The 72,089-nt window shown below is 41.9% G+C and overlaps 2 protein-coding genes across 2 annotated transcripts in view; both read left to right on the top strand.

Moving 5' to 3' along the window:
• The window catches only part of STEAP2 (STEAP2 metalloreductase), a 16,219-nt gene extending 7,073 nt beyond the window's left edge, over positions 1-9,146 (top strand). The window contains exons 3-4 of the mRNA XM_077809419.1: positions 1-111; positions 8,862-9,146. The exon at positions 1-111 is cut by the window's left edge and continues 54 nt beyond it. Coding sequence (XP_077665545.1) covers positions 1-111; positions 8,862-9,146 — 396 coding nt within the window. The remainder of the gene's footprint in view (positions 112-8,861) is intronic.
• Positions 9,147-33,338: 24,192 nt separating this feature from the next.
• On the top strand, positions 33,339-71,625 carry CFAP69 (cilia and flagella associated protein 69). Its single transcript, XM_077809418.1, has 23 exons — positions 33,339-33,446; positions 35,093-35,155; positions 37,710-37,775; positions 38,503-38,612; positions 40,567-40,643; positions 41,976-42,074; positions 44,123-44,272; positions 44,438-44,615; positions 46,517-46,640; positions 49,847-49,895; positions 50,009-50,130; positions 51,340-51,556; positions 54,394-54,558; positions 56,840-56,958; positions 57,408-57,526; positions 59,461-59,542; positions 60,184-60,376; positions 61,122-61,259; positions 62,645-62,721; positions 63,164-63,361; positions 65,463-65,549; positions 66,423-66,527; positions 71,250-71,625. Exons 1-23 carry the CDS (start codon positions 33,339-33,341, stop codon positions 71,424-71,426), a joined length of 2,823 nt encoding a protein of 940 aa, XP_077665544.1. The 3' UTR covers positions 71,427-71,625.
• Positions 71,626-72,089: the final 464 nt, after the last annotated feature.

Genomic DNA, 72,089 nt, shown 5'->3' with positions numbered 1-72,089 from the left:
ATGTATATCTCTTTTGGAATAATGAGTCTCGGCTTGCTTTCTTTGTTGGCAGTTACTTCCATCCCTTCAGTAAACAGTGCCTTAAACTGGAGGGAATTCAGTTTTATTCAGGTGTGTGTGTTCTTTGGTTGTTTGTGTTAATAAGATTGCATGTTCTTTTTTATTTTGAACCTATTATTTTGCTATAAGATGAAAAATAAGGGTTTTTTTCCTCTCAATAGTAACTGTAAAAATTATACAACTTCTCACTCAATAGAGAGAGTCCCTCTTAGAGTTGGGCAGAAAATGGTTTTCCTGTACTACTACTGTTTTCAGGAGTTAAAAATTTTCTCCTGTCTCAAATTGAGATGAGAAGTCAAAATCTCAAAAATATTTGTGAACCAAAAAACTGAATCTCAGGTTATGCAGAATGTTTTGTGTTGATCATCTGAATAATAATTTTGATAGTTCAAAAAGTCATTTCCAATCTGAAAACCAGAAATGTTTGTTTGGAAAGTGTCAGAACAAAACATTTTGACAATTTTGAAACTCTTTCTCATGACATTTTTTTGAGTCGAGAGATTTGACGAACTCAGTCCTGTTTCACAAGCCATTTCAATTTTGACAAATCGATATTTTTTGACAAAAGTGATTTTTCAAAAAAATCCAAAGCAGCTCTTTCTCCCTGTGTGTATTCAGTGAGATCTATCTCCATTAGTGACATTAGTATTTACTGCATTTTACTCCTGTTGGCCTTGCAGAGCCAACACAGCTAAGACTGAGTAGGCTGGCACTATTCCTTTTTCGTTGACAGAATGTATCAGTTACACATGTGCAGACCCACTGCAGACATTCAACTGAACAGGTGTCACTGAATGGGGTGCACATAACTTTATAGCTGAAGATCTAATATGGTCATTAGAAGCTTTATTCCAGGGGATGATGCCCTGGGTAAAAAGAGCAGAGCTTGACTTTCAGATCCCAGAGTGAATTTGCAGGGCTAGCAGTTAGAACAAAACATCAGTTTACTTGTAAACAGAACAGATTTGATCTGAACTCACTGAGAGACAATATTTTTGTTAATAAACAAAAGTCTTTCTGCTTCTGGTGCTTATTCCTCAAGTGAGCCATCAGAAGTACATGAACTTGTAAACTATACAGATCTTCTTTTCATGCAAATGTCCCTAACTTTTTGTAAAAAAGAGCACATAGAAGATTTTCAGTGTTTTCCAGGAGGTTCCAGCAATACATCAAGAGATAAGTAACATACACAGTAATAGCAGGGTTTGGCTATATTTAGAATAAGTCCACTTCAGGATTCTTGGGGCATTATTTTGTTCTTCTATTGTAAAATTGGTGGAAGAAGAAGAGAAATTCCATAAAGTTTACCTCATAGTGTTTCCACTGAATGATCCCTTCAGGAGATAGGTGGTGGGGGCTGCAGAAATGGCAGGAAATGCAGCTTCAAACTCTTCACATCCCTGCAGTTTTCAGGAAACGATGTGGAAAGACAGCAACCTACATGGTGCTCCTCACACTTCAGTCTCCCTGGCAGTGTGGGTCCCTATGGTGCAATGCTGCCATTTTCTGTGACTTGCTCCCCATCCAGAGTGGGGAGATTAATGTTGATTCCAGCTAGATTAACTCCCATTACTTTGGCAGGCTGTATTTTTGCATTTTTCAAGGGGAGCCTTCTGTCCCTTCCTCCTGCCCTGACACACTTTCCCCCTCCCTTCACACATGAACACCGGAAGCAGAAATGCATTCACAATCTCTGGAGGTGGGTGTTAAGCTGTCTGAAGTGGCTCATGAGCATGAGAACCAACTTCAGGTCAGACTCTGAAGAAGTAGGGCACAAACCCCAAACTGGCAGTGAGCTCTATACTGAGATTTCACCAATCAAGTGTCAAACGTGAACTCCTCAAGCACTACAATAGCCTTAACATGGAGTCACAGACAGTCCTCCCTGGGTACTCCGGTCTATCTTACCGCCTACGCAAGCTTGACTTCGAGATAGATAGTCCCTTACACCAAAAATCACAACAATATTCAGTATCAGAGGGGTAGCCATATTAGTCTGGATCTGTAAAAGCAGCAAAGAGTCCTGTGGCACCTTATAGACTAACAGACATATTGGAACATAAGCTTTTGTGGGTGAATACCCACTTTGTCGGATGCATCCTTCGTTGTATCCAACGAAGTGGGTATTCACCCGTGAAAGCTTATGTTCCAATACGTCTGTTAGTCTATAAGGTGCCACAGGACTCTTTGCCGCTTTAACAATATTCAGGTTACTCCCATTCCCAAAGGACCAGTCACTTGTACCCTAGATCTCCCTACCAAAGACAATGCTTATAGTAATCTATAATAAAATAACTAAAGATTTATTAACTAACAAACGAAATACATGAGTTATTTACAAGGTTAAATCAGCAAAAAGAAAAGGAGTACTTGTGGCACCTTAGAGACTAACCAATTTATTTGAGCATGAGCTTTCGTGAGCTACAGCTCACTTCATTGGATGCATACCGTGGAAACTGCAGAAGACATTATATACACAGAGACCATGAAACAATACCTCCTCCCACCCCACTCTCCTGCTGGTAATAGCTTATCTAAAGTGATCATCAAGTTGGGCCATTTCCAGCACAAATCCAGGTTTTCTCACCCTCCGCCCCCCCCTCCCCCCACAAACTCACTCTCCTGCTGGTAATAGCCCATCCAAAGTGACCACTCACTTTAAAATGTGTATGATAATCAAGGTGGACCATTTCCAACACAAATCCAGGTTTTCTCACCCCCCCACTCCCCTCCAAAAACCACACACACAAACTCACTCTCCTGCTGGTAATAGCTTATCCAAAGTGACCACTCTCCTCACAATGTGTATGAAAATCAAGGTGGGCCATTTCCAGCACAAATACAGGTTTTCTCACTCCCCCACCCCCTTTTTTTCAAAAAAACACACACACAAAAAAAGGTTAAATCAGGTAAACATACACACACATGAGTTACAGTCTAAGGTTTTAAAAAGTAATAGAAGTTGCTGTAATGTGGAAGCTCTGTATGTCTTTTAGGGCTAACCCAGGCCAAGCAATAGGAAACTCTTGCTTATGCTTAGAATTCTTCACCCCTCAGAGTTCAAGCAGCATAGAGATACAGTTTCTTTTTGTCCGGGATGTATATTCACTTCCCCCAGAGTTCAAGCTGATGGGATAAGTCCTCTTGCATGTCTCCTCTTCAAGAGCGTGAGGGGAGCAATCAACAAAGTCTATGTTCTTTGATGTTTCACAATGGCTCATTTGGTTTCAGTAGGCCTTCTTGTATGCAGGACCTAACACCTTCTGTAGGAAGCTGGCATTTTACATTATTTAATGCTTCTTTCCTGTTTGATGAGTTACACAGTTACAGAGGTTTACAACGCAAAAACTTAATATAACCTTATAACATGGGGTATAGATGTTAAGTGAGATTAATACATGCAGCTTCCTGCAAGCATTTCATAAAGTCTAAACACATTCTTATAACTCTAATATCTACTTTAATAATACTAACACCCAGACTGGTGTTTCCAGCTATGCATTTGTCAGAATTCACTGAGGCCTAGGGGCCTTGGCATGAGCTGCCAGCAGCACGGTGGGAACATGCCTTCTTCCACTGCTGTCCTTCTTCCAGTGCTTCTGGGACTTTCCATATACTTTATTTTTATTTGCTGCCCTCCATAAACACAGCGTGTAGGGCCTTTGAAGGGCAAAGCATAGCTAGCTCCTAAATGCATTATACACATGAGACTGTGGAAGTAAGAGACTGCATTTGCTATCCATGTGGCATAAAGGAGGCCTTTCATCCCCATCAGCAGGCATTCCTGCCTTGCAGAAGTCACCATTTTAATAGTAACACCACTGTCTGACAAGAGACAGACTGTCATGTCACTGGACTAACCCAGAATTGTCTGTCCTGAACTAGGAACTGCCATGCAGCAGCTGGGAAAATGCAGGCATGGCAGCCCAACATATGTGTAGATCATATGGAAGGGGAGACACTTAGGAATAAGCTGTGGTAAAGCACTTCATATACTTTCTGTGTGTAACACATCTTAACTAGTACCGAAAGCTGATAGACAAGCAAATAGACATAACCAGCAAGAGGCATTGAGACATACAAAAAGCACAAGCCCCCGTTAATCACAGAAAGGTGTCAGCATGAAATGAAATTATTGTCACCTTTAAGATGTGGTTATGGATATGAAATACTAATAGACTTACATCTGTTGCTGGGAGACATTCTGATAAAGCGTGTCCAAAAAGTGTGTATTTTGCTATACTTTGGGGTGTATTAATGTAGGCCTTACTCAGAGTCCTGTCTGACTAAGGACTGGTTTGTCCCATTGTAATTATATTGCCTAGTTCATAATCCTGTCACCGTTGACTGATTCTTGCCTATGTAGACTCATAGACTTTAAGGTCAGAAGGGACCACTGTGATCATCTAATCTGACCTCATGCATATTGCAGCCGCAGAACCTCACCCACTGCTGAAACTTATCCAGCGCAGTCTTGAAGCCAATTAGGTTTTTTACCCCCTCTGTTCCCCTTGTAAGGCTGTTCCAGAACTTCACTCCTCTGATGGTTAGAAATCTTCGCCTAATTTTGAGCTTAAACTTCTTGATGGCCACTTTATATTCATTTGGTCTTGTGTCCATACTGGCACTTAACTTAAATAACTCCTCTCCCTCCCTTGTATGTATCCCTCTGATGTATTTATAGAGAGCAATTATATCTCCTCTCATGTAACACACATCATCACTTCTTTAATAACTAGGGCTCTAGAAGGGCTTTGTAAATTATAGCCATTTTAAGGGGAGTGACAGGGAATATTGCATTAGCTGCAATTGTCAGAGGTGTTCTGTCTGTGGAGGGATTCCTCCTTCTCTCTTTGGGATTCTGTCAAGTGAGAAACCTATATGAAACCTCCAACAGCGGTTGATGAAGGAATGTGTTGAATCAGCCCTTCCCCCAACTGACCTGGCTTTCCCCATTCCCTGACAAGTGCCACCCACTTCTTAGGTAATGAAGAGAAGCAAAATTATGGCCATTTACATTTCCATAACCTCACTACCAAGCAGACTTTCTCCTTCAGGAGTTCTCTGCCTGGGACTATGCTATAGATGATGGTATGAACTAAATCTTCAGTTTAAAATAAAATAACAATTAGTCACAGGTGATTTGAGCCATACATCCAGTGTATGATCAGGAACTCCAGCAGCAAGCCATGCAATTGTAGCTTTTCCTTACCAAAGTTTCCAAACTTTGGCCTCAGGTTGTGGGGATAGAAATGTGCATGCCAGCAAATCATTGCCCAGTTGTTTTGTGGTCTTTGGCATGCACTAGTATACCACAACTATTCCCACTGTAATAAAAATCAACTTGTTTCTAGTTATCACAGCTTATAAACTATAATGAAATGCTGAGAGATGATTCAAGATGTCTGACTGCGGTACAGGACATTCCTCCTCTCGACTTGCCCTCATGTGAAACTGCATCACACATTAAAGAGAATTTGGACAAATTGTCTTTTTAATTATCACCTTTGGCATGCAATGGCAGTAATAATTGAAACACAAGGTGTTTTCTTGGGATTAATGACCAACTAAATGTAATGGTCTTTAACTGCTTCTCGGGGCATTAAATGTTCCCTAGCTAGTCATTAATTCTTAGGAAACATCCTCTGCCTCAAGCCTTGTTTCATAAACACTGACCTTACAAGGATTATTTTACCAAGGAAAATGAAGCTGGCATTCCACCACACATTAACAGTGATTAAGCTCAAATCTCATATAGAGTGCTTAGGCAGAGCCAAATAAAATACAGCAAATGCCCTTTTAGAGCTATTTCTCTACCTAGTGAAATACAATATTATAAAGAAGGTTTGCACTTAATGATTATAATCCTGTCTGAAATCAGCAGGAGATGCAGAGTGTAATAAGGGCTGGTCAGCTCAGTATAGCTTTTCTAGCCAGGGAAGTTGGTAATGGAGTAGCATGACACGAGTTTTACTCCTGTATCTAGCAGAAGCATAGATTGTCCAAAGCAATGGCTGCTGAAATTCTCACTTCCATCCTACAGATGAGGGTTCAGTATAAGAACCTACCAAGCTAGAGCCTGGGGCTCAGGGGGATTCTGGCTGATGCCTCTGCATCGCCACGAGAGGTTTAGGTCGGGCATCCTGAAGAGGACCCTGTAAAGCTAGAGTTGAGAGGAAGTACCACCCTTCACGGCCTGAGTGGCACCCCACAGCCCACTGACTGGCCAATACCAGTATATAAACCAGGAAGCCATGATGAGGAGCTGTCTGAGCAACAACACAGGCCACCTGTCTGCTTCTGAACCTGCTAATGAGAGACCCGAGACACTGGCTTCTGACCCTGATTTGTCCTTTCCCTGTCTCTCTGATGGCTATTTGTAATCTGGTACCTGACCCCAGTCTCCTGATAACATGACCTTGCCTGCCTCTTGACGCCTGACTCTGTTTGCCCTCTGACCTATCTTGGACTCTGACCTCCTGGCATTCGACTTGGACTGACTCCTGCTCTGACCACTAGGTCAGATCACCCACATCCTGGTTGTGACACTCATCATCATTGCAGCTGCTCAGGTTCTGACCTCCCCCTTCTAACACTCTCCCTTCTGAGAGCCGCACACCCGTGCAAATGCTGTTTCTAGCTCACCTTGCGTAACACACTTGGTTTCTAAGCGCTTGTGTAAATGGCAATTTACTGTATGACAAGCCACAGTGTTAATCTATAGCACATCAGTTTGCTTCACAGTAACATCTTGTGTGGACACTGCTGCAGTGCACTGAAAGTCCTGGAGTGCCGCTTGGCATACTTTCACTGCACTGTAGCAGTTTCCACATGGGATCTTAGTTCTGTAGATTTACACTGGGCCTTGCCAGTTGCCATGTAGACAAGCCCTAAGCTGAGTCAACTAGTCACACTTTTCAGGAGTAAGTCATGTGTTTGTTATTGTGCTATATCACACCTAAGTAACAATCAGAACAGTGCACAAGCCTAGACTATATGAAGAGCAGCCCTTTTCTAGTTGGGCAGGTTTACTAGTGTGGAAGAGAGGAGATGAAGAGGGTAGTAAACTCAGAAGAAAACCCCATACTCCATTCCTTGTGTGACTGGAGTTTAATTGTTGTCAGGCTTTTCTTTTTTAGGTGCAAAAGTAACATAATGTTCTGTCAAATCTTAGTCCTCCAATGGCACTTAAATAAAACTGAGCTTTCTCTTCTGAAAGGATGAAAAACATCTGTAAAGGATTTCATTATCACTGGCTTTTTCCAATAATTGTTATATAGTATTACCCATAGCTAAGCCTGCTGAAGAAATGAGTGGTCAGATTCACTACGTTGTTCCATGTTTACACTGGGTAACATAGCATGACCAGATGTCCCGATTTTATACGGACAGTCCCGATTTTTGTGTCTTTTTCTTATATAGGCTCCTATTATCCCCCACCCCCGTCCCAATTTTTGACGCTTGCTGTCTGGTCATCTTAGTGTAACAGCATTGATTTCAAGAGAGTCACACCAGCATAGAACTGGAACAACGCAGTGGTGAGTCAGGCCCAAGCTTTTATTTGTCATCTGAATTTCTTTCCAGAATATCAGGCAAGATCCTGCATATGCCAAATTATACCAGATAGGATCTGGCCTATAATGTTCAATTTCTTGGGGATTTTTGTTCTTGCTCTTTTTAACTAAATGAGGTAGTACATCTAAAAAAATGCCAACACAACTTTGGAAACCATTGTGTACTCCGAAAAAAATATTGCAAAGAAAATAGCAGCTTTGTTACCTTCTGTTAAAGTCTGTTACCTTCCTCAAAAGGCTGACAAAAATATTTCCCTTTTTTGTGTCACTGAATCTTTTCCCTTTTCGCCCTTCAGGCTATACTTTTCGTTAACGACAGGAGAGACGTTAGGTTTCTACCTCTTTATTTTTACTGTAGTTAGAGAACAAAATCTTGGTAGCCAGTTTTGATGATTCTTCCACTAAATCTTTTGCAACTGAGTGAGACGTTACGTCAGCTTTGGTGGTGAAGTGTTTCCCTTCATACGATAAACACCACAGTTAAAAGCATTGCTGCAGTCATTTTTAAGGTGGTTTGGGATTTCTAGAATGCAGGCTAATGCTTTTAACTTGGAGTCTGCATAATTGTACTGTTGATTGTAGGCCCTAAGCTCCAGATATCCCCATTAACTAGTTTACACGGAAGGGACAAAGACAGGTCAGGAGTGGTCCAAGTCTTGATTCCACTGTCCAACCAGTGGAGCTGGGCCATTGTGATGGGGAAGCAAGCAGCATCCTTTAGGGGTGTCTCAGTTTACTCCTTTCTCCCTGTAGGAGCAATGGGGATCAAGGAGTTCCATTCCAGGGCTCCTCCTGCATAGCCACACTGCTCCATACTCCAAACTAACCCTTTGTTCTCTCATGCGACACACTGGGTACCTGAATCTGATATCACAACACCAGTTTTACTCTTACATAACTCCATTGACTTCATTATTTACACCCCTGAAACTCAACTGACTGCCAGATTTTAGATTGTGACTAGTTTGTTTTCTTTACATGTTTGAGGATCTCTTAGCCTTTCAAAGTAGAGCAAGCATGCAGGCCTGTGGAAGCCAAGAGGGATGGGATGTAAATCAGGGTAGAATTTAGCCCTTAATTTTCAGCACATTACAATAACGAGTACATTGTGATTTTTTTTTAAATAAAATTGAACCTGGCTGAAATTTTAAAGTGGTATAGTAGGCGTGGCTGATAATAAGGGATCAGGTTTTAACTTCTGTTTCTTTTCTCTGTTTTTTTCCAAAGTCTACACTGGGATATGTCGCTCTGCTCATAAGTACTTTCCATGTGTTAATTTATGGGTGGAAAAGAGCCTTTGAAGAAGAATACTACAGGTTTTATACACCACCAAACTTTGTTCTTGCCCTTGTTTTGCCTTTTATTGTAATTGTAGGTAAGATCATTTTACTCTTTCCATGTATAAGCAGGAAACTGAGAAGAATCAGAAGAGGCTGGGAAAAAAGCCAAGTTATGGAAGAAAGAGGTGGGACTCTTCCACATCTCTCACCAGAAAGGATTACGGTGATGTAATGTTGGAATAGTGTCCATTAGGACTGTTACAGTTGTCACTGGTTTTTTTATTTTAAAACTTGTGTTTTTAGGAGTTTATATAACTCACAGGTAAAAGTTGCTATGGGCTTGCTTGGCATATGGTACAAGCTCTCAGCCAAGGAATGAGCAATTTATTTTTCTTCAGAAAATTAAAAAAAAATCACTTCAGTTTTAAGTTACAAGAGGGCAAACAATGTGAAATCAGGATTTTTTTAATGCTTCTTTGCACAATTGTATCACAAACATTGTGGTTTTATAATTAAAATCAAATGTTCCAGACAGCATTTCTTTGACTGATAGCATATGTTCCAGACAGTACTTCTTTTATTAAAACCACCTTTTTTTAGTTAGTCAGGCCAGAATGTAGAGCAGTGGTTCCCAAACTTGTTCCGCTACTTGTGCAGGGAAAGCCCCTGGCGGGCCAGGCCGGTTTGTTTACCTGCCGCATCCGCAGGTTCGGCCGATCGCGGCTCCCACTGACTGCGGTTTGCTGCTCCAGGCCAATGGGAGCTGCTGGAAGTGGCGGCCAATACATCCCTTGGCCGAACCTGCGGACGCAGCAGGTAAACAAACCGGCCAGCCCGCCAGAGATTTTCCCTGCACAAGCGGCGGAACAAGTTTGGGAACCACTGATGTAGAGTAATAGATTTTAATGATTTAGGAAATAAACATGTTTTGAATCAGCCGAGATTAAATTTTTAATGGTTGAAATTATTTATCGCACACGTACATTACACTTAGTTGTGTAGCTCAACAAGGACTTTGAACTAAAACATGACTTGAATATAATAAAAATGTTAGTTGCATTAAGGAATATGATTTCAAAGTGTTGCATATGGTTTTAGACATGCAATGTCCATGGATGTTAGTGAGTCATGCAGTGAAAATCCAATCTAAAACTTTGAAAGTGCAAGAAGGACTTATATAAATTTGTACAATCAACTAATGATCACTTTAAAAATAAAACATGCCAAAAATTATTTTTAAAAATTAAAGTTGGGGGAAATTTGCAATAAAAAAATTCAACTTTATGGGTGAAACTTCCAATATCTTAAGCACAATAGAGAAAGACCATAATGTTAACGTTATCTGTGTGTGTTTCTGTGTTGGAATTTCAGTTATGGCACATGAATTTCCCTCTCTTTCAACCTTAAGATCTCTTAATGTATTTTTGTTGCACAAATAATGTTCCATTTTTATATTAAGCTTTTGTTTTTACAGCCAGCGTCTGTGGGGAATGCTTTACTGTGAATTTTTAAGAAACAAAACCAAATATTCCTATACTTCATCATTTTAGCATGAGTTGATGATCCCGTGAAATGGAAATTTCCTTCTAAAATTTGCAAAAAGAAAAGGAGTCCTTGTGGCACCTTAGAGAAACACGGCTGTTACTCTGAAACCTCTAAAATTTGTAATTCTGGTTTCCTAAGGCTTTCTGAGGCTTTCTGAATGTTGTTTAGAATGATTTATCAATGACTACTTCAGGATGTTTTGTTCTTCTTTATGGAATAGGCCAAACTCTACTCATGCTGCTTCTATAGAAATCAATGGAAGTTGTTCCCATGCATCAGCGTGCAGAATTTGCTTCTACATCTCTACCTATTTTTGCAGTATTACAGCTGTACAGTCTTTAATTGTTTTCTTTCCTCACATTTTTGCAATAATTTGCTATCACTATGATAAATATCTGCTATATGACTCTGATCCATATAGCACTTGTGTATACTTAAGTACATGAGAAGTCCCATTGGCTTTACTGCCTACATTTGTAATTACTGGGAGGAGGGACAGCTCAGTGGTTTGAGCATTGGCCTGCTAAACCCAGGGTTGTGAATTCAATCCTTGAGGGGGCCATTTAGGGATCTGGGGCAAAAATTGGGGATTGGTCCTGCTTTGAGCAGGGGGTTGGACTAGATGACCTCCTGAGGTCTCTTCCAACCCTGATATTCTAACCCTACACCCATGCAATGTGTACTTAGACCCAAATTCTGCTCCCACTTACACCTGCATAAATCCAAACTAACTCAGTGCCAATTGTTTTTAATTTCATTACAAACTCAAGAACCGCAGTTAGGTTTTTCAAGATTCATTATAGCCTCCAAGCCTTTCAGACAAACCTAGGCCCATTTATGGTTTTGTCTGAATCACAAGAAATCTGCAGTTTTACTTGGTTTCACCTGTGTTCTGCTTTAGATGTTTCACCTGTGTTCTGCTTTAGATGTAGGGTTTGTTCAAACTCAAAACCCAGACAGAAACTCCAGGGAGAGGACTTTCTCAAAATGACACAGCACAAAGTGAGACAAGGTGGGTTAGTTAATATCTTTTGTCTTTAGAAAGCTGGTCTCTCTCACCAACCGAATTTGGTCCAATAAAAGATATTACCTCACCCACCTTGTCTGTCTAATGCCCTGGGACCGACACAGCTACAACAACACTGCATACAAAATTAAGTGTTAGTACGAACCTCTGCCAAGCTAAACAATCAGTATTGCATGTCTCTAGCTCTCTTTACTATTCAGTGAAAGCCCACCAAAAAAATGGGGGCTAGACAAATCGGGGGTGTTTGGGAGGCTGGGGAAAATTCAACCAATTTTCTTGACATATTTTAAAAAATATGTCATTTAAAAAAAATTGGCGTGGGGGACTCAAAATTTTCAAAAAAATTCATTTTGAAATAGTGGGGTGGTTCCCAGTTTCTTGCCATTTTATTTATCCTCCTCATCCACCCCATTTTATAAATTGCCCCCTGCTGGAAGCAGAAGGAGGAAAAAGCCACTTCCTCTCACTTTTTTTTTTACCTGTTCCCCTTGTAAAGTTAAAAAATTACATTTTTAAAGCTTTCTTGCATTTTTCCAATAGAAAAAAAAAGTTTAAAAATGAGAGAAAGCAATCTGTTGCCTTTTTTTTTAAAAAAGCATTCTACCTTATTTTCACTTGAGAAGAGGGGGGAAAGTAAAATAGAAAAAAATCCAAAGAAATTTTTTCTAAATGAAATTTTTAATTTTGTTTAAAATAAATCATTTAAAATTGATTAAGTGAAAACGGAGAAAAAGTAAAAAATCTCAAATGTATTGAAAACTTCATTTTCTCTCAAAATTTTTCACTAAAAGAACAACATTTCAAGAAGCTAATCTGAGTTCCTTTTTGCAAAATGCCTGTGTTGTGAAGAGTCAGATGGATCATGCTGTACTATAGGAGCACAGTTATTTTATTAAATGAATAAAAGAGATAATATCAATATTATTGAAAGAAAGGTCATTACTAACTTTAAGGGAATAAGGCTTCAGGTAAATATGAACAAATGACAAATAGAACTTCTATTTACTGTGTTTGTGTGTGATTCACTCTAGCACAGAAAACTTTGCAAACCTCTCCACACCATTTAAAGTGAAGAAGGGATATACAGATGCCTCCACACTTTGTGGAGGGTTTTCAGGATTGCACACAGGTGGATCCAGAGGTCTAAGTTTCCTCTGTCGGGGGTGCAATTTGCCCTCATGCAGACAGCCAGCACAAGGCCTATGCACTTAGGCCCATATCCTCAATGGTATTTAGCTGCTTAGCTCCCATTTAAATCATAGGAGTTAGGTGCCTAAATACCTTAGGAGTTAGGCACCTAAATACTGTTGAGGATTTGGGCCTTATGCCCCAATCCTTAATACTTAATACCTGCAAACACACTTATGTACATAAGTATCTTTTCACACATGTAATTCCATTGTCTTCAAAAGAACTATTCACTTCCTCAGAGTTACTCATGCACATAGATGTTTGCAGAAATGGGCCCTTAAATCCTAGTTTGGAGGCTTATGTGGGGTATAGATCTTGTGCTGTCCCCCTACACAGTAGTGAATTTCTCCCATGTGTGCAGAGGGTCAGCAGCCACTATACCAAGCTGTAAAGAGGGGTAGGTGGATTTTGTCTCTACTAGCCCACTTACTGTACAAAACCCAATTACTGTGTTAGGAGGGATGGATTCTGCCCTAAGAGAAGAATATTTCTAACTTATATTGGAATGTATGACATCCTGAAGACTCAGAATACGGTAAATGCCATGGAACAAATTCTGCTCCCAGTTCTACTCCAATAGCCCTATTGCAATCACTGAATTTGCATGGGTACAACTGAGCTAAAATTATTACTGACTGTGACTATTACTATTTCAATATTGAATATGTTTGTATTAATGTTATCATAATATATGAAAATGCCAACTAAAATTCATCTTCCCTAGAACTTTCCAGATCTTGTTTGATGTTTTAGGAATATTGCTGTACTACTAATACAGTATTAATATTGTTGCATTATTAAAATACAGTAGCAACTGTGCATTGCCACCTTAGTCCATCTGTTCTGTGGTATGTGATGCACTATATTTGTCCGTATTCCTATGCAAAAAGAAATACGTAATTCTAACAGAAAAAAAACATACAATGTAGTATGCTGCTTAACGTACGTAAAAAGTAATTAGATCATTTCATGATTAAGTCATTTCAAGAATGTTTAAACTCATGGTAAATCTGGACCACATGACGTTTCTTAAAGAAAATATTGTCATGGATTGGTGGTTTTTTTGTCAAACCGTGTGTATGGGAAATAACAAATATGTGCTTTTTATTTTATGTTACTTGAAAGTTGAAATATTGAAGTATGAAGAAATAGCTTATATTTTTGGATCAATTAAATTAAGAAATTTTATGAAATATTTGTGCTACATATGTAATAGTGTACCCAGCTAGCCTATGTATTCATTTCTATCTGGAGTAACAAGCTGACTTGCTATTAAATCTTTTGTAATTTATATTATTGTAAAGATTGATTCTATTTAGCAAGAATTCTGAAAGTAAATTGACAAGATCTTGCATAGCACATATTATGGATCAGATCCTGCCAACTTCTATTCATGTAAGAAATCTTCATGTGGTTAATCTCATTGATTTCTTCGGAACTGTTTGCATTAGGACTTCTCCTGTAAGTCCAGATTTTCAGGATCAAGTTCTAAAGTCAAAATTCTCAATGTTGGTTGCCTAAAGTTAGATGTCTCCATTATTTAGGTGCCTAAATATAGATTTAGGTGCATAACTTCAACAACCAACTTTGAGAATGATATATTTGTATGCAACATTGCATTCACCATTAATTGATTTTCGGGATATCCTATATTTTATGTCCTATATAGTGTGAAAATAACTGAATTCTCTTCCTTACCACCAAAGGTGGCCAAACTTACTGACCTGCTGAGCCACATATGACAGAAGTTCGAGAGCCAGGGTCCACCTGTTGGGGCTCAGGGCTTCAATCCTGCGGGAGGCGCCTGCCAGGGCTCAGGGCTTCAGCCCTGCTCCTTCTGAAGTCCTGATCCCCGGCAGGTGCACTCCGTGGGGCTGAAGCCCTGAGACCTCCCTCTCTGCTGGACAGAAGCCAAAGGGTCACATGTCTACCCGCATTCTTGCCAGGGTTTGCTGGCCCCACTCGGCCACATGGTGCCCATAGGCGCCGACTTCTACTGGCGCCAGTAGGTGCTCAACCCCCCCCCTCTGCCCCCGGCCCCGCCCCGACTCCACCGCTCTTCCACCCCCTCCTGCACCTGCCATGCCCCCATTCCAACCCCTTCCCCAAAGTCCCCACCCCAACTCTGCCCCTCCCTGCCCCATTCCAACTCCTTCCCCAAATCCCTGCCCTGGCCCCGCCTCTTCCCCGCCTCCTCTGAGCACAGCACGTTCTCACTCCTCCCCCTTCCCTCCCAGAGCTTGCTACAGCTGTTCAGCAGCGGCAAGCGCTGGGAGGGATGGGGAGGAGCAGGGATGCTGCACACTCTGGGGAGGAGGTGGTAGCGGAGGAGGAGGTGAGGGGGGGCGGGGAGCTTGGCTGCCAGTGGGTGTAGAGCACCCACTAATTTTTCCCCGTGGGTGCTCCAGCCCTGGAGCACCCACAGAGTCGGCGCCTAGGGGTGCCACTGGCCTCCTTCCGTGCACAGCCGCTGCTAGAGCCAGCAAACTGGGAGCTGCGGCCATGGGGGAGGAGCAGCAGCCAACAGCTGGGAGCTCTAGGGAGAGTCACTGCTTTTGCTGCTGCCTTTTGCTCCCTGCAGAGCTAAAGTAACAGCTCCTCCCTACAGCTCCCAGCTGTTTGCTGCTGCCTATCCACTGGGAGCTAACACCTGGGATCTGCAGGGAGGGGCCACTGAGGGTAAGGAGAGGGTGCTGGGGGGGGGAAACATTTAAATTGTGCTCCCCCCTCAGCTGGCACCAATTGTCACTGGCAGAAGCCCCTAGTCCTACCACCCCACTACAGAACCGAAGCCCCGAGCTCCCCCCGCCCCACAGTCAGGCAGAGAATGGGAGGGAGTGGGAGGCTCCATGAGCCGCACATTAACTGTAAAAGAGCCACATGTGGCTCACAAGCCACAGTTTGGACATCCCTGCCATATTTCATAATAACAAAATACCACTTAACATATAAAGCAATACTGCACACATTATATCCGTAAATGCACATTTCTATGCAGTAAATAATTGGAATGACATTTTGGAACACGTTCTTTGTTTTCTGCAGATGATTATGGTATTTTTTTATCCACAATGTTTATTATATAGTGCCATAAACATATTTCATATTTGTGCTGCATTTCACAGTGTAATTCTATTAAATATTGCTATTTATACACAAAGTTCATAAAAATCACCTTGTTGAAATTTGAATTTTTAATAGGTAAATTATTTTGAGATTCTGTTGTGTTTTAAGTTCTTTACTTAGTTTGTGACAATGTTACATTTGCAGTGTACTGGTGCCATGTCTGAATTTTGTTCCAACATTGTGTAGCATGTGATGTGCCAACATGAGAACATGCAGCTGTATTTTCATTTGTTGGTAAATCACTTATAAAATATCTTGTACATGTTCCATGTGTAATTAGCTACAAATGCAGCCCTAATAGCATTAATGGACAATTAAAGGCATAAAGAACAATTAAGGCAGCTGTTGTTTATTCCCGAGTAGCTGTGAATTTCACAATGTATGACTTGAGTTAGGAACCTGTGTTTTTCTAAGTCTGATAAAAGCAAAAATCAGTAATGTCATGCAAATAAATATTAGATAGATTGACTTCTTCAATCTGATATTTTCAAGAGTTCTGGTGAATAGACTCAGTGGTAGTGGAGGCATATGAGTAGTTCTTTTCAAACAGTACCTCTCTGAGTACAAAAGTTTTGCCTTTATTGGGTGTTCATCCTAGTTCTTATAAGTATTTCCTGTAAATGTAATAAGTAAATTTCCAGTTCTTATATTTTATCATTACATGATACTGCTTCAGTTAACTAGTTTGCTTTTCCTTTAAAATGGGTGACACATTGAACGAACTTAAACAATTATCTCCGTAATCTTTGTATACTGTTTCTCATGCCTTGCTGACAGTGTTTCATAGTGAATGTATTATGAGTCTCCTCTGTGCAATACTTACTTACTCTCTGTAGTTGTGTAATCCAACTTTGTCAATTATTGTTTGTGTTGTCTATCTGAACAGGGCTATTATAAACGACTGGCAGTGCTTTCACATATTTTTCCATAGAATCTGTTTTACACAAAGATCAATAAAAACTTAATATCAAATATTTTGACTTGTTCAAATTTCAACTTAATTTTTTTTATTTTGCTTTTCTTTAAAATGCATTTGTGCTTTCATTAATATGTCTTCTAGTAGAGAGGGCATGGCTACAGGGCTCATAAAGATGCCTCTGAAGAGCAAATTTGTTTCCTCTGGAATTGGCTGGATGACAGCTATTTTTTAAAAAATACACTGTGGGAGGCTGCCTCACACCTTGTTACACGTATTCACACCTTTTCAAATTGCACAAACTGAACACTGTGAAATACTAGCAATATAGACAGTACATTTTTCAGGAGCAAAGTACAAACATTTGTGGCAAAAGTGAGACTGCTTAATTTGTTTGTCAAGTGCTGGTGTTCTTCCTGTTTGGCTGTGGGTGTGAAAAAAAAGCAAGAGTGTTTCAATGGGAAAATAAATGAATAGCTTTTCCTCTCCCTCACTCCTACTCTCTGGAAGTATTATATATGTTTCAAGGAAATTTATGACAAGAGGGGGAAAGAAAAAGTATACATTGGAGTGATCGTGTCACATTAAAGTCAGTAACTTAACTTCCATTGACGTAATTTTACCTATGCACAAATCAGTGAACTTGGGAAGTTTATGTTAACTTGTATAACCTCCCCATACTGCTGCTTCTCTGCAGAAGAGATCTGACCAATAGTACAAAATCATCTCTTACAAACAATGAAACAGATGTCCGATATGATCAATGTCCAAAATTACATTTTCATACCTCTTTCTACTTGTGCCCTGTCTGTCTCACTGATGAAAATTTCACCATTGGTGTCTGTTTTTCCCTAGTTTGTGCAACTCCTGCACCATTTTCTCATACATTATAGTGATTGCTTTTATTTGTTATTTACATCACAATAGTATCTAGGGGCCCCAACTGAGATCAGTGCCCCGTTGTGCTAGGTACTGTACAAATACCTTGTGTGAGACAGTTCCTGCTCTGAAGAGCTTCCAGTCTAAACAGACAAAGAGTGGGAAGGAAATAAAGGCACAGAGAGGTAAAGTCACTTGCTCAGCAAGGTCAACAGTAGATTAGTAACAGAGCTGGGCATAGACCTCTGATGCCCTACCTATTAGACTATACTGCCTCTCATTGCTCTATGTAATTTAAATTGAGCTCAGAAAAAAACCTCACTGAAATGTTTTCTCACTCAGAAAAGTTATGTACAGTAACAACAGGAACCTCTCAGGGTCCACCCTTGTAAAGTATGTGGCATGTGGTGAGGGTTAATCAGTTAATGTTTGGGAAGTGAATTAAAATTTTCAGATGTAAAACACTACAAAAAGGATAATTATTATCGAACACTATAGAAAGGATAGTTATTATCAATTTGCAATGAAAGAGATGGCTCTACCATATAAGCCAGTTGTCTGGGATAGCAAATTTCATAAAATGTTTGTGTGGTTGACTGCAAGTTTGTAGGGGTGGATGTTTGCCTAGAGCAACAGAACCTCTAGAGTCAGCCCTGTACAATGTTGCTTTCATCCCATGTAAAAAAGCTTGATTCATGAAGAAGTTGCAGTGGGAGCAAATGAATCCTGGCAGTGTGATCTTTGGAACACTCGACCAGTAAATGTCACCTGACCTAAGCTTATAATGTACAGAAAATGCTGCCCCATTTACATATGGTTTCCATACATTTGTCAGTCAAACAATACACAGTTAAAGCTGTAATATTCCGGTGCATTTTTGGTCTATTTCTGGAATTCAGAAAGTTTAGTTCAGCATACAGCGCACAGGATTGACTTCCTGGACAACAATCCAAAAAAATTCATATAATCAGATTTATCCAAGGTTAAATGAATTGCAAACCTGTAAGCATTATCAAGATAATCTGTATGAGGAAAACAGATAAAAATGTTCAATAAGAAAACAATATTTGAGTTACAGCCCAAATCCCATACAATAGCTGAAGAATTCACTGTGCAGCTCAGGGATGAAGGGAATAAAACTGGCCTTTGCATGCCTAAAACCAGGTCCACTCTATTCCAGGCCATTCTCCTAGCATAATTTAGAGCAATCTCCAAGCTACGACTACCAAGGAGGGTCCCTTTGTCACCCTAAACCTAGCCCGGGATGCTTTAACTTTTCTAACCTTAACCCCAGCCTAGAGAGTCCTACCCTTTGTAATCCTAAACCTAGCACAGGAAGCCCCAGAGGGTGGGGGCAGAAACTCCCTGCGAATGGGAAGAGGCAGAGGAATAGGATGGAGAGTAGGGGGGGTAGGGAAGTAGGTTTGCCAGCCCTCCAGGATTGTCCTGGAGTCTCCAGGAATTAAAGATTAACCTTTAATTAAAGATGATCTCAGGGGATGAAATCTCCAAGAATTCATCCAACCAAAGTTGGCAACTCTAGAGGGGAGGTACTGAGACTTGGAGGGGTGTGGGGAAGCCAGGCTGAGAATTAGGGTTCTGGGAGTTCCTACCCTCTCCCAGGCCTGTTCCAGCCCCTCTGTGTCCTGATCTCTGCTCCCCAGCCAATCCTGGGCCCCGGGGTGGCTCCTTCAGTCCTTCCAGCTCCTGCTCTCACTTCTGCCCCTGCCTCTGCCCCGGTCATGCACAAGTTTACGTAGAGGCAGCCACTACCATATTTCCATTGCAGGTGCACTAGCAAAGTCTGTTCTGCCACCCCTGGAAAACCCGACCTTTTTTAACTGTAACAAGGTGGCTTGCCCCTTCAGGACCTGGTGGCACTCTGTTCCATCCTGTTAGCACCACCTTGCTACACCTGTGCAGGATTACATTTACAAGGAAGCAAGACCACCAATAGGGGACTGGTGGGGGAAGTAGAGCAGACAAAGTGGCCTGTGGTGGGCAAGGGGCTGTCAGGAAGCAGGGCTTACAGCAGAGCCAGTCTCTGGGCAATGAAGGGTATGTCTACATAGCAAAGAAAAACCCATGGCTGTCCCGTAGGGTGACCAGACAGCAAGTGTGAAAAATCAGGACAAGGGGTGGGGAGTAATAGGCACCTATAGAAGACAAAGCCCCAAATATCAGGACTGTCCTTATAAAATCGGGACATCTGGTCACCCCGCTGTCCAGTGCTAGCTGACTCAGGCTTGCAGGACTCAGGCTGCAGGGCTGTTTCATTGCTGTGTAGACATCTGGGCTCAGGGGACCCTTCCGCCCCCAGGCTCCAGGCCAAGCCTGGAAGTCTACACGGCAACAAAACAGCCCAGTGAGCCAAAGTTGGCTGGCACAGGCCAGCTGTGGGTTTTTCTCTGCAGCGTAAACATACCCCTAATGAGCACAGCTGGCCTGTAGTTGGCTTCCTGTTTGGCTATACTTGCTGACTGGTTGCAAGAGTCAGCAGACCAGCTCTTAATCCCAGCAACAGCAGTAGTTTGGCAGCTACTCAAAGTATTTGCCTATGGTGGAGTTAGCTCCTGCTTTATTCTCGCCTTAGCCCCAAACCTGTCCCTACCTTGCCTCAGTCCAGATAACCCAGTTCTGACCCTTGGCTCTCATTCTTGAACCCTGGGTCTGACCCTTGGCTCTGGCATCTGGCCTTGGACTCCCTGAGCTCTGATTCCTGGCTACCAACTCCTGCTCTGACTGTTAGGCCTGACTTCTGCTCCAACTACCAGGGACAATTGCTCATGTCCTGATCACATGACAGGAGCCTAGCAGGAACTGATCAGGGATTAGAGCCTTGTGGAAAACCCTGGGTGTGCCAGCTCCTGGGCAGTGAGATTGAAGCCCAAGAACTGGAGCTGATGTTGGGACAGTTTATTGCAGCTGGGGCCATGCTGCAAAGAGGAGACCAGCAGCTGAGCCCACCTGGGCTGACAATTTGGTTGTTATGCTGTTTTCCCTTGGACTTTAAATAAGATTCTCAGGCCATGAAAGAGATTGGATTCTGCTATGTGGCCTGGCCAGAGGGCCAAGTCACACCAAAGGCCAGATTGAGCCAGAGAGGACATAGCAAAACTGAGGCAAAGCTACTGAAACACCACTTCTGGCCATGAGGAGGCATGCTGGTGCAGCAGCTCTGTAGCAAGGGAGTGGGACTTGTCTGGGATCTTTTGAACTCCTCTCCAAGAAAGGAGGAACCAGATGTAAATAAGGTAAAAGGACTGGACCCTGGATAGGGATACATGATTTAGGGTGTGTTCAGGGTGAATGCACTGTCACTTTTCTATGGAGATGAGGTAGCCCTTCCTTCTGAGAGAGTGAGAGGAGGTGGCCTCTCCCCTCAGAGGGAGGGGAAGTAACAGTTGGAGGAGGAGAGGGGAGATGGTTGAGGGAGGCAGCAGGGAGCCTAAGGGAGAGAGACAGAAAGAAACAGAGACTGTGAGTAAACTGAGAGAAGCAGAGTGAGTGGAGGATGCAGCCAGAAGGATGGAGGGAAGCCAGGACTCAGAGAAACCAAGAGTAAATTGAGAGACAGACTGAGCAGGACAGACAGATGTGCAGGAGAGGATTTCTTTAGTTTAAAGCTGGCTGGTCAAGTCAGTCCATAGTTGTTGGCACGATCTTGAGTATCCATTCCTGTTTGTGCCTGAGCATTAGTTCTGGTCATCTATCATTGTCCCAAGATCCAGAACAGGAGTACTGAAGGTCCTTCAGCTTCAGTGGGTCTGGTCTAATGTACACCCTTGCAAGCAAGCAAGCATCACTGGAGTCAAGTCCACCTCTTCAGGAAGTCACAGGTGGTGCGTGAGGCTCAGGAACAGAGTTGAGTGTTAGGCAGTGAGATATTTGGGGAGAACCTTGAAAAATAGTAGTAATAATAATAACCTATGAGATAATAGCCTGTGCATACAGCAGTAGATATAGATATGTTTATATAGATGGTTTTATTCAGTTACTTACAGTTAGTAAGTTACAGTGGGTGTAAAGATATATATTCAAACTATTATAATTGTTAGTATATATTCTTCATCTATATAAGGTTATAGCAGGTAGGTGGAATCCACTTCAGTTTGTTCCAGTTTAAATAAAATCCCTGTTATGTTGGGTGGAGGGGTTATTTTGTTTTGTTTTTTGACAACCAGTTGTATTATCTAGGGGACTGTTAAATAGCCTTTTATCACAGTGTAACACTCTCTCAAACCCCCCCCCCAACCCCCCCCCGCCCGCTCTCTCCAGCAGAGTATATTATACCTCCATTGTAACTGACTGTTACAAATCTTGGTCAGTGGTTCTGGGATAGGGTGGCCCTCAGATGTATTTCAAATTATAATACAATAACCTACTCTGATAGGTCCTGTTTACAAAGTGAAAAATTACACTTTTCTTTGTTGGGGTGATGGCCAAAATGGAGGATGTGATCAACCTACTGATTGCACAGCAGGAACAGATACATACTCTCCATCTACAACTCTTACAAGGGCAGCAGAAGCAGCAGGAAGCCCAGCAGCTACATCAGGAATAGTTCCTGCAGTGTGCTGACAAATGGACCCCAGGCAGTCAGGTGGCTCCTGGGGAGCTGGGGCCAGCAGGCCATTATCAGGCTTGTTTAAGCTAGGACTGGAGGATGATCCAGAAGCTTTCCTGTACGTTTTCAAGTAGGTAGTGCAGCAGGGTTGGCAGTACCATCTTAGGTGGACAGGGTGACCTCAGTTCTCCTTGGAGAGGCCCAAGGACCATACATGATGCTATTCAATAAGCAGGTGAGATCCGATACCATCATAAAAGAGGTTATTCTAGCCAGGTTGGAGGTGATGCCAGAAGCTTACTGACATTACTTCAGAGTGGACCCATTTCCTCGGGGGGGGCATCCCAGGGTGATGGCCAGCAATTACAAGACCTGTTGATGTGCTGGTTAGTTCCAAAGACTATGTCCTTGGATAAAATTATTGGCCAAATAGTCATAAAACAGTTTCTGCAGGTCCTGCCAACTGAACCTCTGAAGCTGAGTTTGGCAGGTTCAGCTAGTTACCACGAGTGAGGCAGTAAAGAGGGTAGAGGCTGATGGTTCTGAGGGACTTGAGCAGTGGACCCAATCAAAAACATCACCCTAAGGAAGGCAGGAAGACATGGAACCCTGACTTTCAGAAATGGGGTGGGGAGGACAGACATGCCAGGAGATAAACCCCTGGGCAGTTCTAAGTTGGGGGGCTCAGATGATCTATCAGCTCCCTCACCCAGGCATTTCCCTAAATGAATGCAGGTTCCCCAGGGGATAGCCAGGGAAACCAAATTATGTCTTTTCAGCATGTGAGAAGATCCTGCCCCCTAATGGGTGCTATTACAACCAGGTTTGTGGTTCAGAAGGTTCCCTCAACCAGAGTCAAACTTGCCATACATGTTCAAACTGGGGAAACACGTAGCAGAGCATCTGGTGGACTCCAGCTGCAAACACATCCTTGTCCAGGGATATGGACGCCAGTTGATTAAGATAGACAGCTAGACCAGCCCATATCCAGGCTGAGACAGAAATGGAAGTTGATGAGCAGGGTGATGAGGAGCCTTCCATGGCCCATAATTGTGGACAGAGACTGGTGGGGTTTTCCAACCCTCATGCAAGAAATAAGGGTGCCCAAACCAGTAGGGGAAATATTGACCCTGACTCAGAAGCAACATTCAATGACAATCGGTTGTTATGGACAAACAGAAAGCAAGTGGAGGGACCTGACAGCCTGCATGGAAACTGTCTAGAAGCACAACTACCAGAGGTGAGGTGAGAATTGGAGAAATGTCTCCTGACAAAGGATTAATACTGAGGCAGTGGAACAAAATCTGATCCAGCCGAAGCTGGAAATGGATCATGAGAGGCAATGCTCCCAGCTGGTCAACCCAGAACGGGCTACTCTCCAGCAGCAATGAATTCTGAGAATCAAGGGCCTAAAGTCAGGCCAGAACAATTTACTATGAAGACACAGAACATTCTGTGTTAGAGGCAGAAGGGGCTTTGCTGGCCATACAGCAGCAGCAGACTCAAAAAGAAAAAGAGTTCCTGAAAGAAAAGCAAAACCTGGAATTCTGGATAGAATGCTGGAGGATGAAAGAAAGGGACTTGCTCTCCAAATATTTTATGTGCTGGGAGTACTCCAGGAGAAAGACCAGTTACACTGAGAGATTGGTCAACTGAAAGGAGAGATAAAGGATCTGCAGACTGGAAGACAGACTGCTGCTGGAGGAAGAAATGAGGATTTGGACTCTAAAATTTTTGGGGACAGGCTATGTTTTATTGTTTGTTCTGTGATAGTAACACTTACTCTGGCACGGGGAGCCTTACACTTAGTAACACTTACTCGAGCATGGGGAATTTTACTGGCCCATCCCTAACCCACAGAACCCACCCTCTGGAACCCTAATTCCAGCCCAGGGAACTCTATCCATTGTAACCCCAAGCCTATCTTAGAAAGACCTACCAGCACCAACTCTAACCCTGGCCCAGGGAGACCTACTGGCCCCAAATCTAATCCTTACCCAGTGAAAACCACAATTTGTAACCCTAACCCAAGGCCAGGGAGTTCCAACTGTTGTAACCCTGGCCCAGGTAGCTCTACTGGCCCCAACCCTAACAAAAGACTGGGGTGCCTTGTGCCCTTTTGTGACACTAACCTTAGGCTGGGAAGACCCATCCCTGCAGCTCTAACTTTGGCCTGGGTATACCTACCATCCCCAACCCTCAAGCTGGCCTGGAGAGCCTGCCATCTGTAACCTAACCTTGAGTGCTTTATTGACCCCAACCCTAACCTATGCCAGTGAGCCCTGTCCGCTGAAACCCCTAGTCAGGGGAGCCTTATCAGTCCCAACCTTAACTCTGGCCCTGGAAACCCTATCCTTTGAACCTGAGCCCTACCATCTGTAATCCTAACCCAGGCTAGGAAAGCCTTCCCCTTGTAACCCTAAACCTATCTCAGGGAGCCCTACCCTCTATTACCCAAGCAGTAATCTGTGTAGCCTTAACCCTAGCCCAGGTAGTCCCACTCTTAACCCAGAGAGCCAAACCCTAGCTCAGGGAGCCCTGTCCCCTGTTATCCTAATCCTAGCCTGGGAAGCCCTACTTTCTGCATCTCTAACTCTAAGCTGGAAGCCCTATCCTGTCTAACCCCATCCCTAACTTGGGGAACTCATTTTGATGTTGATTTTTGTGATGTGACACCAGTGTTTCAACTGGACCAACTTCGTCACACAACCAATGAGATGGTAACATCTTTTAACAACTACATAACTGGGCATGATTTATACCAGTAAGGGACACACACAAAGAGTTTTCAATACTCAGTGACAAGTGTACATCCTTCTATTATTTTAAGACCTCTGTCTCACTGTATAATGTTTATAAACTTTAGAGGTTCACTCTAACCAAATATAATTTGCAGCCTGATTGATGACACCAGGATTCAGTCTTCAGGGACAATTTCCTGGCGCAAGTGCTAGAGGAGCCAACTAGAGGGGGCGCTTTTCTTGACCTGCTGCTCACAAACCGGGTAGAATTAGTGGGGGAAGCAAAAGTGGATGGGAATCTGGGAGGCAGTGACCATGAGTTGGTTGAGTTCAGGATCCTGACGCAGGGAAGAAAGGTAAGCAGCAGGATACGGACCCTGGACTTCAGGAAAGCAGACTTCGACTCCCTCAGGGAACGGATGGCCAGGATCCCCTGGGGGACTAACTTGAAGGGGAAAGGAGTCCAGGAGAGCTGGCTGTATTTCAAGGAATCCCTGTTGAGGTTACAGGGACAAACCATCCCGATGAGTCGAAAGAATAGTAAATGTGGCAGGCGACCAGCTTGGCTTAATGGTGAAATCCTAGCGGATCTTAAACATAAAAAAGAAGCTTACAAGAAGTGGAAGGTTGGACATATGACCAGGGAAGAGTATAAAAATATTGCTCGGGCATGTAGGAATGATATCAGGAGGGCCAAATCGCACCTGGAGTTGCAGCTAGCAAGAGATGTCAAGAGTAACAAGAAGGGTTTCTTCAGGTATGTTGGCAACCAGAAGAAAGCCAAGGAAAGTGTGGGCCCCTTACTGAATGAGGGAGGCAACCTAGTGACAGAGGATGTGGAAAAAGCTAATGTACTCAATGCTTTTTTTGCCTCTGTTTTCACTAACAAGGTCAGCTCCCAGACTGCTGCGCTGGGCATCACAAAATGGGGAAGAGATGGCCAGCCCTCTGTGGAGATAGAGGTGGTTAGGGACTATTTAGAAAAGCTGGATGTGCACAAGTCCATGGGGCCGGACGAGTTGCATCCGAGAGTGCTGAAGGAATTGGCGGCTGTGATTGCAGAGCCATTGGCCATTATCTTTGAAAACTCGTGGCGAACGGGGGAAGTCCCGGATGACTGGAAAAAGGTTAATGTAGTGCCAATCTTTAAAAAAGGGAAGAAGGAGGATCCAGGGAACTACAGGCCAGTCAGCCTCACCTCAGTCCCCGGAAAAATCATGGAGCAGGTCCTCAAAGAATCAATCCTGAAGCACTTGCATGAGAGGAAAGTGATCAGGAACAGTCAGCATGGATTCACCAAGGGAAGGTCATGCCTGACTAATCTAATCGCCTTCTATGATGAGATTACTGGTTCTGTGGATGAAGGGAAAGCAGTGGATGTATTGTTTCTTGACTTTAGCAAAGCTTTTGACACGGTCTCCCACAGTATTCTTGTCAGCAAGTTAAGGAAGTATGGGCTGGATGAATGCACTATAAGGTGGGTAGAAAGCTGGCTAGATTGTCGGGCTCAACGGGTAGTGATCAATGGCTCCATGTCTAGTTGGCAGCCGGTATCAAGTGGAGTGCCCCAAGGGTCGGTCCTGGGGCCGGTTTTGTTCAATATCTTCATAAATGATCTGGAGGATGGTGTGGATTGCACTCTCAGCAAATTTGCGGATGATACTAAACTGGGAGGAGTGGTAGATACGCTGGAGGGGAGGGATAGGATACAGAAGGACCTAGACAAATTGGAGGATTGGGCCAAAAGAAATCTGATGAGGTTCAATAAGGATAAGTGCAGTGTCCTGCACTTAGGACGGAAGAATCCAATGCACCGCTACAGACTAGGGACCGAATGGCTAGGCAGCAGTTCTGCGGAAAAGGACCTAGGGGTGACAGTGGACGAGAAGCTGGATATGAGTCAGCAGTGTGCCCTTGTTGCCAAGAAGGCCAATGGCATTTTGGGATGTATAAGTAGGGGCATAGCGAGCAGATCGAGGGACGTGATCGTTCCCCTCTATTCGACATTGGTGAGGCCTCATCTGGAGTACTGTGTCCAGTTTTGGGCCCCACACTACAAGAAGGATGTGGATAAATTGGAGAGAGTCCAGCGAAGGGCAACAAAAATAATTAGGGGTCTAGAACACATGACTTATGAGGAGAGGCTGAGGGAGCTGGGATTGTTTAGCCTGCAGAAGAGAAGAATGAGGGGGGATTTGATAGCTGCTTTCAACTACCTGAAAGGGGGTTCCAAAGAGGATGGCTCTAGACTGTTCTCAATGGTAGCAGCTGACAGAACGAGGAGTAATGGTCTCAAGTTGCAGTGGGGGAGGTTTAGATTGGATATTAGGAAAAACTTTTTCACTAAGAGGGTGGTAAAACACTGGAATGCGTTACCTAGGGAGGTGGTAGAATCTCCTTCCTTAGAGGTTTTTAAGGTCAGGCTTGACAAAGCCCTGGCTGGGATGATTTAACTGGGAATTGGTCCTGCTTCGAGCAGGGGGTTGGACTAGATGACCTTCAGGGGTCCCTTCCAACCCTGATATTCTATGATTCTATGATTCTATGATTCTTCAAAAATTCTCAAACAGCTGGGCTCACCATCCAGTTATTAAACCATGCATTAATAAATGTATCATAATAAGCTGTGGCACAGAGGCCCATTTGTGGTTCATTAGCCTGTATCAGCCTCTCTTGCCAGGCCTGACTTGCTCACTATGACTGGTGTCATAATCTGTATCTAAAAGGTGTCATGTAAGATATAATTGAAAAACTAATAACTCATTTATCCTTAATATTTTGTGTGTGCAAAAGAATTGTACAAAGAGCTGTATACAAAGAGTTATGAATATGTGCTAGAATTGTTCTTAAAATGTGTTTGGCAAGAATGAATAATCCCAGTCTGCCTTAGACAAAGGGATGTTTATTTGTTTGTCTGATGAGCCTGGTTATCAGGCAGAGACAATAAAGGTATATTTACATAAAAGGTAAACAAAGCTGTCAATGAAGCCAGTGGCGGGGAGAGCTTCTTGCAGGGGTCTGAACTTCAAATGATAAGTAATTGAATCAACTGACAGTACAATATTGCTGTATTATAAAAGTGTATCAGCTCAAGTCTTTTCTGAAAGCTAATGACGCACTGGTGATTAATATCATTGTGAAATGTATGTATTAATGATATATGTGAAAATATGAATACTCACTGATATTATGCTTTAAATTTTGTGACCAAACACAGGGAGAAACAGGTTTTTTCTCAGACAGGAGGGAAGGTAGCACTACGGAAACAAAACAGTGGAAGCCTCATTTACATACAAATCAGCACGGAGATGGGAAGTCCACAGGAAGGGAAGAAGAACATAAGGTTATCCTGAGTCTTGGGGGAAAAACAGTGAGTTTAGGAAGATATATGGAGAGAGAGAAGCAGCCATCCTGGCATCCATCACTGGACAGACACAAGGAGCCAGAGCTCTTGCAAGCTGAGAAAGATAGGTCAACCAAGGGGGTTAGAGTCTCTGGGAACTGAATATATGTGTCAAACCTGCTTAGGCAAAGATCTTTCACCTAGGAAGACAAGGGAAGCCAGCAACTAGTACTTCTGTGGAAGGTTCTAACTGAGAGAAAGTCAGTCTTGGCCGAAAAGAAAACGTAAGAAATCTACTTTGAACCAAGCCTATTGCTGGTTGAGTTAAGTCTTAGCCACTAGAAAGCATATTTTACTTTTATTTGCTTGTAACAGTTGTCTTTGTCCCTTGTACTTAAACTCACTTAAAACCTATCTCTTTTGTTCAATAAACTTGTTTTATCTTTATTCTAAATCAACCCAGAACTGTGTTTGATTTGAAGTGATTATTAACTCCAGTTAAAGCAACAAGCTGCTGTGCATTTGTCTCTTTAAAGGAGATTTGTTGGGCAGAGTGCAGTCTGTGCATTGTATGAGATGAAGGAATGCAAGGGATGCATAGTAATTTATCTGGTGGGGAAGCATATGTACCGTGGAGGTGTGAATATGGTGCTTGTGGTGATGGAGTGGTACAGTGTGCAGGGACACAGCTGTACAGCCGGCTGAACACTACAAAAACATTGTTCAGTTTACCTATGTTTGGACTATTTTAATGCATACACCCAAATGGATGTGTTTACTAATGTTTGGAGAATATCTTTTCTCCATACAAATAACCATATTTGCATGGAAATAAGGGTGTTCATGATGCACCATGAGGAATTTTGCTGCAGTCATCCAGTGAGGGACAGTACCAAGTATCTGAAGTGAATAACCACACACCCCAAACAACAGAAGTAGGCAGATGACACCTAACAGACTGAACATTATTTGTCCAAATTATCTGCCAAATAGTTAAAAATAAGGAAAAATTGAGCAGGAATCTGGATAATGGCGTGAAAAAATTCACAGACTGGAAAAAGAACTTAATTAATTGGACGGTCAATAAACAATAAATAAGGCAAGCAGTCCTGTTAGTGCAGGTAGTGGGAAGGATTGTGTAGTGGAGGGTCCATGACATAGTATAGTGGGAGGTTTGGCAAGAGTCAGGGCCCCAGCTCCATTATTGTGTGCAGGGACTAGACTCCTGGATTCCAGAAGGTGTCAGGGAAAGTAAGGGGATGTTAGTGTGAGGGAGAGGGGAAATTTGGCACAGCCATGTCCAGTTCTATTAGTGTGTGTGGTCTAAAGGTTTTGGTAAAGGTGTGTGTAGTGAAGGAAGTATACACAACAGAAGAGGTGTGTGTGTTGGTGGGGGGAGGGTTGTAGTTTCAGAATCTATCAGAGCTTGTCTACACAGTGTGGCCTACTGACCTGCATTCTATTCCTGCCACTGGCCAACTGGGTGACCTTGTAGAAGTCCCTTCACCTCTGTGCCTCAGTTTCCCCATCTGTATAACAGAGATAATGATACTGACCTCCTTTGCATAGAGCATTGAGATCCACTGATGAAAAGTATTATATAAGAGCTAGGTATTATTGTTACACAGGAACAGCTCCCCATATTGACACTCTTATTCCGGAATAGCTACTGTCCTTTAAATTCACATATTAACTTAATCAGTAATAAATGTCAACTGCAGACAAGCCCCCTGAGAGTGTGGGGGGAGGGGTTGATGTGTAGAGGAGGCGGAGGGACACTGTGTGAGGGGGATGCCTTGTGTGGCAGTGGGACTGATCTGTAGAGGAGGCAGAGGAACAGGCTGTGTGAGGGGGACCATGTGTGGGGGGTGATGTGTAGGGGAGGCAGAGGGACACGCTGTGAGGGCATTGCAAGGGGGGATGATGTGTAGAGGAGGTTGAGAGACATATTGTGAGGGGGTTGCCATGGTGGTGATATGTAGGGCCGTGGAGGGACACCGCGTTACTCCTGAGGACATTCTGTGCCAAAAAATTTAAAATTCTGCACACAATATTTTAAAATTCTGCAAGTTTTATTTTTCAATAAATAGATGCACAGGCTGCAGCATGGCAGTGGGGAGCACAGGCCACTGGCTACACAAAGGTGGGAGATCACCCTGCAGCTCCCCCACCCCTCACCTGCGGGATACGGACTTGGTGGTGAGGTTGCACTTGACCCTGACACAGCACAAGGCCTGGGTCTACCCAGAAACACTCTGGGGCCCTGCCCCTCTGCGCCAGGTGCACCAGGTGTGGGGAAGGCAGGCTCAACCAGGCAGTATCCAAGTGTGGGGGAATCCAGGTGTGGGGTGAGAGGATTCTGTGTGGGACAATCTGGGTGCAGCTCAGTCGGGGTTCTAGGTGTGCAGGGATCTGGATGCACAGAGGCTCATGTGGCGGGGGGGTTGTATTTGCAATGGGACTCTGCAGGGGCTTCCAGGTGAAGGTGGTTGGGGCTCAACAAAGGGGTCTAGGTGTGAGGGTCTCAGCAGGGGGGGTCTGGGTACTGGGGAGTGGGGCTTGGTGGGGTGGGGGTGCAGCTAGTTGGGGGTCAGTGACATGGGGGTCTGGATGTGGGGGCTCAGGGGGATGCAGGGGGGTGGGGCTCATCAGGGTCGTTGTTTGAGTTCAGGGAGTGGAGTGGGGGTCTAGAGGCAGGGGATCTGGGTGCAGGGGGCTCCAGATGCAGGAGTTGAGGTTCAGTGAGGTGGGGTTTGGGTATGGAGGGCAAGGGGGATTCTGGGCATATGGGGTGAGGCTTGGCAGGGATGTCTGGGTATGGGAGGTCCAGATGCATGGGGGTTGGGTGGATGGGGGAGCAACTCCCTGTAAAGTGACCCCTCCCCCCCAGCTGAGGAGGAATGGGGTCAGGAAGCAGGGGAGGATGCTGTGCTTTCTGCAGCTGGGGGAGGTTTCTGGGAGTGGGGCTGACACAGCCCCAGCCACTCCTTGCAGGGGAAGAGGAAGTCCCATTCTCTCCTGCCTCCAGCCCAGCTGGGACTAGCAGTCGATCCCAGCTCAGGGTAGGAGCCACTGGCTGGGGTGTCTCCATCTTTACGGTGATTTACCTCTCCGCTAGCTGCTCTGGGTGCCTGAAATAATGTACCTGCACAGTTAGGTAGTGCTGCATGATTGCTTTTGCAGCTTCCCTTTGCTTCCCTGTCAGAAAGTTATTTTTCTGTGGGGAAGCAAAGAAATATGCGGTGTACATGAATTCTGCTCATGCGCAGTGGTGCAAAATTTCCCCAGGAGTACAGTGTGAAGAGGTTGATGCGGGCAAAGGGGGTTGATATGTAAGGGAGGCAGAGGGATGTACTGTGAAGGGATTGCTGTGAGTATGATGTGGAGGTTGCAGGGAGAGGGGTTGATATGTAAGGGAGGCGAAGGAACATGCTTTTAGGGCTTTACTGTGTGAGGGGACCAACGTGTAAGGGAGGTGGAAGGATGCACTGTGAGGAAGATGCCATCGGGGTGATGTGTAACGGAGGTTGAGGGACACGCTGTGAGGGGTTGATGTGTACGGGAGGCAGAGGGTTGCTGTGACAGTCTCTGCACTTATGTTCACCCTTTTATAACTCACCTGGTTAAGCTACCATCCTTTGGCGGAAAGAATGGTGTGAGCAAAAAATGTATATCTTTGCAAAGAAACAGACTTGCTGTTATCTGAACCCCAGCTGATGATTATTCTCAGTGAGGAGGAAAAGATGTAAAAATGAGGAGCAGAGGCCCCAAATCACCTCTCTTCCCTCATTTCTACTCACTGCATTAACAGTATTTAAAAAACAAAGGAAGCATAAATGAACTGGGGGAGTGGTCCTGGCTGATGGAATCTAGCCGGACTGCTGTAAGCATATGGTGAGAGAAACCTTTTGCTTTAAATTCACTTAGCTTTTTAAGTTAGGTATTACTTTGTGTTTTACCTTTTGTTCTTTGTAACCAATTCTGACTTTTATGCCTCATTACTTGTAATTGCTTTAAATCTATCTTTCTGTAGTTAATAAACTTCTTTTATCTAAGCCAGTGTGTTTGGATTGAAGTGTTTAGAACCTCCAGTTGAGGTAACAGAGTTTGTGCATAGAATTTTCTATTAATTTTCTATGAGCTTATGTTGTCCAGGCGGACATTTCAGGGGACAAGTCTGGAACTGGTGTAACACTGACAGACCCCGGTCATCAGCAGGTGGGATCGAACCCAGGATCTCAGTGCATGAGCCTCTACCGCATGAGCTAAAAGCCATATGGCTCTCAGCTAAGGCTGTAGAGCAGACAATTTCTCTCTCTCTCTCGGTGGTTGCAGTGCCACTAGATAGGACAGAACACCACACCCAGGAAGTGTGTGGGTTACACTGGGAATTTGCTGGCGTTGCTCTGCAATATAATTCAGGAGTGGCTCACTAGAATCACTCCTATAACTCAGCTGGGAGTAATTTACATGCTAGAGGCTGTATATGACCAAGGCCAGGAGTGGCTGCTCTCACAGTGAAGCACTGTAAAAGGCACCCCAGATTAGAGAATTGGGGGGGGACCCAGCTGTTCAGCATCCAAATTGTACCCTAGAGAATGTTACCATTGTGCGGTGAGGGAGTTGTTGTGTGGGGCTTTTGGTGTGTAGGGGAGGCAGAGGGATAGGCTATGAGGAGGTTGCCTGGAGGGGAGTTGTGGGCTAGGGAGTCAGAGGGACATGCTGTGAGGGGGACTGAGGTGGCGGGATGAGCTGTGAGTGAGGGGGTTGAGGTGGGGGGGAGGGAAGTGCTGTGAGCGAGGGAATTGCTGGGGACGGTGGGGTTGAGGTGGGGATGGGATGTGGCCGCGCTCCACCTCCTCCGACCCCCAGGTCTCTCCCTGGGCTGGCCACTAGGGGGAGCTTTTGCTCTGACTTCCCGGCGTTCGAACGCGCCTGGCAGCTCTTCTGACTCCCTGGGGCTGCCGTAGGCGGCTTCCCCCGCTGCCATGGGAACGGAGCCCGGCTTGTGTTGGTGCCGGCGCTGGAGCAGGGAGGTGGCGGCTGCTGCTGCCCGGGTCCCGCACTGATCCCGACGCTCGCCGCATCTATGTCCTCGCCGCCCGGGCCCGACGGCGCCCCCGCCCCGGCCCACCTGGCCGGCAGGGAGAAGCGCAGGCCGCAGCCGGCCACGGACAGTGCCCTGCGGACCAGCCAGGTGAGCGCGACCCAGGGTGAGCAGCGCCGACAGCCCGGCCCCGGGCAGCGGGCCAAGCACGGTCACTGGGGGAGGGAGGAACGATCCGCTCAGCACCCGCCGTCCCGTTCACTCCCCGTCCCGTCCCTGCCTCGTCCCCTGGCGTCCCCTGGGGGATGGTCCGTGCGCCCTACTGGGTGGGGAGGCGCCTTTTGTAGCTGCCCTCAGGAGGCTCCTGCTGGCCCTGGCAATCGGGCAGAGGCGAACCCGCCGGTCTCTGGGCCTCTCCCCTCCCTCACTTGTGAGTCCTCCCGCCTCTGCTGCTCCCCCTCGCTTTCCCCCGCAGCAGCGGGAACCTGTCCCGCCGGCCCTGCCAGCCTCGCTGGCTCTGAACCGCAGCCGTGTGGCCCCACTGCCACCTGCTGGGCGCTGCCGCGGAGGGAGGGGGCTCTCGGTGGTGGAGGAGACGGACAGTATTGCACCCGTTTACAGTCGGTTCGTGTTTGGGGGTGGTTGCTTGTCTTTACCGAATGAAAGGTTGGGTTTTGAACAAGGGGCTGGCATTTACCCACGGAAGGCTCCTGCTCGTCCTAAGTGGACTTTCTCCATTTAAAAAAAATCTAGTTTGTGTGGTTGTGATGAAGATTGAAGCACATGGAAATTGGTTCCGTGCTGCATCTGGGTGTGTCTCACCAAATCAATTCCCTGCTATCCTGGGGGTCTGCGGCACATGTAGTTTAGTCTCACAAGGGCTGTAAGGCTTCAATTTAATCTAGGGGTAACTGGGTGGGGTCTAGTGGCCTGTGATATGCAACTGGTCAGACTAGACTATTTTTTTCTGATAGTGTCTTCTGGCGTCAAACTCAATCGATACAAAATGGGAAATGACTGCCTAGGAAGTAATACTGCAGAAAGGGATAGGTTGAGGAGGTGATATGGGTAGAGGGAATACAAATGGGAATCTGGGACTCCTATTCAGGCATTTATATAAAATCAGAAGAAAGCTCTATATTTTGAATTATTAGGCTATAATTCCTTATTATTGTAACTTCAAAACCACTAGAGACTCAGGGCTTGTCTTCACTGTGGGCTAAATCAGCACTGCTGCAATCGATGCAGTGGTGTCAATTTATTGGGTCTGGTGAAGATGCGATAAGTTGATGGGAGAGCACTCTTCTGTCAACTTCAGTACTCCACCTCAACAAGAGGCAGAAGCTATGTCAATGCAAGAGTGTCGATGCAAGAGTCCGGTGGCACCTTAAAGACTAACAGATTTATTTGGGCATAAGCTTTCATGGGTAAAACACCACTTCTTCAGATGCAAATCTGTTAAGTCTTTAAGGTTCCACCAGACTCCTTGTGTTAGTCTGTATCCACAAAAACAACAGTTATCCCCTAATACTTGATGCAAGAGTATAGACACCACAGTAAATCGATGTAAACTACATTGACTTCAGTTATGTAAATTTTGTAACTACAGTTGCGTAACTTACATCAACTTATCCTGCAGTGTAGACAAGGCCTGCGTCTCATTATCTGTGATATCCCTCGCACCCCTCACTAGAATTATAGCCTCAAAGTTTAGGTCCTTTTTTGCTCATATTTAACATTGTTCAATTTTAGTATTTTTAAACATTGAAAAAATTAAGAACTGTATTTGTTTGTAGTGTATTCAGTTGAAGTCTGTGGACCTTAATCGTGTCATCAAACTACTTGAAGATTCCAACTCAGTAAGTACAACATGAGGAAAAAGGCTTGTGATACATTTTGTAAGGGTAATAATAAAATACATGTTACAATTAAATAGCCAGATATTGAGCCCCAGTGGTCAGGACTGCAAATCCTCAAAATGGAAGAATTATACTGGTAGAATTACAATGCAAGTATGTCTTTGAAGATATTCAGTGTCAAGGAACAATGGTACCCATGAACATTTGTGTTAAATATTCATTCATGTGCCTAAATATGGACTTTCACAAAAAATTGTTGCAAATGTGTAGATTATAGAATCCATGTGGGCAAATGACACAGTGTTGGTGTGCAATTGACTGTCCAAGATGGCAACTGTATGTAACCCTTCTGCCCGTCAGAGTTGGCAGCAACAAGGGCCGGGTTCAATATCTAGGGGATCCATTCCAATAACACAATGCAAACCAGCTCGAGCCCCCACCCAGTGACCTGGGACAAATATATACCACCCCCGCTGGGCGCCTCCAAAATATTTTTTGTGAGATTGTGTGGTGCACCTCCAGACAGCAAAGCACACATAGGTGCAACACGGGGAAGGAGGCCTTTAGATTCTGGGCTGGTGAGTGGGCTGAAACAACTGCTGGTCTAATTTAGAGCAACTCCTTGGCTACTCTAAATTACAGTAGCCAGGGCCGGCTCTACAGTTTTTGCTGCCCCAAGCAGTAGAAAAAACTGCCGCCGCAAACAGCAAAGGAAGAAGCTGCCCCCGAATTGCTGCTGCAGTGGGCGGAGCCGCTGAATTGCCGCCGTAACCGGAGGAACTGCCGCCCGTTTCGAACTGCCACCCCAAGCGTCTGCTTGGAACGCTGGTGCCTGGAGCCGGCCCTGACAGTAGCCTTGTCTAGTGGCAAAGGACCCCAGAATAGCCACAGTGGAGTGTTCTACAGTGCCACTATTGATATGTCCTGACATACCCTTAGTCCCTTTTCCAGCACTGCCCCTTTACCAGGCCTATACAGTGCTGGCATTGAGAGATTCTTGGCTGCAAAGGGGGATTTTATGCAAGATATGGGAACTGTAGCAAAGGAGAGAATTTGGACAGTTCTAGAATCTGAGCTTTATTAAAAAACTGGTCGATATCAAAAATGGTGCTTCAGAAGAATGGAAAAATTAAGGGTTTGTATGCAGGCAGAATCGCCTCAGTAGGAGTACAGATAATGGGAACTGCAACTCCAGATTGGAACTCTTGTCCATTTAATCCACTATCTTTCCAATAGTAGTGGGCAGTGGTTAAATAGATGGAGAGGACAAATACAATCTTGCCTGGCTCATGTCCATTCAGAGTGCTGCTGCAAAGATCACATTTCTAGATCCTCACCTTGACCATATAATTCCTCTTTTTATCCATCCACTGGCTCTCTTTTCTTTATTGCATCAAACTTAAGATGCTTGTTTTCATTTCTAAGGCCCATCAGGACTTATGCCTAACCAACTTAGTGCTTCTCATATGCTATCAAGTTGTCAACGCTCACCTCCGATTGGCCAATGATACCAGTCTCCATCGCCACGTGTTAAATTTTCAAACCAGCTTTCTCCCATGCTGCCCCTTATGCTTTGGAGGCACTCTCCATAAACATTCACAAGGCTACCTCATTATTCTTTTTCAAATCCCTCCTTAAAATACTCCTTTGTATGATGTCAAAAACTTGACAGTTGGTGTGTTGTGACCACTGTCCACTGTACTGACCAATATTGTCTTATTTCCTTATACTCTTCCATCTGACTGTCTGTTTCTACCAGTTGTCTCTTGTTTTAGATTGTACGCTCTTTGGTGCAAGGATCAACTTTTTGTTCTGTTTGTGTACAGCATCTAGCACACTGGGGACCCTGGTCCATGACTGGGGCTCCTAGGTACTATCACAGTACAAATAATGAATAATAATTAATAATTGTTTAAAAGGGATGGAATGGCCTCAGTGGGAAAAGAGAGAATACGTTTCTGGGGCTTCACATGTAAGGAGTGAGAATATATTCAGAGTCTGAAACTGAGAAGTTGCCAGTGAAGGCAGACAAAGAACAGCAACAGGCTGGTGCGTACACTACTTAGTGTGGCATTAGACATTTTCATAGCAACAATTTGTGATGCAATAGATGTAATACAACATTTCTTAATAAATCTATCCTATGTCAATGCATCTTTAAAATACATCAGTATGTCTAATTTTAAAATAAAAATGGCACACCATACTTTCATACAGGCACTGTACCAATTGTGATGACATACTACTTCACTTATCAGACAAGCTTATAGTGCTGTCAGGTGATTTAAGCCAGTGAGCCCACACATTCAACCAAAAAATCCATTACTAAAAGACTCTGCATGATTATAATAATGTGTTCTGTGCATTTAAAAAAATATGGTTAGATCAAGATTTGCTGCTGAACGCTTTCAGAATTTCATAGTATCTTGTGACTTTTTATCTATTTTTCCACTTGCACTTGTACGCAAAAGGGGATAGACCAAGATCATTTAAGGTTTTAAAGGCACACTGCAATTTAAAGTTAAGGGACGTTTTTTTTCTTTTTAAGAATAAGAATAATGAGGAAGATGGACAGCTAGAAACTCTCAAGAAAGTGGTGAAGCAGTATGAAACAGGGCTTGTATCCTTTTTTTTTCTCTCCTCTATGGAAACTACAGTTCAAATAAGATGTGGTAAGAAATATTATTTGGATGCTTGGGGCTATGTGCTTCAAAATAGAATTGAAAAATCTCAGTATACAATAACGTAGAAAAATATAGATAAAAGGCTATGCAAACGTAAATGTAATTTCAGCTTTTACAACTCAGCACAGATGTGGTTTCTAAGTGCTATATTGATTAATACTTAAGAAATGCGGATAAGAATAATAATGACTCATGGGCATAAGGTGACATTTAAATAAAACCAAATCAGATTAATTAGCTGGATGCTTTTTTATATATATGTATATATATTAACAGTACCAGTCATATGTAACAAATATCTAGAAATGATAGGTGAAACTGTGTATAAAGATTACTTTACAAATGTGTGTTTGGTTCACATTTTCAAACTTGAGTCCCTAAAGTTAGACATATAAATCCATATTTAGGCATACTTTTCTGTGGTGTTTAGTGCCCATAACTCCCAGTGAGATCAATGGGTAAGAAACCTCAGGTGCTTCACACATCTGAAAATCCAGCCACTTATAGTTACTGTACCTAAATAGGGATTTATGTGCCTAATTTTAGTTATCCAAATCTGACAGTGTTGGAGTAGGGTATTTCTTTCCAAAAATAAAGTATATTTTTTTCCTCATTCTCAGGAGTTCTAACAGTTTAATTTCCTTAACTATTGAACATTAAAAGCCTCTTAAGGATTTAGCACAAATATTTAAAATTCTTAACCTATGTGCAGAAAAAATTCAGGACCAAGAGGCTTTCATAGAGCCTACATGTGAAATTCTTAAATTATGCGGGTAAGTACATCAGTCTTTAATAATAAATAGCACTGAGGACTTATATAAGTGCTATGCAAATATTAAATGATTTTCTCAACACCTCTGTGAGATGAGTAGGCACGCACTGGTTCCCCTTCTTTCCCTTTTATAAACTGATTTTCTGCGTGTATGATTGCTGTAGACACAGAAAGACCGTTTTTAGTAGTTCAGTGACTATGGAACTACCTATTGCTGCACTTAGAACTGTATTATAATTAACCCTGGGATGCCAGAAAGCAGAATTTCCAGAGGTGTCTCATTGCCTGCAGTGGGGTGTTCTGGGACGATTGGCCCCCAAGAGATTAAACAATAAGTCTTGTTAAGGTGTGTTTTGTTGTTTCAAAATGTTCTCCCAGTGAGTTAAAAACCTGAGGTGAAACAAAGGGACCTTAATAGCTTTAGATAAACTTTATGAAGTGATAAACCTTAGGTCAATTTGAGGGGGCTGGAATACAAAAACAATTTGAGGGTTTTGTTTTGGTTTTATCGATTCTTAATCTACTTTAGAATGTAACATTTAATTGTAAGGGCTTTTTAACATCTTCATTGCCATACTATTCTACATTATTTGCAAATCAGAATTAAAGTGTCATTCATTTCATGTTTGTCAGTACTTTCCTTTTAGTTTGGAAATTGCAGCCATAATAAAGATTATACAGAAGACTTCCCCTTAACGTTTTTGATCACTCATTTTCAGCTGATAAATATACAACATTGCAACTGAATTTCTTACTTTTCTAAGTATAACTAATTGTGCTGCTTTGCTGCCCCACAGTGATTAATTAGAGTACATCATGAAGTTTTCAGTTTCTTCTGTATATGGCAGTAACATGACAAAACTTTGCAGTGAAGGTGTAAGGTCCATACAACACAGTATCCGTTCAAGTGAGAAGTAAATTTTCACCTATTGTAGAGTTCAGAAATAATACTAGTTTCTGCAGTGAATGTATGGATATGGCATTGGACCCCAGTTCTTTACTTTACTTTAATTTTTGTCCAATAGGGATGTTTCCACACTTCAGTGCTTTTATAGGTGAAGAGGAGAAGCCAATAATTAGAGTAGGTGTTACTTGGAAGTTCCTTTTAGCAGCTGGTGCTGTCTCTCCTACAATTTTCTACTCTTCCACCACTACCTTTATTTCTTAGCCTATCTTGCTCACACTTCTTTCCTTCTCACCTTTTCCGTCTCTTTCTCCCCATTTGCCCCATTATTTTCTCTCTCCCTTCTTTTCCTCTGGCTCTGCTGCTGAGACCTAACCCCTCTCCAGAAAACCTACAGCAAAGCTGTGCATGCACAACGATATGTCGTGAATGGAGCATAACATCTCAATATTTGAATATGAGGGCAATTTTATAGTGTTTATTTATTACATAAACTCTGTGCTCATAGTATCTGAGTGAATTTATCTGAACAATACCCCAGTTTAAAGAGAGAGTTGTATTTAGGCTACCTGGAGTCAAATTAATAGTTCTATTTTTCCATATTCCTAGCTGTCCTGCCTAGGGATAGGTTCCTTTTTTCCTATCTGTGGTGAGCATGTCTATTCATAGCCTGCCTCTGGCATATGACTGATGTCACCCCAGTTATTGAGTTTAATCTTCCATACTTAAATGAGATTTGTTTGCTGGGATTATTTCCTGGTTTACCAAATATGAATTACTACAATGGTACCTGTAGGCATTTACTTCTATCAGCCAAAAAATTAGTTGCTAGATCATGAAAGTAAACATTTTTGTTCTGGGATCAGTGTCTGCAAAGAATATACTTGAGGACAGTTTTTCCAAGACATCTTCAATGAATTTCATGGGATAGAACATAGGATATTGATTTTCTATCTAATATTGGCATCAGCATAAACACGTTTTGATTAATCTGTTTTTTCTGCTGTGTTCTAAGGATACTTATAATAACTTGCTTGCTCAATTTTTGTAGGTTACCATTTTTAAAGAAGAAATTATCTGATGAAGTAAACTATACCCCAGTTACTTTAGAATTAATTGCACAACTGGGTAAGTTAGATTGCTGTGCTGTAATACCCTCCAGCATAATAAAAAGAACCACAATTATCTTCTCAGTTGTAGCTTAGAATTTATATGATTTTTTGTTACCGCACTTATAATTACAAGTTCTTGCTATCTCCTAAGTCAGTAGTAACATTTTCCAGCATTCAGAAGCATTTCTACTTTGCTATGAACTTCATCTGTGCAGCTTTCAGAATATTGGAGAATCCTAATTGTTTGATTAGCCAATGAGGTTTCTTTCTTCCTAGTGAGAGAGGCTGCCCACCAGAGTTAGCCCAGGAGAGCTCACGAAATAAACCAGTATGACTCCTGTAGCCTGGTCCACTGGCTGATTTCATTTTGCTTTGAGAATCTTAGCTATTACACTTGAGTTTTTCAAAGAACACCACCACCACAAGCTCTGTGGGTCAAGAGAGCATGGGGTCTTGACTATCCAATAGAGGTGGGAATGAGAAGAGAAATAGCAGGTCAGCAAGTGGGAAGACTTGAGCAATAGAGAGGTGGAGCAAAAGGCCGTGTGTGACAGGTCAAACAAAAAGGAATATCCTTGGAACCTGGGAACAGAAAGTTCTCCTGCCTGGAGGTCTTTATTTTCATCTGTCCAAAGAGATATCAAAATAGACCCACATGTTTCAGACCGTCTTTGGTGATGCGTGCCCCAAAACCTATTACAAAGTGGAGGATTACAAAATTAAAAAAGAAAGCAAGTCAGTCTCTCTTGGGGAGCATGCCCAATTAAATTATCTCCACAACATGGCTCTCTCCAGTTCTCTCCCTATTCTGTTGAAAAGATACGTTTTATATGTTCCCCTTATATCCCATTGTGCCTCACCAGAAGCTAGGATTACTAATATGGCAGCCATGGTGTCAGCTGCTGTATTAGTAATCGTGTTTTCTTTGTTCTGAGAGAAACTGTCTGGAACCATTGAGTTGGCCTATTCCCTCACCACTCTGGAGAGGGTGAAGTTCCAGCCCACCTTGCTCAGGGAACTCCAGCCTCAGGCTGTAAAACAAAGGGCAGCAGAACAGGCTTCTTTATAAACCCCAGGCCATTTTCCCAAAACCACTTCCTCCCCGTCTGTGGCAGTGAATCCTGTCTCTCAGGTATTTATAGTCAAACCTGGGATAAGTTAATACCGGCCCAAGATGGTTACCCTCATAAGGAGTGAACACAAATATATACAGGGTGTAAACAGTAATAAGGAACATACATTACTCAATGTCGTACAGGGGGATGTAAGTAGGAAGACTCAGATGACCTTTTTTTAAACTATTCTGTCTTGTAAAAATTGCAAATCAGAATTTGTCTGTTTCTCACAGGTTACTTGATGAGGGTGCCCAGCTCTCAAGTGAGGATACAAATCTGTAAGTGTATCATTAGCTTTTACCACACAGAGCCACCAAACAAACAGCTTGCAGGTAAAATACACAATTTGAAAATCTTGCAAGAATGAAACAATGAAATGTATATGATCTGTCATCTACTGTGAAATGGCTATTTGCACTCAGCTCTGACTCCAGTTAAGAATTTTTATTTGCACAGATAAGTGCCATAATTACCTTAATTAAATAGACCGCATTGGAGAATGTGCAATTAATATATTCAATAGGAATGTATGCATTGTCATTTAAAATATTTTATTAAAATTAAATTATCCATGTGTATGCATTGAATGTATCTGTCTAATCTGACAATATATGCAAGATTAATTTAGTTAGACATTGTTTATTATAACATTTTGGGGGGCTAGGGTGAAACTGTTCAAATGATTGTGGGGAGGGCCATGATGATTCTGAAACAGGAAGGATACAGGAAAAAGGAGTGGATGGCTTTGGGGCTGGAAGTGGGGGAAAAATATAGAATTCTTGATTTGGCCATATGACCTCTAGAGAGGCAGCATTGTCTCCTCTTCCTGGGTTTTATGATTTAGGAAGCTTACAGCAACTGGACATGTCTCTGCTATGTGGGGATCTCGGACCCTGGTACCCCTTAATCCATCCTATTCTCTACCAGTGGCACATAATAGTCTAGTCTCCTGTGGGTTTTAATATTTAGGTCTAATTTTGGTTGCTGGGTTTGGTGCATGGGTGCTGGATGGTACAAGTGGCCTGTATATACAGGAGGTTGCATTGGATTATCTGGTGGTTCCACAGGGCCTTTGACTCTGTGACTTTGGTAATAGGCTAACCTGGCTTCCGTGGCCTGCAAAGCTCAGGTTGGTGCTCTCACTCCAATTACAGGAATCTGGAAATGTCAAAGCAATCTGTTTTTAGTTTTTAAAAGAATTACTCCAAATACTGCAAATACATATATACACATGCTTAACTTTACATAATTGAGTAGTTCCACTTAACTTCAATAAGAGTTGAAATTCTTGGAGATTTTGCCTTTCCTTTAGATACAGAAAGTAAGAGGTGTTATGTCAAAACTAAGGAACTGTATTTTATGCTTGGTAGACACTGTTCTCTAAAATGATTTTTCAGTGGGACTATTAATGTGCTTAACATCTTTGCAGGACTGGGGTTTAAATTGAGGTATGATCCTGTAAGGTGCTGAGCACTCTGGCAAAGCAGCAAAAGCGTCAAAGCACATGTTTAACCCTGCTGAAGTAAATGGAGCTACTCACGAGAGTGTTGATGCTTTGCTGGATTAGGGCCAGAGTGCTCAACACTTAACAGGATTGACATTGCAGGCAGATCTGCAAATGGAAGAGGTCATCATTGGGCAGAGGAACCACTTGCAATGAGGAAATGAAGGATGTGTTTGACTAGTACTAAATAAGGGAAATTTTTACAAGAATCTCGTCTTTTAAAAACAAAAAAATTGGCCTTTTCTCTAAAATGTCATTTGTCTTTTAAAAATTGCTCAAACTAAACTTTCTGTTACTTGATTAGGTGGAACATAAGAATGTGAATTGCTCATCTCAATACTTCTATCCCCATCTACACTACAAAAAGAACCACAGTAGTGGTTTCTGTATGCATGGGCAAAGGAAAAAACAAATGTTGACAATTCAAATTTAGTCAACATGACCTTGAGGAGTCATGTTAAGCCATGGGATTTAGTCATGCTGACTGATAGACAGATATGGTAATCATGAGTGGCAGCGTGGTTCAGAGAATTAAGGCACTGGACTGGGACTCAGGAGACTTGGGTTCTGTTCCATGTCTGCCACTGACATGTTGTGTGACCTAGAGCAAGTCACTTCACTGTTCTGTGCCTCTGTTTCCTCTTCCACCGTTTGTGTGTTAGACTGTTAACTCTACAAGCTAGGAACCAACTCTTACTATATGTTTGTATAGCACCTAACACAATGAGGTCTTGATCTTGGTTAAAAGTTTCACTTTCGATAATTTTCACTAAAATTACTGAAATTCACATTTCATCCATTTTTTGAAGAAAACTAGATATTGTATGTGATTATGCATGTCTAAATAGTTATACGTCTCAACTATTGTACATACAGGTTTCCACTCTACAAGTGCAAACTATAAGATACAAATGGCTGAATTAGGAGGTTTAGCAGAAACCCTAGTTTTGTCTCTAGCATTGGTTGAAAATCAACTTGCTGAGAAGTTATGGGTACTTAAAGCCCTACAGCATCTCTCCACATCTGGTTAGTATAGGATTTTTTTTAACAATCTCATTATCTCAGATATGCTTTTCTTTATTTTTTTATATATATATATATATATATATATATATATATATATACATATATACACACACACACAATTACCAACCTGCAGGGAGTTGATTATTCAGACTTTCTTAATTACAGGAGTAAATTGTAAACTTATGATGAAAGCCCATGCAGCCAGCAGAATCTGTTCTCATCTAAATGATGCTGATCCCTCTGGACAGCTACTGTTCCGTTCATCAGAAATCCTATGGAACTTATTAGAAAACATGTCAAAAGAAGAAATTGTTAATCAGCTCAGTAATTTGGAATGTATATAGTAAGTACAATCAAACATTATGTAAACTAGTATTACAATTTTGGAGCAATCTGTGTAGTACTAAAATAATATGTTACTGGATTTTTGCATTTTGTTTGATGTCTTGTCTCTCAGCATGTTAAGAGAAATGCAGGTTATGCAGTTTATCAGTAATTATTGTGGGCCTGATCCTGCAGAAGGAAAGGACTGCGGAATCCGGCCTTAAATCAATGCAATGCTTTACTGCAATGCTAAAAAAAAATAAAGTATCAGGGGGTAGTCGTGTTAGTCTGGATCTGTAAAAGCGGCAGAGAGTCCTGTGGCACCTTATAGACTAACAGATGTATTGGAGCATAAGCTTTCGTGGCTGAAGACCCCCTTCGTCGGATGCATGTAGTGGAAATTTCCAGAGGCAGGTATAAATATGCAAGCAAGAATCAGGCTAGGAATAACGAGGTTAGCTCAATCAGGGAGGATGAGGCCCTCTTCTAAGCAGTTGAGGTGTGAACACCAAGGGAAGAGAAACTGCTCAGGATTAAACAAAGACTGTGAATGGCCAGCCAACTACTAAAGCAGTTTCTCCTCCCTTGGTGTTCACACCTCAACTGCTTAGAAGAGGGCCTCATCCTCCCTGATTGAGCTAACCTCGTTATTCCTAGCCTGATTCTTGCTTGCATATTTATACCTGCCTCTGGAAATTTCCACTACATGCGTCCGACGAAGCGGGTATTCACCCATGAAAGCTTATGCTCCAATACGTCTGTTAGTCTATGTCTGTAAGGTGCCACAGGACTCTTTGCCGCTTTTATAAAATTAGTAAAAAGAAAAGGAGTACTTGTGGCACCTTAGAGACTAACCAATTTATTTGAGCATGAGCTTTCGTGAGCTACAGCTCGCTTCATCGGATGCATACCGTGGAAACTGCAGCAGACTTTATATATACACAGAGAATATGAAACAATACCTCCTCCCACCCCACTGTCCTGCTGGTAATAGCTTATCTAAAGTGATCATCAGGTTAGGCCATTTCCAGCACAAATCCAGGTTTTCTCACCCTCCACCCCCCCCACACAAACCTTAGAGTTAATCTCTAAGGTGCCACAAGTACTCCTTTTCTTTTTGCGAATACAGACTAACACGGCTGTTACTCTGAAACCTGTCATTATGCAAGGCACTGCATTTAGCCGTATGGAGTGGAAATCTATCAACTGTGCTGGAAATGGCCTAACCTGATGATCACTTTAGATAAGCTATTACCAGCAGGACAGTGGGGTGGGAGGAGGTATTGTTTCATATTCTCTGTGTATATATAAAGTCTGCTGCAGTTTCCACGGTATGCATCCGATGAAGTGAGCTGTAGCTCACGAAAGCTCATGCTCAAATAAATTGGTTAGTCTCTAAGGTGCCACAAGTACTCCTTTTCTTTTTGCGAATACAGACTAACACGGCTGTTACTCTGAAACCTATAAAATTAGTAGTAAATGATATGTTTTATAAAATACAAGGCTGAGAACCAGATCCTCAGCTACATTACTCCATTAGTCAATGGAGTTGTGTTGACTTTCACTGAGGATTTGCCCTTCTGTTTTTAAAGGAAATGTTTTAATCAGACAGCAAGATGCAGTTAAGCATACCGTTGCTTGAGTAAATAGACATCTCTTTATAAACTCAATTTAACACCTGTAAAACAAAGATTTGTGTCCAATTATGCCTATTTTAGCAGTTGATGCTTAAATTAAATACACCGTGGTACGTATAAAATATCAATTTTGAAAAAAACTTGGGAAGTTGTGGTGCTTGCAACTGCACACTAATCTAGACTTTGAAAAGTCTGACTTGCAATGGGATTCATGTACTCAGGAGCTGCACATAAATAGAATATGAAAAGGAATATAAAACTCTGACTTTCATTTTCTTCTAAGTGCTTTGAAGGAAGTGTTTGTGAACTTACTCATGCATGGTTTCCGTCACTATGATCGCCAGCTGAGAAACGACCTCTTAGTAATAGCCACACTCATAGCTGAAAACCCTGGAGCACCAATGATCGTGAGTATTCATACTTCTGAGCCTTACAGGTTGGTAACATATTAACTATCCTGTTCTGTATGCACTGGATATAGTCCAAAATTACCACTTCCTTGGGATTTACTGTATTGTTAAATTCAGCCTATTCTTTCTCTCATGCTTGGCTATTCAGGGCTTTCCTTCCAGGAAGACTGTTTCTTTCTGTAGTTCCCTCTGCCTCAGAGACACTCAAACCCTTAATACTGTTAGCTCCTGCCCAATAACATAAAGATGATTTGATAGTGAGAAAACAAAACAAAAATAACTGCAAGACTTAACAGAAGTGTCCTGTTACAGGGAGCCTTATGTTTAAAACTGTACTCATTGTTTGGAAAATCTAAGGAATAAGATTATTACAGTAAGTTGCCTAAGAAGTGTGTGTTTACTTCATTGCCCACATCTTCTGGAATATTTCATAGCTTTTACGAGAGAGCTGTACGGTGCCTTGTTTTAAATAAGCTAATATTCTTTTACTCTGTTTCACAGTTGTAGATTTAGAATTCTAAATAGTCGTGACATAACTAATAATTAGTCAAACAAATTTCTGATTACATGAATCAGCTAGATGTTGTTAGGGGCCTGGTCAGGCATGTTCTCCTTTTATGGAATTCATCTTTGCTTGAATAAGAGTTTCACATTAAGTTTCACACTTGAGTACACACTTGCTGGATCGCCCTTATAATTTGGAATATGGAAACATAGAATTTAATTGACGCTTCCTGTTTTCCCAGTGGCCATTTTAGAATGTCTATCACACTTTTACAGTAGCTTATTTTATGTCTGAATTTTTCAGAGCCCAGATCCTCAAAAGTATTTATGTGCCTAACTGCCATTGATGTCAATGGGAATTAGGTGCATAAATATTTTTGAGGATCTGGGCCCAGGCATTTAATCTTTGTGATCGTAGCTACAGTAGATATTTAGCAACCTTTTTTCTCCATCACATAAAAGTGCAAAAATTGAGAAACCATGCACTTTATGACAACCTACAAATCAGCTCAAAGATTAAGCCTGGGACTAAGAAAAAGGAAATGAGAACTGTAAATTACTTCTGGAAAACAAGTATATTCTATAGGATTGCTAATTGTCTAATCACACAAACCCAAACACCCTTGCTCAGCCCCTTCCCCGAGTCCATGCCCCTGCCCTGCCCCTTCTCTGAGGCTCCACTCCCTGCTCACTCCATCCCCCCTCCCTCCGTCGCACGCTCTCCCCCACCCTCACTCACTTTCACTGGGCTGGGGCAGGGGGTTGAGGTGTGGGAGGGGGTATTTGGGGTCTGGGCTCGGGGCTGAGGCCGAGGGGTGCGGAGTGTGGGAGGGGGCTCCAGGCTGAGCCTGGGGCAGAGGGTTGGGTGCAGGAGGGAGTGAGGGGCGCAGGCTCCGGCTGGGAGGCTTACCTCAGGAAACTCCTGGAAGCGACTGGCATGTCTGGCTCCTAAGCTCAGGCGGCCAGCCGGTACTGTGCACTGCCCCTGCCTGCAGGCACTGCCCCCACAGCTCCCATTGGCCACGGTTCCCGGTCAATGGGAGCTGCAGAGTCAGCACTCGGAGTGGGGGCAGCATGCAGAGATCCCGCGGCCATCCCTGCACCTAGGAGCCAGTCATGTCAGTCACTTCCGGGAGCCATACAGAGCCAGGGCAGGTAGGGAGCGTGCCTTAGCCCCGCTGCGCCGCCAACTGGACTCTTAGCGGCATATTAAAATCTCCTAGATGGCTTTTAATAGCCACTGGGAGATCGAGACTGATTCTGGGAGACTCCTGGCCAGTCCGGGAGGGTTGACATCCCTAATATTCCATGATGGAAGAAAAATTTTCAGTTTAGACTGGACACTATTTATTTTGCATTGTGTATGGAGATTATCCATAAGGTTCAAGGGATGGGTAGTCAAGTATATTACCTTATATAAGCAGTAGATTGAGTCCTCTCTTGAAGGTAATCTCATAAATTTTCTTGTTAATGTTTCACTTTTTTTTTATTTATATGTGTTTTTCCTCTAATTACATAAATCTCTGGTTTGTCATTTAACATAATGCCATAATAGTAATACTTCTAATAGTAATGCTTCCAATACCTCATGAAACAGTCATTTAAACAAAAAATGGCCATTTTGCTCAGCCCAGCGATTTGAAATTTCAAAAGTTTGAAAAGAATGTCTTACCACATATGAATTGCAAACTTCCTGTAAAAATAAGGCTCATAATAAAATTAAAGTTAGCATTTCTGAGTTTACCAGTAGCAGCAACTCTTATTTTTAAAAAAAGGGGTAGCGTGGTAATTGTAAACCAATTTCCATCTTAGTTTATTACCAAATTAACATTTAGAGGAAAAATATGCATGTTAATATTCCAACAAATTATTTTCATTAAAACGCTGTTTTGTGGTTGTTCAATGAATATTGAAGCAAGTTGGAAATCTGTTAATTATTTCATCCTTCTATGGTATGACAAAAGTCCTCTTTTTTTTTTTTTTCTTTTGTGAGGAGGCCCATAAATAATCATTGCAGTATTTTTCTAATGACAAAAAGTGCTTTTTGCAGTTTGAGACTATTGGACTGAGCACAATTTGTCTAGTCAGTTCTTTGTACTATGTCCAGTCCTGGAGGTATTGTTGCTCAACTGGCTGTCTGGCAGCTATAGTTTGCTCACATCTATTTTTTGTCATGGACCATAACAGCCAAATTTTCAATATGTGGCATCCATTTGAGCCCACATTACTCATGCATACAATTTTCATGTGATCAGTTTTAAATTTTTATCATTTGAATGTAAAAAGCATATTTACATGCACAAATTGCACACACAAACACACGTATGTGTGTACAAATGAATGCACAAACATTACTCAAATTGGCAAAATTGTATGCTCACAAATGAAGGGAGCCACTTTGCAAATTTAGCCCTAACCACACTATGAGACTGTTGTCTTCATCTGTGCCAGACTGGACCAGTGAATGCCAATCTTTTGGGGATTCCACAGACTTGCATATATTTGTGCAGAATGAGGTATACATTTTGATTAATTGAACCCTTAGATTACCAAATACCTTGTCACCTAATTTGGTAAAATGCTGAATATACTGACAAATGAGAGCTGACATTTTGAAATGTTGTCAAGAAAATAGTAAAACTTACAATGAAATTATGAGGTATGATTTAATTAAAACATTTATTTTGTATGTCTGTTAGGAAAGTGGATTTACTAAGCAGTTAATTCTATTAGCAACGTTTAATGAAGGTAAGATGTCTTCTTATTGCACATGTGAAATATAAGTGCTTTTTTCCTAATTATCATATTTTGATTTTTTTTGTTTAGCTTTAGTTGTAATTTGGCTATAATTTCCTTCCCAGTTAAAAGTCACAATCCTTTGGTAAGAGGTCTTAAGCTTACCTACAGTTATGAAGACTTTGAGCTGAAAAAATTGCTGTTTAACATGGTTGCAGTCTTAGCAAAAGATCTGTGTGCAGTACAGGTAAGTTGTACCCAAATTGGTTGTGTAAATAAATGAAAGCATTATACTGATCATAGCAATATTCTTTACTGTCCATGTCCATATGCTCATCTGTAGGTGAATAATTCATAATCTTACACCAGTACTTAGCTTCAGACCTCGTGCTGATGCTGTACTGCAATATAAGGTGTCTATTTTTTTAGAGGTTTTGCAAATCTAGTCCAACACTAAAAAAAATTACCTATTCTGAAAAGCGAAAGCTGGGCATGACTCAAATGCAGATGTAGACGAGGACAAGCCAAGTTCATCACTGTTTCAGAAACCACGTTTTACTGAATTGGTGCAGAATATGAACAGTATTTGTCTTCACTGAACTATATTCAGCACTAGTTTCAATGTACCTGCTCCTATTGCCAACCACGGGTAATTTTCCTAGTACAGACCTGTCCTGTCCTGGGCATTTTCTCCCTATTTCTGCAGATTCTGACAGCCTGAAGGAGCCACTGGGCAATGAGTCAGTAAAACTGATGAGAGGCTAGCTGAGTGCATATGGTAGCTAAGAATTATCATGCATCAAGCTTGTCATTAGTTGCGACTGTCCTCCCACCACACACCTGTCTTTGAGCCTTTTATATCAGCATTACACCATACCACAAACATCACCCGCAACAGTCAAAACATCCCTGACACCCCCATCAAACTTGCCTCCTGTGATGCAGATCCTCCTACCCTCATAATGACTTCAATTTTATAATTATTATTATTATTGGTTGTATTATTGTAGCAGCTTTAGGTCCTGGCCCATAAGTGGGACTCCTTTGTGCTATAGGGGCTGTACAAACAAAGATCAAAAAGAGGTCCCTGCCCCTATGATTATTTATACCAGATGAAGATGTGGCCCAACAGCTTTATCCAAGAGACTAATTTAAAAAACAAAACAAAAAACAGTGTGTTGTTAATCACTGAATTAGAACAAACTTGTTGAGGGCTTGATCCACTGACCATTGATACAAGGTGATAGTAAAGTGACCATTTATCATGCGCAGAGAGAGTCTGTGCATTGCCTAAACACTGAAGGGTACATTTTAAAAGCCTTAAGGAGGAAATTGTAAACAGTTGAGTTAAAAACTATTTTAAAAATTAGTTGACTGAGTCTCTTAGATTTTTTTCGTATTTTCATGTGACATCTTTAAGCTATATCTGTATCCTATTTATCTTTTGAATCTGCAGCTGCTAAATGAGGGTAAAGTGGTGCTGGCTTTGTTTCATTATGTAAAACCAAATGAAAAGCCTGGTGTACGTGACTGGTCAGCAGCCCAATATGAAGAATTACAGCTTCATGCAATTGCTACATTAGCTTCAGTGGCTCCATTGTTAGTGGATGACTACATGACCTGTCAAGGGAATACTCGTCTCCTTATGTTTCTAGAATGGTGTGTGGGCCAAGGTGAGTTGACTTTAGACATCCATCCCAATTATATATCATGGCCCTGAAAATACAACACAACTATTAAACAGAAAAACTGATGAACATGGAATACAATTTTCAAATATAGTTCCTACAGGAACTATATCAGTTTTCTCATCAGTTTTTGAAAAACTTAAATAGGAATGAACTCTCGTACTGAAGAAAGATGCTCTACAGTTTTCTACACAACAGCTCATCCAATGCACCTCATAGCTGGCCCACATTACTTTTTTTTATTCCAGTTTTGAGTGTTTCCTGCACAGAAATAAGTAAATTTAATCAGATGAGTATTTTATGGTACAGATAAATTTTCACTTAATCTGGTAATCTCAGTTTTCCCTCTTTTTAAAGACACCATAATAGAGTCTCTACTTAAATGTACCCCAAATTAAAAAACATAGTAAGAGAACCAAAAAAGTGCCACTGTGGCTAAACATCAAAGTAAAAGAAGCAGTGAGAGGCAAAAAGGCATCCTTTAAAAAGTGGAAGTTAAATCGTAGTGAGAAAAATAGAAAGGAGCTTAAACTCTGGCAAGTGAGGGTGTAAAAATATAATTAGGAAGGCCAAAAAAGAATTTGAAGAACAGCTAGCCAAAGGCTCAAAAAGTAACAGCAAAAAAAATGTTAAGTACATCAGAAGCAGGAAGCCTGCTAAACAACCAGTGAGGCCACTGGACGATCAAGATGCTAAAGGAGCACTCAAGGACATTGAGGCCATTGCAGAGAAACTGAAAGAATTCTTAGCAATGGTCTTCACGGCTGAGGATGTGAGGGAGATTTCCAAACCTGAGCCAGTCTTTTTAGGAGACAAATCTGAGGAACTGTCCCAGATTGAGGTGTCATTAGAGGAGGTTTTGGAACAAATTGGTAAACTAAACAGTAATAAGTCACCAGGACCAGATGGTATTCACCCAAGAGTTCTGAAGGAAATCAAATGTGAAATTGCAGAACTACTAACTGTCATCTGTAACCTATCATTTAAATGAGCTTCTGTTGACTGGAGGATAGCTAATGTGATGCCAATTTTTAAAAAGGGCTCCAGAGTTGATCTCAGCAATTACAGGCCAGTAAGCCTGACTTCAGTACTAGGCAAACTGGTTGAAACAATAGTAAAGAACAAAATTGTCAGACACATAGATGAACATAATTTGTTGGGAAAGAATCAACATGGTTTTTGTAAAGGGAAATCATGCCTCACCAATCTACTAGAATTCTTTGATGGGGGGTCAACAAGCATGTGGACAAGGGGGAACCAGTGGATATAGTGTACTTAGATTTTCTGAATGCCTTTGACAAGGTCCCTCACCAAAGGCTCTTAAGCAAAGTAAGCTGTCATGGGATGAGAGGAAAGGCCCTCTCAGGTTTGATAACTGGTTAAAAGATATAATAAATTGTCCCTTCTCAGAATGGAGAGAGGTAAATAGTGGTCTATACTGAGCTAAGTGCTATTCATCTTATTCATAAATGATCTGGAAAAAGGGGTAAACAGTGAGGTGGCAAAATGTGCAGATGCTACAAAACTACTCAAGATAGTTAAGTCCCAGGCAGTCTGCGAAGAGCTACAAAAGGATCTCTCAAACCTGGGTGACTGGGCAACAAAATGGCAGATGAAATTCAATGTTGATAAATGCAAAGTAATGCACGTTGGAAAACATAATCCCAACTATACATATAAAATGATGGAGTCTAAATTAGCTGTTACCACTCAAGAAAGATCTTGGCATCATTGTGAATAGTTCTCTAAAAACATCCGCTCAATGTGCAGCAGCAGTCAAAAAAGCAAACAGAATGTTGGGAATCATTAAGGAAGGGATAGATAATAAGACAGAAAATATAATATTGTCTCTGTATAAATCTATGGTATGCCCACATCTTGAATACCACATGCAGGTGTGGTTGCCCCATCTCAAAAAAGACACATTGGAATTGGAAAAGGTTCAGAAAAGGGCAACAAAAATTATAAGGGGTATGGAACGGCTTCCATATGAGGAGAGATTAATAAGACTGGGATTTTTCAGCTTGGAAAAGAGACGACTAAGGGGGAATATGATTGAGATCTATAAAATCACGACTGGTGTGGAGAAAGTAAATAAGGAAGTGTTATTTACTCCTTCTCATAAGAATTAGGGGTCACCTGATGAAATTAATGGGCAGCAGGTTTAAAACAAACAAAAGGAATGTATTTCTTCACACAACCCGCAGTCAACCTGTGGAACTCTTTGCCAGAGGATGTTGTGAAGGCCAAGACTGTAACAGGGTTCAAAAATGAACTAGATAAATTCATGGAGGATGCGTCCATCAATGCTATTAGCCAGGATGGGCAGGGATGGTGTCCCTAACCTCTGTTTGCCAGAAGCTGGGAATGGGAGACGGGGAATGGATCACTTGATGATTACCTGTTCTGTTCATTCCCTGTGGGGAACCTGGCACTGGCTACTATCAGAAGACAGGATATTGGGCTAGATGGACCTTTGGTTTGACCCAGTATGGCCGTTCTTATGTTCTTTTACTTGTCTTATTGGAGCACGGTTTCCACTGAAAAAAACTATTTCAACAATTTAGTTAGCTCAGTAAGTTACTGACTAATTAAAAATACTCATTAAAACACATTTGTAATGATAATAAAAAGTATAGTTATAAGTATTTTAAGATTTCTTATTAGAAAATTATTTTTAAACAAAAAGCCCTTTTTAATAAGGGATTAGTTACTTTGGTTTTGGTTTATTTGAAATCTGCAAAAGAGCAACTGAAAGCACAATTTTATTTTGAATCTACACTAAATTGCAAAAGCAGATGTTTGTTTTGATTTATCCACAGATCCCTTCTTCGGTCAAGGTAACTGTTTCCATGGTGCAGGTGGTCGTGGCAACAAACTTGCACAGATGCGCTATAGTCTGAGAGTCCTGAGACCTGTGGTGTCCCTTTGTGACGAAGCTGTGAACCTTGATCTTTGTGATCAGGGAGCAATTAACCAACTGTTGGGTAAAGCGCAATTTATGTTGTGATATTTATCCAATATATAGCGCGTTCTTCTGTTGAATATAGTGTGTTTCAAATGTTGCACATAAGTGTACAAACTGGGAATGTTATGTTCTCTAATTTCCTATTTTTACCTTCTAGCACATAAAATTAGATGTGCTCCATTTTTATACATTTCTAATATTGATGTACAAACAACATTGTGCCACGTGGTACAGGTACTAGTTCATAGATATTAACACTTGAGGGTCGTCATCAATTACCAGCGTTGACTCTTATCTGAGATACTTTCCTTTTTTAAGTGAAGAAAGGCATTACTAGTAATCTCTTTCATGAAACCTTTCTGTCAAAGTATGGTCTCTTGATCAGTTAGACATATCCAGATCCATCCATGTTGTTGTGCTTTACTTTTTAATACATGTCCCCAGCTGCTGAAAAATTTCAATATGTGAGAGCACGAGTAGGGGGAAAAGTGAAAACAATGTAAAAATTCATTGATTTAATTTGTTTTAATGTTGTGACACTACAACACACACACACACACACACACACACACACACAAAATAGAATACTTCTGTAAAGCCAAGGGATATAATTTGCAAAGTGCAAGCTGTCTAATTATTATTATTATTATGGTAGCACCTAGGGACCCCAATTATTGACCAGGGCCCCATTGTGCTTGGTACTGTACAAACACATAACACAGAGATTGTTCTGGAGGGTGGAGAGAATCTACACTGAATTGCAATGAGAGAATAGTTTAACATCCATCTTAATTCATTCTTTATCCTTTTTTTGGTGAGAGTATTCACAAGGGTAGCAGACTCATTGGTCACTGAACAAGTATCCTATGATAACTTTTTACCAGAATTGACTGAACTGATCTGAATCCGTGATTTAATAATAATATCTTGTTCTCATAGAGCACTGTTTGTCAGTAAATCTCAAAGCACTTCAGAGTTTAGGAGTGAAAGGTTGTGGATCCCATTACTGTTTTGTATTCTCTGAACTCCCATATAATTTACATGCATGATTATGGCCCTGGTCCTTGCCTGCTGAAATCAATGGTAGAACTCCTGTTGACTTGGATAGGAGCAGTGTCAGAGACTGTGACCCTAATTCTCATTTACACTAAGACCATTTTAAAGCACTCTGACAGAGAAAAGGGACCTTAAAATGAGCAGAAATGTAACTCACACTCACTTTTGCTGCCAGAGTGGTGTAAAGGGGCCTTTATATAAATGCAGAATCAGTGCCTACACATAAGTCTTTTATCTGTTAAATGTTGTGCCAGGAGAATAAGGGAGAGAAATGCAGAGTAAAGCTTCTCTAGTTCTGTCCCACTCTGCACCTCAGACCACTTCTTAGTCCAATATAGCATACCTACTATAATGTACTATTTATTATTTTTAATTTGTGTCAATTGTGAAGTCAGGAATTGTTTACAAAGTTATTTTTATTTTGTTTTGCTTTTTAAATAAAACTTCCAGGAGTGCAACAGAACCAAAATTGGAGGAATCTAATGATGGCATGATGTGGAAGACAGGGAATGTCTTATAATAGAAATTCTATTTTGGAGAGAAATAAAGGGTTTAATGTCCTTCGATGAAAATCTGGTCTCACTGAAGTCAATGGAAAAACACCCATTGATTGCAGTGGAGCCAGGATTTCACCCCTTATTTTGGATATCAAATTGTGGAGCTTTAATTTATCCTGGGAGGGCACTTAAGTGGGCTTGTCTACTTGGTGAGTTATCTTGTGGCAAGCCAGGATGTGAATCTACAGCATACCAGCTTGCTGCTCACTAACTGGTTATATGGATATTACTACAGCACAGTGATAGTCCTGGAGTGCTGCTTAGTATTCTGCTCTCTATACACTAAGCCGTGCTCTGGGACTTTCACTGCTCTGTATCCACATGGCAAGTTGGTGCACAGCAAGCTGGTGTTCTGTAGATTCACACCTGGTTTTTAGCTCAGTAGTTTGCTGTGTGGACAAGCCTGTAGTTCCACTGGCTTTAGTCCATGGGGTAAAGGTTACACAATCTAATCCTTAATTTTTATTGTTAGCAACTAATTTTCATTCAGGAATACTACAGGTTATGTGAGATTTTGTGAAGTTCAGTAGATAAATATTGTATAGCACCTGTAGATTGTGCTAGACAATAGAGTACTTGCATTGGAAAATTTTATTTTAAAAATATCAGCAAAGGTAGTAACTGGATATAATGAGCTTTTCTGTGTAAAACAGGACACTCATGTTTTTAATTTGTCTGTCATTCCAGATATATTAAAGCATATAGCAAACAAATCTAAAGAAAAAGAAGATGCCATTGTACTGGAAATTCAAACTGATATATTACTTATCTTGTCTACTCTCTGTGAAAATGATCTTCATAGAAAGGTAATCCTACTGCATTATTCTGTGAGAAAAGTCAAAATACGTTTTTATTTAAATTACACTGCCATTTTCTTCAAAGGTAACTATCATTTGAAGTTCACCACTCATGAATAAAAGGCTCTCTGACAACTAGTTTCAGTGATGTTGCATTTTACTTCCATCATCTTACTCATAGTCCTTTTGAGCAGTTGACAGAACCCTGTCATTAGCATTTTGCATCATCTAAACAAAGGGGTGAAAATATGTTTGTTTGGGGTGAAGAAATAGTGAGATAAGGACTTTTAGAATCAAAAACTGAAAATCTATTTTAGCACTGTCAGTATAAGGAAAAAAATCTCCTCTAGTTCATGAGGAAGGACTAATACAGATACAAGGAACATGATTTAGTTTTTGTTTGTTTGAGATTTTGTGTGTATTTAGGAAAAATACAGTTTTGATTAATGTCTTAACAGGAACTGTTTGGCTGTGGAGGAGTGGATATACTTATGCCATTCATGAAGATGGATCCAAATAAGTTATATAGTGGATTAGGTCATAATCGACTCCTTTTTAGCACATTAGACAGTTTGTGGTAAGTGTGGAACTATTTTAATAACAGTAATTGTTAAAGGGAAGTCCTGTATTTTATGTTTGTACAGTTGTTACTCTTCTCTAGACATGAAGACCTTTCTCTAATTTAAGGTGCTTAAATGTTCATTATGCCTTTTGACTAAATCATAATAAAAATATTTTTGTACTCAATTCATAGTAGATCTGGGGCTCAATCCTTGGTACTAATTTCACCCATAGCAGACAGAAAGATGCCCTAAAAGAGCAGCTGAAGATTTCTCCTGTGCCAGGAAAATTCTTGGATTGTACAAGCAATGCTTGGCTTTAGGCCACCCACTTCCTCCTCCCACTCTTGACACAGGTGTCCTGTTGGGAGTAAGGAGGGGCCATGCCAAAGGTGGGAGGTGGAGCACCTTGTGAACTCATCCACAGTTGCCACACCTACTGGATACAAGTAGCATATCTTGTACTGTGAGCTGTTTCTGCCCCCAGGCTACCCAGGATTGAGATAGTAGAAAGGTGGCTTTGAGCTGTACTGAATGAAGATTGCATCACTGATATGCAAAGAAGTCCTTTAGGCACTGGTTTCAATCTTCAGATGATGCTGACCATGAACTTGAGGAAGTAGAAGTGGCTCTAAGGGTATGTCTACACTGGCAAGTTTCTGCACAAGTTATACCACTTTTATTAAAACGCTGGAATTAAACCGCTGCTGCGTGTCCACACTGTGCTCTTTGTGATGCTGGAGCGCATCCATATTAGCAGTCTTGCAATGGCAAAGACAACAGTGCATTGTGGTAGCTATTCCACTGTGCAACTGGCCGCAGGGTGCTTTGGGGAGGGTTTGCATGGGACAGGCACAGTGTCACATGATACAAGTTTCCCAATCCCATGGGCATCCTACTACATCGCCAGCTGCTTTTCAACTGAAGTAGCGGGGAGGGGGATGGAAGTGTGTGTGACAGGGAGTTTGTGTGTGTGTGTGTATATGGAGGAGGAGAGGAGAGAGACAGTGTGTTTTGGGGAACAGAGTGTGTGTCAGCATGCAGTCTTGTAAATTCAGACAGCGGCAGGAAGCAACCAGTCCTGAGGCAGGGGGAGGGGGAAACCCCGACATCAGCCTCTGCATCCCTCCCTGGGCTCTCTGTACAGTAATCTCTCTCTCAGTCACACAACACACACACACACCTCTGCCTCTGTGTTCAACAGCACAAGCATTCCACATTAATGGTTTGCTTTGTGTCACGGAGCAGATCAGCACAGCACGCAACGGCTGTCAGAAACAGTGCTTTGAAAGAGGAGGGGTGCATGTCTCCAGGGCAGCCGAGTTCAAAACAATGAGCAGATTGGTCACTTGAGGCATTATGGGACAGGTCCGGAGGCCAATTACAGCGCAGAAAGCAATCAAGTGTCTACACTGGCAATAGAGCGCTGGAGCCTCTGCGCAAATAGCCTTACGATTCTCATTAAGGTGGTTTTTCTGCAGCACTGCAACTGAGGCATTTCTGCGTACAAAGTGGCTTGCAGTGTGTGCACGTTTGCAATTTGAGTGCAGAAAGCTGCTTTACTGTGCAGAAACTTGCCAGTGTAGACAAGCCTTTAATCTCCCCTGGTTCTGAGGTGATTGGAGCCCAAATGAGGTTGCTCTAACCTACAGCGGCTGAAACAAACCTTACCAAAAAAAAATTCTGAAACATACTTAACACTAGTGGCTCTTCAATCAATTTTTAGCAAGTATATTTATTTTCTTCTTTTAAAAGCAATGCAGTGTTAATATATTTAAATGCAGTGATAAAGTGATGGGTACTATACCACTTTTCTGTTTCCCAGTAAACATCCTGTTATATCAAATGATATTTTTATGCAACACATTAAAGTAAATTATCTGCATGTTTGCTAGGATGTTGTATAGTGTAAAAGGTGTTATTTCTAACATGGAAATTATTTCCATTTAAGGTGCTGTGTCATGGGATGTTACATCACAGAGGATTATTTTCTCAGAAAAGAGGGCATTTTTCTCCTTCTGGATTTGTTGGCAGTAGGTATTATTAATTCATTTATTTATTATTTTATTAGAGAATAACACTAGTACTAAAACATAGAAAAATAGCAACTTTTTCCTTTTTTGTTATTGCTCCTGCTGAGAGTACCATATCGGTATACAATATCATGTGAAACCCAGAGCAGTTAATTCACTCAATGTAAGTACCTACACTCCAGGGCACATGCATATATCATACAAGTTTCTCATTTTATCTTTGTTTTTAAAAAATTATTTGTCGGTGTTAATTTCACTCAAATTTATATTTTAATGGATTCTTCTATTTATAGGCTATTCACTTAAGTCCTGATTCAGAAAAGCATTTAAGCACATGCTTAAGTCTCATTGAAATCAATAGGGATAGACTTAAGCATATCTTTAAGTGCCTTGATGAATTAGGGACTTAAAAGGTACTTTATAGACACATGGCCAGCATTTTACTACTGGCAACCTAAGATACTCACACAAAGCTTGTGGGCCTGCCACATACAAGTGCGTATGGAAGTTTTGTGAAAGTACTTTTGGTGACCAGTTTTGAACAGTTTGGTCCATAGGATTTCTCTGTTTTGGCTATGAAGATGGAATTTCTTTGTGTTCTAAACTACTTTCAACTCTTTTTTCCCTGGTCCTTGACAAAGTTAAAACAAAAGAACATATGCAACCTAATTCTTGGAATATTGATTGAATTTTGTGACAATTCTAAAACTGCTTCTCACATCAACACCTGGCGAGGGAAGAAAGATCAGACTGCAGCTAGCCTTTTAATACATTTGTGGAAACAAGAGGATTTGGAGCTGGGAGTCAAACATGATCAACATGGAAGAATTGTTGGTAAGGGTTAGCAGACTTTAAACCATCTATGTGCAGTTTCATTGAATAAAGTAGAAAATAAATTATTATTCTAATAACTGAGTCCTTCAAATGTAAATAAATTATAGTGAATCTAATTCCTATGTCAGTGTATCTTCATCTGACCAACCTCAAAATGCCTACATATAAAGGTGGGTTTTTTTAATTTTGTTATACAGGTTTGCCACTAGGTGGCATTTGCTTCATTACCTGGCAAGAGAACTATCCCTAATATCCTCAGCTGTCCATTCCTTTTTAATGATTGACAGCTGAACAGCTTCATTCTGCAGCTGTGTATCAGCTGTGTCCTTAAGGAGAGTTCTATGTCCTATTTCAAAGTTTACTTGAAAGTGGTTTTCCTCTAATGTTGAGAGCTTCTTGCATATAACTTATATGGATATAAAATGTGAAATAGCAAGAAAGGGAAAATTTTTTTTATTGTCACAAGAAGTTATCAGTATTAATCAGCATTTCCTGGCCCAAATTCTGCCCTATCTCACACCAAATCAATGGAGCTATTCCAGGTTTGTGTGGGCATACACTAAATGAGATGACTACCCCAGTTTTGGAGGTGACCAAGGATAAATAGTGAAATATATCAGTATATAGTGGTTGACTAACATATAACCTAAACCATATAACCTATTTTTAAAAAATTATAAAAGTTTAATAATGTGTAACCTGACACTTGTTAACTTTTTGTGTGTGTGTGTTATGAAATTATTAGATGCAAAGAAACCTTTAGTTGGCAGCTTCCAAGAACAACAAGGAGTGATCCCAATGTCTGCCAACTGCCCCAGCATTGCTATCATGGAAGTGTCTGAAAACATGAGGGCAAAAATTTATTCTGTATTATGCAAGCTAGGTAAGGAGTACACATTGCATCCCAATTTTCAAATTTATCATTAATCTGAACTTCTTCACCAGCAGCACAACATAGCCATTGCTATACATGTTTGACCTACATTCAAGGTAGATATCAGGAAAAACTTTCTAACCATAAGGGTAGATAAGCTCTGGAATAGACTTCTAAGGGACATTATGGAGTCCCCATCATTGGAAGCTTTTAAAAACAAGTTGGACAAACACCTCTCGGTGTTTGTCCAACCTGTCACCTGTCAGGGATCGTCTAGCTTTACTTGGTTCTGCCACAGTGCAGGGGGTTGGACTTGGTGACTTCTCAAGGTCCCCTCCATCCCTACGTATCTATGATTCACACATAATATCTCCATATTGCTTATGTAGTTCAGAATACCAGATGTGAGAAACAAATAGCATGGAAATGGTTTATACAAAATTGGAAAGCTTTTTACAGCATTTAAAACTGTGTGGCATACCTCTCAGTGAAGCCATGTCATATACTGTTTTTTGGTCTGTGGTATGGCAGATCCAAAAAATCTGTTAAGGCTTTTCCTTTCATGCCATGCTACGTGTCACAAAATGCTTTAAACCTGTAAAATGATGTAAAACATACTCTAATAAATATATACTACAGTGTTGGGCTACAAGTATTTTGTGAATGTGAAATTTATAATGAGATTTGGGCAAATATAATAGCTGAACAATTCAAAATTATGTAAATTGGATATTATTATTGAAATTTCAACATGCACAAAAGTGAGAATTCAAAGTCTTAGTAGCTGGACCTTGCCTCCACCCTCTCTGTTTACATTTATTCTTAGTAGCATTTTATAAAATACTGGAGTCATTCTGTTTGCAAGGCTGAGTTCAGGAGTTAGAAGAGGCTCTCAGTACAAATCCCTGAAAGAAAGTACCAAAATCCTTGTAGTATGACTCTTCTGCTAAATAGCTCTGCTCCTTCATGATTCATCACTTTTTACTGGAGCCACAGTACCATGCTTCTCAATAAGGAAGGAGTTAGCTACATCTGTCCCTTATGGAATCTGACTTAAATAGAGGAACATTTCCTTGCAACACAAGAATAGCAGAGACATAACACAGCCATGGCAATACAGGTGATATGAAGGTTGTGTGGACACCCAGAAGTAAAGCATTAAAACAGAACAATTTAGTTATAGGGAAGTGGCTATCTTATCACCAGAAGCCAGCACAAGTAACTGACAGGATTAAAGAGTGTTTGGTGAAGATACAAAACAAATTTGTGACAACACTTCTGCATTTGATAACATTTTGTCACACTCGGTGCATGCCATGGTGTATTGTCTTATAATTTAAGACAAATATGTGATGTCATTCATATCTAAATAATAATTAACAATACTTTTTTAGGTTTTGAAAATTTGCCTGGTTTGTCTGCTAAGGATTTTGTCACACTTGCTGTCATACGTCGATATCTTGACTTTAAAGTGAGTATTTTTTTTTAAATGTTGCTACTTTTGCGCGCACACACACACAAAATACAAGAAAAATAAAAATGTATTACAGCTAAAGAACCCCTTTATAATTGCAATATATACAAGTTAAAAATCAGATTTAACACACAACCCTCAAAAGTTTTTTCTGTCTTATTCTTCTTGAGCACCTGTGCATGCGTGTGCACACACACATTATGCAACTTGTTATCGCCGCCTGATAAGGCAGTTTTGTACCAAAAAAGATGGTGTGGCTGCAGATTCACACCCTGGTTCAACTCTCAACTCTCTGAAGACAAGCACTGTGTAAGCATTCTGGAGAATAAAACTTAACAAAAAGGAGAGCGGGAGAGGATATGTCGATTGTATTTTGAATCGCTGGAACTCTCAGAAATAAACATCAGCCTTTTTAAAAAATAGTCTGTTTAACACAAAGGTTGGAGAAGTCTGGAGTGAAATATGTGCAGAACTAAAAGAAGAAACGTTCAGACCTGTCACTCCTGATGAGGAAGCCTTGAAAGTTATTTCAGAGGCATCAGAAAATGTTGGAAAGATGGTTGCCACTCTCCAGACTGAAATGCTTGAAAGTCAACAGCACCAAGAACTCCAGGAGGAAAAAAAGGTTTACTCCAAGGTAAGACATGAACTATTTATTCAAGAAAAGCCCATTTACTTCAGTATATATTATTTTGCTGACTACTTATATTAGTAAGATTATCTTGTTTAACAGAGTTCAAAGTCATACCATATTTGTATTAAGGTATTCTCTTCAGATTTCATCAGCAGTTAAAAGTGAAATAATTTTTAAAAACTTAATTTTATTTCTCAAGTATTATAATTTTGTCAATATTTAATTAGCAATATGAAAGAAACAACTGTGCAATGTATCACCACTGGTAGAATCCAAATAGTAATCATACTACTATGTTTGTTAGGTCTGTCTCTCGTCTTTTGCAAAAGAGGAAAGGGCAAGGTTATACTAACTGTAAAGCAATCATTACAAATAGATCTTTCTCATAATGAAACTCTAAGGGCTGTATTTACAATTGAAGGGGTACAGTTTTCCAAAATTGAGTTGAAACATGATGAGTGGTAAAACTGGTTCCAATATGGTTTAACGTAGAGCGGGATGAATAATGGACTTTTTTTGATTCACGGTTAGTTTTGGAAACATGGGGGAGGGGGAAGAGAAGTCTTCTTGGGTCAAACTAAAAATGACATTTTTGAAAATTTTCAGTTCATTGAAAAATCCCAAAACATTTCACACCAAAATTGAAATTGAAATGGTTTGACATTACTGAAACAAAAAACTTCAAGTCAAAATGTTTCAGTAATGTCAAAACATTTCAGTTCAACCCAAAACATTTAGTTTAGACTTTCATGCATTTTGACAAAAGCAAGCAAAGGATTCACAAAATGGCTGGAGGAGCTAAAGATGGAGGTGGTGCTTCCCTTTATAAGCTTTAGCCTTGTGGCTAGGTCACTCATTTGAGATATGGGAGACCTGGGTTCAGAGCCTTTCTCCCATCAGGCATAGATGGGAACTGAACCCAGATCTCCCACCCCCCAGGTGAATGTGCTACTCACTGGGCTAAAGCTTATAAGAGGCACCAGTACTACCCTACCTCTTCCTATTTTGAGAATCTTTTGCTTGCTTCTGTCAAAAGGCCTGAAAATGAATTTTTTCAGATCATAGAATCATAGAACTGGAAGGGACCTCGAGAGGTCATCTAGTCCAGTCCCCTGCACTCAAGGCAGGACTAAGTATTATCTAGACCATCCCTGACAGGTGTTTGTCTAACCTGCTCTTAAAAATCCCCAATGATGGAGATTCCACAACCTCCCTAGGCAATTTATTCCAGTGCTTAACCACCCTGATAGTTAGGAAGTTTTTCCTAATGTCCAACCTAAACCGCCCTTGCTGCAATATAAGCCCATTGCTTCTTGTTCTATCCTCAGAGGTTAAGAAGAGAAATTTTTCTCCCTCCTCCTTGTAACAACCTTTTATGTACTTGAAAACTGTTATGTCCCCTCTCAGTCTTCTCTTTTCCAGATTAAACAAACCCAATTTTTTCAATCTTCCCTCATAGGTCATGTTTTCTAGACCTTTAATCATTTTTGTCGCTCTTTTCTCTGGGCTTTTTCCTATTTGTCCACATCTTTCCTGAAATGTGGCACCCAGAACTGGACACAATACTCCAGTTGAGGCCTTCCTTTCCGCTAGGAGGGCATACAGCATCTTTCTTTTTTCCCCTCTCCAGGTCTTTCTATTTGTCTCATAATTGTAATTTCCCCTCTCTTTCTTATCTGTTTTTTCCTACCACAACTGATTGTATTTCGGTTCCCTCTTCCATGCAGCTTTAAAGTAGGTAGGATTGAAGGATTTCTCGTTTCTCAATCACAGAGTTGTCAGTACTGCTTGCTGTGGCCCCTTCATCTTAAGGGTCAGCGAAGAGTTGGTTTGCAACAGAGATGATGTGTCTTGTCTTTATTAGGGAGTGAGAAAAGCACAACATTCTCTGGCAGTCTCCTCTAGTCAGTACTAGAGAAGCACTGATCCCGGTCATCCTTCCAGGCAAAGGAAAAGTGCTACATTAAGAAAAGCCAGAGGGGAGGCCACAAAATCAGGGTAAATAGGTGGAAGCATTGTACAAGCATCAGGAGCAAGGAATTCAATACAGTTAATGGAAATACAGTGTGTATTACATCTCCTCAAATCTCTTGTCACCTTGTAGATTCAAGCTATCCATAAACAGAGAGAAATGGTAAATAAATCCTGGGAAGATTTCTTAACTCGGACATCAAATTATGAGGCTTTAAAGGTAAGAAGTGTTTGGGGGAATTTATATCAGCAATGTTGTTCAGGCATGTAGCAGAGATCTAGGCTGTGAGTTGCTCAGTCTGTGTGGCAAGGTGTAACTTGCAGTCATGAATTAAAACTAAGTGAAGAATAAAAGTTGACTATAAAGAGATTTTTTTTTTTAAAAACCTCCAGGCTCATTATCTAATTCAGTCAGATATTGGCTCTGCAGCAAGCCAGCCTATTCTGGGGAATGTCAGCCCACCATGCAAATCCAAAACACGAAAGAAAAACTTGCATGTTGGGAAGGTATTGAATAGCCTGGGACACCACAGCTCTCATGAGCTTCCTGCCTCTTCTGCCCCTCAGCTACTAATTATAGGTCTGTCATATCCCTTCTGACCCTTTTCTCAGCCTCTATTAATGCTTAACTTTTACAATACCCTACCTCTGAGGTAGTCTCTAGTATCAATTCCCTTTCAGAGATGTGGAAACTGAGGTATAGAGAGGATAAAGGACTTGTCCAAGAGCAGAGGTTGAGTGGCTGAGCTATAAATAAAGGCCCAGATTCTTGACTCCCACTCCCTATTCTGACTACTAGATCACACGCCCAAGACAGAGTACTAATGGCTACACTTACTCTGTTCTGTCTTTTTTTTTTTTTTTCTTATTTCCTGGCTGTAATACCAAATTGTTTTGTTTTCCAACACATTTTGATGAATCAATTCATATTACAGACTTTATATTCCCATTATTCATACTTTCGTTAAAAGTAAATGGAAATGACCCTTCATGTTTTATTTTATAGTACTAATTACACCATTCTCTGTCTGGTGTCATGTAGGGCAGTGCTGATTCTCATAAAAATAACTCTTACTTTGTTAAATATATTTAGAAAGCAAAAAGACTTCAGGAAAAATCAATAGAAGCGTCTAGATCAAAGTCGAGACGACAAAACGCAACACTCCACTCAACTAAAATTAAAGGCCTGAATACGACAGTAAGTAAAGTTTCCAGGCATTCAGCTTAACTCACAATAACAAGCTAATGGAAATAAAATAGTGTAGTTTAGGCTCAAGAGTTAGTTATTGTTTGTTTGTTTTTTAATGTTAGGCTCCCTGTCCATTCCAGAAATGAGTTGATCTCAGTCTATTCTATCTTTTGTTCAATCCCCCTTTTTTTCCCAAGTTGCTTTAAGAAATGTCCTTGATGACCAGACCCAAGCATGTGAGGTTAAAGTACTGTGCCTTTTTTAGCAGAAAGATGTCTATTATGAATGCACATGTTTTGATGCCTTTGATGCTTCAGAAAAGGGTTTTTATCACAAAGGCCTTTTCCAGCAGTGTGGCTTTTACTTCTTGAGCCTGCAAAGACCATGAAAGAGTCCTGAAAGCATTCTTGATGGATGTTAGTCTTGTCTTTTTAGGTAGATGTCTGCACAGCGTAGTTAGTAAGCACCACTTCAACCACTGTAACACATCCACAGGCATCAAGGAATTGAAACTGGTCAGAGAAAGTCTCTGTGATCTGAAGCTACTGTAAAGAAATGTAGACTCTACCATTTATGGGTCAATCTTCTAAAGAGAGTGTGACAGTCAAGGTCCAGACACCCCCAGGGGAGAACAAGGGTTCTGAACTCCAAAGAATAAGCACTTGAATCAACTGATTGTATACAATGTTATTGTGCATAAAAATCTGCCAAGTAAAATCTTTTATGAATACTTGCAATGTTCTGAACTTGATGGTCATTGAGATATGTATACAAACTGTGATTATGAATCTTTGTATTGATGTATATACAATAGTATGTTCATGTCCCGCACTACAATTTCACGTACATGTTATAGCAAGGGGGAGGGGATGGCAGCTCCTGCCAAGCCAGTTATTTTACACAAAACTAATTTCAAGTACCCATCCATTGTCCAGTTAGAAAAAAGACATTGGGAAATGGGAAAACACTGAAACAACTTGAAACTGAAAAGAAATCCCCAGGCTTGGAAAACAAAGGGCTTGTACATGTAACGCCGACAGACCCCAGATGTCGGCGAGCAGGATAGAACTGGGGATCTCTGGAGCTTAGTTCATGAGCTTCTACCGAATGAGCTAAAAACCAACTGGCTGGTAGCTAAGGCTGAAGAGCAGACTCATTTTCTCTCTCTTTAAGTGGTCTTGATCCCTCTAGATGGGACAGAACACCACACCCAGAAGGTGTGTGGGTTACATACACACTAGCACTTATGTCGGTGTAACTTATGTCACTCAGTGGTGTGAATAAGCCACCCCCCTTAGCGACATAAGTTACACTGACCTAAGTGCCAGTGTAGACAGTGCTATGTTGTCGGGAGAGCTTCTCCCACCAACATAGTTACTGGCTCTCGCGGAAGTGGTTTTCTTATGCTGACAGGAGACCTCTCTCCGGTTGGCATAGAGTGTCTTTGCCAGACGCTCTACAGCAGCGCACCTTCATTGGTGGGTCATTTCCCCTGCCGTGAATCCCCATAACCTGAGAGACGGGGGGGCAAATACTGCAAACCCTTATGAAGGAAGGGATTTGAAGTGAAGGACATCCAAAAACTCAGGGCCTGCCTGTAGGCAGAGTGTGGTCTGTGAAAGGCTAGATTCTCTCTGTGCCAGAGGGTATGCTGAGAAACTGTTCAGAGGCAATAGGTAACTTATATTAGAAAATGGAATTTAGCTAATATGGAAATGTAAAGCCTGAAGTTGCGTCTGTGTTTTCTGTGTAACTGTGTTGCTTTTCCTTCCTATTTCATCTTTGAATCTCTGATATATTTTTTTTTCTGTCTGGGGCAGAGGTGGGCAAACTACGGCCTGCAGGCCACATCCGGCCCACGGGACCCTCCTGCCTGAGCCCCTGGCCCAGGAGGCTCGCCCCCGGCCCCTCCCCGACTGTTCTCCCGCAGCCTCAGCTCACTGCACCACCAGTGCAATGCTCCAGGTGACGCAGCAGGGCTGCGAGCTCCTGGGGCAACACAGCTGTAGAGCCCGGCCTGACCTGGTGCACTGTGCTGCACGGTAAGGGGGCAGAGAGCAGGGCGGGTTGGATAGAGGGCAGGGGAGTTCAGGACGGTGGTCGGGGGGTGGATAGGGGTCGGGGCAGTCAGAGGGCAAGGAACGGAGTGGTTGAATGGGAGCAGGGATTCCAGGGGGGCAGTCAGGAAGGGGGGGGTTAGATGGGGCGGCAGGGGGCAGTCAGGGACAGGGTTCCAGGGGCAGTCAGGGGGCAGGGAGAAGGAGTGGCTGGATGGGGCAGGGGTCCCGGGGGGGCAGTAAGGAAGGAAAGGGGGTGTTGGATGGGGCAGTGGGTGGCAGTCAGGGGACAGAGAGATGGGGTTGTTGGATGGGGCTGGAGTCCCGGGGGGGGGGTTGTCAGGGGCGAGAAGTGGGGGGGGGCGGATAGGGGAGCGGGCTATGCCCCCCCCCCACCAGCCCTCCATACAATTTTCAAAACCTGATGCAGCCCTCAGGCCAAAAAAAGTTTTCCCTCCCCTGATCTGGGGCGGGGGGGAGGGTTACTTTTACCCCAAGCAGGTATCTGTTGTGCAAACTGCGTGGAGTGTATGTGCCAAAGTGAACTGATAACTGGGGGCAAGTTTCACTGCTTCCGGGGTGAGGAACCAGAGGGGAAAAGTCTGAGCAACTGGTAGATTAAAAATGCGTGATAGACTGTTTTGGGGAGACTTGGAATGGGGAAGACTTTTGGGATCACCCTGCAAAGAGTAACTAGGCTGGTGAAATCCACAGTGAGACCTTTGTGTTTGTAGGTTGCTACTGGTGTCGGGCTCTGAGCTCTAGCAGCATATCATTAAGGCACTCGAGGTAACAGGTCAGGCAGTGACAGAATCCATAACATTGTATACAACCAATTGATTCACTTGCTTAGTCTTTGGAGTTCAGACCCCCTGTTCTCCCCTGTAACTTGGTATCACAGGAGGATTTCTATGAAAAATTTGGAGAGACCAGGACTTTGTGCCTCTGTCACTGGGAAGACCTGTGCAGCTCTTAATGACTTCCGTAAAGACTTCCTTTCCAGTTATCCGTTCCTTCACAGATATCCCATCTTACGTGGCTGAAGACAAAGTCTTTGGAAAAAGAAGGTTCAAGTTTAATCCACGTCTTTTCCCTTTTCTTTATTACCTGGGATGAGTGTGTACAAGTACCTCTTCCTCAGAAGATTTCAGATGCTTTCAGGATCTTCTTGGGAGCATGACAAGTCTCTGTATCTTGAACTCTTGACAGCCCAGGAGAAGACTTGCTATCTAACATTTTGAAGTTGAGATGAAAAGAAAAAATCGCCATTCCAGTCAGAGTGCCTTGTGAAGGCAGCTCAGGGCTTCTGACTTACTTCTGCTTCTGTGCCTGTGGGGTCTTGTTGAGCAGACAAGATGTAGCAAATTCTTTTAATGTGGATCTGATTAAATTTCTTGGACACGCTGCCCTGAATAATTGTTCCAGCATCCGCAGAAAATCAAGGAGAGATGAGTCCATGCTACAAAAGAACTATAAATTAAGAAAATTTATCAGTAGAACATCATATTCATCAGCAACACTGCACATGAGATTACAAATTACACACATTGCTGGCAATCTACAGCTCGTATTTGTGGAACAAGAGTCTCCCCCTGCACCCAGATCCCTCCACTAGAAAGTTCTCTATATGTGAGGAGAGAGGAATCTACGATGATTGTTGCAGAAGGCCAGTGTGTGACCAGATATGGTCTAAAGGAGCTCTTTGTATGTTGTTGGGTTGGTTTGTTTTGTGGAGACTACAGTTAATATCTGCCATTCATACCTGAGAATTCTGAGCTTTCCCCTGAGGTCTCCAGTCCAGGACAGAGAATTTGCGATTCCAAGGCTTTAAACCTATTCAGTTTAAAGATGGATAGTATAGTGGAAAAACTGTGGGTCTGTAGAAGACCTAATGATCAAAACAAATCTCATCTAGAAGCCACTCCACATCAAACTCTTGTCCCATCCTCTCCCCTCTTTCCCCCTTCCCCCCCCACCCCCAGGGATCCCTTACAAAACATTGTGTGTCTAATGTTTCTGAAGGCAATAGATGAGAGCGGTAGAAGAGTATCAGAGAAAGAGGTTATAGTCCTCCTTATTTCCTCATTCTCAAGGCATAATCAAGCCTGGTGGAGAGAGTTTGTGGGGTGGTATGATGCACTAACATATATAACTTGGGATTCTGGGAATCAGTTACAGAATAATCTTAGACTATAAACAATGGAAATACTGCTCTCCCCATCTTTTACAAACCAGCCTAAGGTAACCAGTTGACCAGTACATTACAAGCCACAAGTTTACTTTGCTAAAATACTTGCAACACTGCAAATCCAAATAGCAGAATACATTGCACAACATTTTATTCTTCTAATGAGAACTTGATTCTCTTTTCTTATGATGAGAAGTATAGAAGAGCTGGGGGGCATTTTTCTCTTTTCTTGCATGCTAAAGATCAGACAAAGGCTGAGCAGCACAGTGCATCAAAATACCAGCCAAGAAGCTGTTCGGTCTACATTATTGATGGAGTAATTATGTATATTGTTTAAAGAGTATTTTGAGAGGAGCTAGGAAACCTTCAAAATGCATCTCCAGCTTCTGAGTAGCATTTTGAAAAGAGAGGGCCTGTGAGTTAACTCTCATTTCATTTTATTTTAAAGACTAATATGCATGTCAAGCCATTTGTTTTGTTTTCTAGATTGCATCTGGTCGCTTGGTAACTGTAGAAAGTACACCTTCTGAATTAACTGGAGGGCCTCTGGCTGACACAGACCTTGCTCTTAGAAAGCTCTCTGTTCGTGGAGGAGCCTTAAAAAAGATCAAAGGAGTTAAAGTGTTGGACCCACTCAAGAAAGATCCAGTATCTGTAAAGTAAACATTGTCCTGTACTGTTTCAGACAGTGCTTTGTATTTTTTCGTTAATATATATCCAAACATTATTTGTAAGATATAATCTATTTGTATTTCTTTGGTTAAATATATAGAAGAGCTTGCGATTAATGATTATAGATGAAAATATATTTTTGCTTTAAAAAAAAATGTTCATGAATAAAGAATTCTATGCAGTGTGTGTTCCAGAGGTCCATTGATTCTGATAATTGAGGCCATCTGTGCTAGGCTCAGTTTACCCTGCTTCAATAGCTGGATGTCTGTGCCTCAGCTATTGAACACGCCGCCGCTCTGCTTCTCCCCCCCTCCCTCTCAGGTGAGGGAGAGGCAGCACGTTCAGAGGAGCAGGCGGAGCGGAGGTGAGTGGGGGGGGAAGCACAGGAAGTAACAGGAGGGGTAGAGGAACCGCTCCCCACCCCGGCTCGCCTCTGCTCCTCCGCCTCCCCCAAGCGCGCTGCCACTCGGCTTCTCATCCCTCCTTCCCTCCCAGGCTTGCCGCATGGAACAGCTGTTTCACGCGCGGCAAGCCTGGGAGGGAGGGGGAGATGCGGAGCGGCGGTGGCGCGCTCCGGGGAGCAGGCGGAGGCGAGCTGGGGCAGCGGGGGCAGCGCCAGAATGCCACCCCTAGAAATGTGCCACCCCAAGCACG

Source organism: Eretmochelys imbricata, chromosome 2, assembly GCF_965152235.1.
Source record: "Eretmochelys imbricata isolate rEreImb1 chromosome 2, rEreImb1.hap1, whole genome shotgun sequence".
Taxonomy (NCBI): Eukaryota; Metazoa; Chordata; order Testudines; family Cheloniidae; genus Eretmochelys; species Eretmochelys imbricata.
Note: the sequence above shows the minus strand (reverse complement) of the source record. Positions and strands in the feature narration are given on the sequence as shown.

Excerpts from the sequence above, each read along its gene's own strand:
- CFAP69 (XM_077809418.1), top strand. The coding sequence starts at position 33,339 with ATGTCCTCGCCGCCCGGGCCCGACGGCGCCCCCGCCCCGGCCCACCTG. Across the intron at positions 33,447-35,092 it reads GTGCCCTGCGGACCAGCCAG|TGTATTCAGTTGAAGTCTGT; the intron begins GTGAGCGCGACC and ends ATTTGTTTGTAG. Across the intron at positions 46,641-49,846 it reads ACCCTGGAGCACCAATGATC|GAAAGTGGATTTACTAAGCA; the intron begins GTGAGTATTCAT and ends TATGTCTGTTAG.